The 72,089-nt window shown below is 41.4% G+C and overlaps 1 protein-coding gene across 7 annotated transcripts; it reads right to left on the reverse strand.

Moving 5' to 3' along the window:
• Window positions 1-8,117: 8,117 nt before the first annotated feature.
• Window positions 8,118-36,290, reverse strand: slc25a47b (solute carrier family 25 member 47b). Of its 7 annotated transcripts, XM_048537356.2 has the most exons (7): window positions 36,072-36,290; window positions 29,322-29,426; window positions 16,555-16,598; window positions 16,399-16,470; window positions 13,800-13,982; window positions 12,112-12,394; window positions 8,118-9,731 (listed from the first exon to the last, which is right to left on the reverse strand). In XM_048537356.2, exons 4-7 carry the CDS (start codon window positions 16,447-16,449, stop codon window positions 9,427-9,429), a joined length of 822 nt encoding a protein of 273 aa, XP_048393313.1. In that variant the 5' UTR covers window positions 16,450-16,470; window positions 16,555-16,598; window positions 29,322-29,426; window positions 36,072-36,290; the 3' UTR covers window positions 8,118-9,426. The 7 variants fall into 7 exon arrangements, 5 of the variants coding, with proteins under 5 accessions (XP_048393313.1, XP_048393312.1, XP_048393315.1 ...); XM_048537355.2 differs by lacking the exon at window positions 29,322-29,426; XM_048537358.2 differs by lacking the exon at window positions 29,322-29,426 and having other exon boundaries at window positions 16,555-16,649.
• Between the last annotated feature and the right edge of the window lie 35,799 nt (window positions 36,291-72,089).

Raw genomic sequence — 72,089 nt, forward strand, 5'->3', positions numbered from 1 at the left:
AATTTTGAATACACTTTATCAAATTACCCTGCATCCCATGTGCATTTGTCTTCTTGATAAGTGTCCTCTCTGAGACCTTGTCAGAGGCTTTGCTGAAATCCACGTAAACTCCATCAACTGCCCCATCCTCACCGACACACCTAGTCACCTCCTCAAAAAATTCAAATTTGTTCGGCAGGACCTATCTCTGACGAAGCCATGCTGATTCTCTCTGATCAAGGCTTGCCTCTCCAAGTGGAGATAGATGCTTTCCTTCATCTGCAGTGTGAACCCCCCCTCTCTAAACATGCTACTCACAATGCTCGCAGACTCGTGGGTGCTCCATCGTGTCCACAGCTGCCATCCCAGCTCAGAAATCTGAGCTTGCAGGAGCTGTAGCTGGACACACTTCCAGGACACGTGCTGGTCCCTGGGCACTGGAAATGTACCCTGCCTCCCACATGGAGCAGAGGAACAAACCACGGCTTTGAGCTCCCCTGCCATGACCAAACCTTTTAAAGTTTAAAAACTCCAGGGAGAACCTGAAAACTCCACACAGATAGTCGCCCAAGGCTGGAATTGAACCTGGGTCCCCAGCACTGGGAGGCAGCAGTGGTTGCCTTATACAATGTTGCCTTATACCCTGCAGATGCTGGTGCTCTTGCTATAGATGTTGGTCCTTATTCAGTTCCTCAGCAGAGGAGATTCAAAGTGTAGTTGTGAAATCTGACTCTGTGCTGTTGTGAAGGCCAAACAGCGAGGGTGGTGCAGTTTGAGTGAGATCACAGATTCATAATTTGACACCTGTCAACTAGTCTTAGCACACTTTCAGAAAGCATGTCATTTCTCTGAATCAGCAGTCCTCTCTATTCTCTCACCTTTTTGACTCTGGACAGGTCTACTCTGAACACAAAAAGCTAAGTGGGAGACAGCCTGTCTGGTTGTTACCTCAATACTGGAGACTGACATGGGCTGGTTAATGATGCTTATTAACCAATCTTTTCCATCCCGTGCCCACCATTACGCACAGCAGTAGTACCAATATGTACAGAAGTTTCTAAGAATCAAATGAAAGATGCTTGTCCCAAATCAAGTAGCTCCGAGGTGGCCATCCATGCAGATGCCAGAATGAATTCCCCCAAACTTCACCAGCTATGACTAGTCAGTTATTTGCAAGAGACAACCACTACCCCTCCGTTGATATCAATTCAGTCCCAAGAAAATTGGCTTCCATTTGACTCCAACACAATTTGGGATGTGCCCACAAATGATTTAACCATGTTCAGGATACTGGACCATCTCTCTCCTTGAGATGCTCCCAATCAGTCACAGGGTGGGTGCCCAGTTGACAATCAGAGAGAAATTGATGCAATGCCCAAACATGTGCTAATGTAGGCAACATCAGGCAGTGCTATACTGAATCTTAATTGCAAGCAACGTTGGTTTTTGATGCTGATTTTCTTCACTACTCAAGTAAAGGACCCCATACCAAAACCGGCAAAACTGGGGTAATATACAAAATACCATGCAAGCACTGTGAGAAACACTACATTGGCCAAACTGGAAGAAAATAGGCTATACGGATACACAAACACCAACTTGCCACCAAGAGACATGACCAATTTTCACTTGTCTCACTATGCATGGACAATGAGGGACACAAATTCGACTGGGACAACACATCCACAATCTCACAGGCCAAACAGAGGCACACCAGGGAATTCCTGAAGGCCTGGTATTCCAACTGGAACTTCATCAACAAACACATTGAATTAGACCCTGTGTACAAACCACTGAGAAACAAAACCAGAAGTAATACTAACCACCCCAGCAACCTGAGGCATATAAATAAGAGACAGGTCAGAATACTGACGCTTCACTGGAGACACACTGACGACGTTACCTAGCAGGGTGACAAAACATTTGCAACCAAACCCACCGGCTCAGCGAGCATGTCTACAATCTCATCCACAATCCGAGCTACAAATCTTCTCAAAAACTTTAAATGAGATGAGGCCAGGCAAGAGTGACAGCTCTTAACATCAAGGCCACACTTGGCTGGATGTGGCATCATGGAGCCCGAGCAAAATTATAATCATTGGAAATTGGGGGAAAAGCATTCCACTGGTTGGAATCATACCCAACATAAATGAAGGTAGTTATGGTAGTTGGACGCAACATTCACACCACACAAATGCCAAGCAATGATCATCTCCAATAAGAAAGAATCCAGCCATTGTCCCTTGACATTCAATGGCATTACCCACCATTGAATCATCCACTATCGACATCATGGGTGTTACCATTGACTAGAAATTGAACTGGATTAGCTAATAAGCACTGTGGTTGCAAAAGCAGGTTGGAGGCTAGGAATCTTGCAACATAAGTCATCAAAGCCTGTTGACAACATTCAAGGCACAAGGCACGAGTGTGAAGGAATGCTCCCTACTGCCTGGATAAGTGCAATTCCCACAACACTCAAGCGGCTTGACACCATCCAAGTCAAATAAGCCCTTTTGCTTTAGAGCTCTTGGCCTAGCGGTATTATTGCTGAACTGTTAATCCAGAGACCCAGGTAATGTTCTAGGGTTTCAGTTTCAAATCCTGCCATGGCAGATGGTGGAATTTGAATGCAATAAAAATTTAGAATTAAGAGTCTAATGATGATCACAAATCCATTGTCAACTGTTGGGAAAAGCCCATCTGGTTTACTAACATTCTTCAGGTCTGCCCTACATGTAACTCCAGATCCACAGCAATGTGGTTGACTCTTAGCCACTTGCTGGACAATTAGGGATGGGCAATAAATGCTGCCCTAACCAGCGATGCTCTCATCCCATAAAGGAATAAATAAAAATTGCATCCACAGATATTCTATCCCTCCCCCACTGATGCTCAACAGTAACAGCTGTGTATCTCCTCCACAAGATTCACTGCTGAAGTTCATCAAGGTTCCTCAGAGAACACCTTCTAAACCCATGATGAACACCCTTCTAAACCATCTAGAAGGACGAGGGCAGCATATCCATGGAAACACCATCACTGGCAAACGTCCCTCTGAACCTCTCACCATCCTGACTGGGAAATATATGATTCACTGTTGCTAGTCCAGAACCCTGAAATTCCCTCCCTAAGCATCATAAATCAACCTGCAGCACATGGACTGCAACAGTTCAAAAAGGTATCTCACCACCACCTTCTCAAGGGAAAGTAGGGACAGGCAATTAATGCATCTTGTGAATTAATTTTTAAAAAAGAGATTTATCAGGGATCATGCAATAATTTGGTGTCTCAATGGAGGACCATGGCTTTGAATGAAATTACAACATAATTTGGTGGCTGTCAATATTAGATAAACACAAAGCAGCAGCCAAACTGTGGGTTAAACTCACTCACACTGCATATCCAATAACAGATGTAATTAAGACAAATCCCACAGATTTCTCAACAAGCCACCTGGATGTGGTCACCAAATCTCAATAAAACTTTGTTCTTTCTCAAGGGATTTCATTTCATCACTTGTGCATATCTTGCCTTGAAAAATCCTCAATGGACTGCCATAATGATGTCTCAAACCCTAGGATTTCAATCGCTTCTCATAACATTGCATTTCCCAGGATTCCCTGAAACTGCTGGCAAGCATCTAATCACCAGTTCAGCTCAGCTGCAGTCCCTGAATTTCACTGACCTCCAATCCTTCCCAGCTGAACCAAGGAAATATAGATTGTGGGTTTTCTTGAGCCACTCTTGGTTGCACTGAACTATCAATGGCTCCCAGGGCTTCCTTTTATGCCTAACCTATTCCGAGCAAGAAACCATCAAGCGTCTCCTGTAGCTGCACCATTAGCTTTCAGTAGCTGTTTAGGTGTATAAGGCCATTGTTTATACTGACTAGAAAAGGGATTTAACTGCTCTTCAGTGACCTGCTAAAATACCTCCTCATTACTAAGCAGAATCAAAGGGACTAATTACAATGTTGGTGAGTGTGTGTGGAAGGGGAGAGGGATTTAATTTAGTCTTCTGTCAACAGAGAATATGGCTGAAAGCGACAGAGATAAATAGAATAATACTTCCACAATGCTCTTAAAAAAACAAATGTTCATACCTATGTGACGCGTAATATATTGATGTATAATGTGAAAATTTGAATAATTATATATCAAATGTATTAGTATTGCTTTGTCACTGATTTACTTTAGTGTCTGAGAATAATGTTAATTTTTATATTTGTTCATGGGATGTGGGCAACACTGGCAAGGCCAGCGGTTTTCACTTATCTCTAACTGCCATTGTGAAGGTGAGATTAAGTTAAAATGAGGTCATATTGGAAAGTGGTTTGAGTAATATTGCAGTAGTTCACTTGCTTTGCATAATCCATTCTGATTAGATTCTGTTATTAGTATGGGCTTCATCCTATATTATAGGCACCATCTTTATTAAATGCTGATATCACTTTGGTGTTTTGATGCAAATGCATTGGATCAGTCATAACAGTATTAGAATATAAACACAAGGAAAGTTAATTTTTCTACCCACTTGAAGTCTAATAATTTCACAGATTTAAATTTGCCTGGAAGCACGATAATCCACTAAAAAGTCATTAGAATTATATGATTTCTTGTCATAAAAAATGTTTCACTTCTTTGCCTCAACAAGGAGTCTTTGCTCCAAGGAAGAATGAAAATTATAAATTACAATAGCAAATTTTAAAAATAGCATTATATATGTCAAAGACGAAAGGTAGACTTAATATGGAATTTAACTTCACAAAAACATTGGAATTGCAGGCTTCTGTGAATGACTTTAAATGCAAACTTCTGCCAAATGAAATTAACAAATGTATAAGTTTGTTTTACAAAGATCACTTCAATATATGTGAAATGGCCTTAGTGATTCCCTATGTTTGTGTTCTGACTTCCTCCATCTTTAAGAATATTTACTCCAAAATGAATCAAAGATATTAAATGCAAATTTTTAAAAAATGAAGACAGTATCAAGTACCATAATCTTAAGACCACTCATGCATGTCTTCTGAAAACTAAAATTGGAAAAGGAAGTACCTCCTCCGTGATGACTTTCTCCAAAATAGTGTTAACTATTCTTTATGTCAGTCAACTGCGTCTAAGAAAAGGAAGATCACAGGTATACTACATGGAACTTAATGATTACAGTGTTACTATTGAAAGCAGTTGATTAAGATTATAGAGTGAAACAGATGTTTTAACATTTAATCAAGGTCAACTAATTACTCCTTTCCCAACCCTTTCCTCCTTAAGGGCTTTATTTCTTAAGAACTACATTTTGATTTTCACTAACTCTTATTAGATAATGCAGTCATACAGCATATTAATTTCTGGATTTGTGTTGAATTTTTCACCAATTCCTAAACATTGTATGCATACATATATTAAATCTTTTAATTTGGTTCCGAAAAACGTGTTTGTAAACTTATTCTAAGTAAATTTCTCATATGTCACAATGATGCCACCCGAAGGCTGGAAGAACAGCTCCTCATATTGTGCTTGGGAACTCTGCAGCTCAATGGTCTCAATGTGGACTTCACAAGCTTCAAAAAATCTCCCAAACCCTGACCTCCTGCCAAGATCAGCCCATCTCGTCCCCGCCTCCTTGACCTGTCTGTCTTTTCTCCCACCTATCTGTTCCTCACACTTCACTGACCAAACCCCACACCCACTTCCTACCTACTAGCCTCATCCCCACCTCCTTGACTTGTCCAGCTTCCTTCCCACCTACCCACCCCTTCCTCTTCACTGGCCAACCCCTACCCCAACTCCCTACCTACACTCACCTGTACTGGCTTCATCCCCGCCTCCTTGACCTGTCTGTCTTCTCTCCACCTATCTGCTCCTCTATCCACTTTCCATCATCGCCTCGCCCACTCTCTATTTATTTTTCAGAGTCCACTTCCCCTCCCCCATTTCTGAAGAAGAGTCCAGACCCGAAACATCAGCTTTCCTGCTCCTGTGATGCTGCCTGGCCTGCTGTGTTCATCCAGCTCTACACCTTGTTATCTAAAACTACTAGTATGAAAGGTTTCACTTCACTTTGTTATGAAAATACAGTAACTTAAGCCATTAAACTCTTTTGAGCCAGCTCCCCCACTTATTATGATCATGGCTGATCATCCAACCTGACAGCCTACTCCTAATACCCCCTCTACCTCACCTTCCCCCCATACCTTTGATCCTTTTAGCCTTAAGTGCTATATATACTGCCTGAAATCTTGCGCTGTTTTGGCCTCGACTGCATTTTGTGGTGAATTCCACAAGCTTGTCACTCTCAGTCCTAAATGGATTGCCCCATATCCTTAGACTTTTTGTGGTGAATTCCACAAGCTTGTCACTCTCAGTCCTAAATGGATTGCCCCATATCCTTAGACTGTGACCCCTGGTTCTGGGACTTCTCAGCCATTGGGAACAAAGTGCAGAGGAGAAGCACAAAGAAGAAAATGCTGTTTGTAATCACAGTTTTGTTTTTATTGATGCTTAGAAATTCAACTTGGTGCCAAACAATGTTTTAAATCAATGCAAAAATGTTACATTTATAAAAGAAAAAAATTTAGCTTATAAATGTATTTCAAATTGAAACCATTAACAGTCACTGAAAAAGTAACAGTATTTATAAATTTACATTGCAAAAAACTGAAACAGACAAAATGCACATTACACCAAAACAGAACTTTTTTTTAGTTCAGCTTCTGTAGGTAATCTTAGTAACAAATATTTATTGTGAATTTTACATTCTCAGGCTGTCACATTGCATTTCATAGGGAACTGGTTACTTTCACGTCTGGGCACTGTTCTTTTGCAGAAAAATATAGCAGCTACTGTGTACACAGCAAGATTCCTCAAGTAGCAATTGAGATAAATAACCAACATAACAAACAGATTGGTTAAGAGAGGAAAAACTGTTGGCAGTTGGGCTTCTACTTAACTTCTAAATCAAAAGATAGCATCCATGGCAAAGCAGCTATCCTTCAATTCAGTACTGAATTGTCAAGTGAGATTATGTACTCAAAGCCTGAAGTGAGGTTTAAACCAGTGACCTTTCCATTCAAAGGCAAGAGTGATGCTACCAATAAAGTTAATATTTGAGAGGAATACATAAAAATATGCAACTTATAGTTGTATAGCACCTTTAACATAATAAACCACCCCAAGGCACTCTGCATGAAGCAAAATTTGACAGAGCAACATAACGAAATATTAGGCTAGGTCATCAAGAGCTTGGTCAAAAAATTAGGTACAAGGAATCATATTATATAAACAATGCATTATAAAGCTCAGGGCCTAGCCAGCTGATGGCATATTTGTGATTTGCCTAGTGTTCAAAATCAGGAATATTCAAAAATTCAGAATTAATAAAATGCAGAGGAATCTACAGAAAATTATATGGATGAAGGGAGCAGATGTAGCATAGACTTATAAGTGCTACTGACAGACTTAGTGCTTATTTTAATCTTTGATATACAAAGTTTTTGTTTAAAAATGAAATCTTGTGGCATTGGTCTTTTAGTCAAAATAAGGGTTTTGGATTTCTCTCTAAATGTTAATAGTTCCTAACCGACTAACATCACAACACAGGCAGAAGCAAGCACTACCACCAACAGTGGAGCAGTTAAAATTAAAAGTGTCCAAGAAGCCAGGATTAGAGGAGTGCAGATATTTCCAAAGGTTGTAGGGTAGAATAAGATTACAAAGAAAGGAGAGAGATGAGATGTCAGGAAAGGTTTTGAAAACAAGAATCAGAATATTAAATTCCAGACATTGCTTGACTGGCAGTTCATGTAGGTCCTTGAAACTGGGGTGATATGTGAATGGTATGTCCTAAGATCCAGATAGCAGAGTTTTAATTGACCTCGGATTTGCAGAGGGTAGTATTTGAGTGATCAGGGTGCATTGGAATAGTCAAGCATGTCTGTAACAATGGCACAAATTGAAGTTTCAGCAGCAGATTAGCTGAGACAAGGGCGAAGACAGGCAATATTACTGAGATGGAAAACAGCAGAAAACAAAAAATGCTGGAGATCACAGTGGGTCAGGCAGCATTTATGGAGTGAAAACAAGCTAGCGTTTCAAGTCTAGATGACTCTTCATCAGAGCTCACTCACACCAGCTTTGAAGAGTTATCAGTCTTGAAACGCTAGCCTGTTTTCTCTCCATGGATGCTGCCTGACCCACTTATCTCCAGCATTTTTTGTTTTCAGTACAGATTACAGCATCTGCAGTAATTTTCTCCTGCATGGGAAATAGTGGCATGTATGAGTTGGCAGATGTTGATCCTTGGGTCAAATATGATTTGCTTTGATATAAATAGGTTTTTAATCACAATTAGTCTGAAAAGTTTCAGATTGTTGCCGGAAAAAGGAGGCATCAGTAACTAGGGAACAGAATTTGACGTGGGGATCAAAAACAATGTTTCAGCCTTCCAAGTATTTAATTGAAGGTGTTATCTCATTCAGTAATTTATGTTGGATAAGCAGTCTGAAAATAAACTTACCAACAGTTGAGGAGTCATGAGAAGTTTTGGGAGGTGGAGCTGGATGTCAGTGTATATATAATTTAAAAAATGCTGTACTTTCCTATTATATCACCCAAACACCCCAAAGAGGGCAAAGACTGCTCCTTGGGGTCACCCTGGGTTAGAAGAGAAGCCAATGTACACGATACTCTCGCCAGGATTAGATGGATAAGAATAGAAAATAGGATGACAGTGAAGAGGCTCAAGGTGAGGATGCATGGCCAACAGTCAAACACAGTACTCAGGTCCAAAAGGACATGGAGGAACAGTTTACTCTCAATACATTAATAGAATGGCATTTATATTTTTGATAAATACCACTTTATTACTATAGTGGCACTGGTTTGAGGGGCAAGAACACATTTGAGGTCATTGCAGTGGAAAGGGAGGTTGGAGAAGGGGTGCTGCTTTTCAATAATGGTGTGTACCAAGGGTTTTCTTTGTGGAGAGGGGTGATGACAACACATTTACGAGACAGTCAACACCTGAAGAGAGAAACTGTTAATAACACTGGTTAACAGGGAGGGAGTTTGGGTGGTCAGTAGTTTAATAGGAATAGGTTTGAGTGAGCATTATGCTGATGTCTTGGAACTAAGAAAGGGCGCAATGGAGGATAGGAGAGAAAGTACAGAGACATGCGAGTACAAGACTAGGGCAGTAGCAAAGTAGGTTTAGCCTAGTAGGATAGTGAAAGAGAGGATGTGACAGATGCAGCTGATCTTACTGACAAAAATGTACGTGAGCTCTTTGTACTTAGACAACGGCACTTCCATGAAAAATCCATTGTTATGTATTCAAAATAAACATAAAACATATATATTTACACCATCCTTGAAGTCTTCTATACTAACTATTCAAACATTTATTTGAAGTATTTACTTATATGGGTATCAAATTACAATGCCTTCAAGAGGTAGGAACTTCATTGATCCTTTGCATTCTTTGTTTGAGAAATGCCAGCACAGTTTCATAAATTACAAATGTCAGTCCATTAACAGGGAATGCACGCACACAGTTCAAGCTTAAACCCTTAAAGAAAACTCTTGCCCCTTCTTGTCGGAAACTTTCACTAATACAATTCAGTACACCGCTATATCTCTGCTGTCCCATGCCATCCATCTGCATTCGGGATTTCATGACATCCATTGGAGTGGCCAAAGTCCAGTAAGTCATGCCAGCACACCCACCAGCCAACAGCATGGCTGACCAATCTGATGAGGAATAAAAAGCTTTTAATTCAAATATGTTCAATATTATAAAACTATTTCTCCACATTTTTGGTTACCCCATTTAATTTAAAGTTGCTTGCAAACAGTCTGCACAGTGCTTTAAAACACAGAAAAACATCGCAATTCAATTCACAGAAAAATAATCTGACTGAAATAGATGCAAAGCTGAAAAACGAGAAATGTGGAGCATTGGTCAAAGAGTTGAATTTCAAGAAGAGCTTTAAATGGAAGATAAATTGTTTAAAGGAATGCTCACCGATGCAGGAAAAATGAAAAGGGAATACTTAAGACACCAGAGTTGAATGGAAGTCAAACTTTTCAGAATTAGTGGGGCTGGTAGTTTTTATAGAGATAAAAGGATATTAAACACTGGGATAACAGTTTTAAACTGCAAAAATTAGAAGCCAGTCTGAATCAGCAAGGACAGGAGTGATGGGAGAATTCAGCTTGGGGCAACAGAGTCAAAAGGATTATCACTTAAAGTTTATGGAACATGAAGATTGGAAGTTTTTTTTCCCCTTTATTCATTCACAGGTATGGGGCATTGCTCGCGAGGCAGCATTTATTGTCCATCCCTAATTGCGCAGAGGATAGTTAAGAATCAATCACATCGTTGTGCGTCTGGAGCCACAGGTAGGCCAAACCAGGTGAGGATGGCAGTTTCCTTCCCTAAAGGACATTAGTGAATCAGATGGGTTTTTGCTGACAATTGACAATGGACTCACGGTCATCACTAGGTTCTTAATTTCAGATATTTATTGAATTCAAATTCCACTATCTGTTATGGCGGGATTTGAACCTGGGTCCCCAGAACATGATCTGGGTCTCTGGATTAACAGTCCAGCGATAATGCCACTAGGCCATCACCTCCAGGACAATGTTGGCCAATCCAATCTGGATGTGATAAATACATGGATGAGTGTTTCAGTGGCAGATGGGTTGAGCTAGGACAATGTTATGATGGTGTAAGAATGCAAAACTTATGATGGAGAGTTTATGGGGTTAGAAACTCAGCTTGAGGTTGAATCAGGCCTAAGCCAGCGATCAGGAAAGGAGATAAATTCAGGGACTAGGGTACAGAATTTGCCGTAACGACTAAAGGTGGCAACTTGAATCATCCCAATATTTTATTTTATCGGAGCAAACCGTTTCATCCTCGGTTAAATGCCTGATCAAAAGTCTGACCACACAGATAGAATGGTGTAGTTGCTATGCTGAAAACTGAAAAGATTCATCTTGACACCTTCAGCACCTATATGATGGCTTCACCATGTCTTCAGATGATTTCACTTGGGAGCAGTCTTGGAGAAAGCCAAAGATAACCTTTGATATTTCCACTAGAATTTCAATTCTGTATAAGAAAATCTGATTATCAGAATCACACATGAGAGTTCGAATAAGATGGTCATGAATATGGGAAGGTGATGGTACATTTAATGATATTGGAAAATAATGGAAGTTTGGAAATGAGGTAAAAATTTGCAAGAACATGAGTGGTTGGGGAGTTTTTTTGAGGACAGAGATAGGTGACAGCTAATTTGAAGGGTTGGTTCTGTGGATAGTGAATCTTAGGAACATAACGGAAATAGAGAGAAGAGATACTGGAAGCAGGGAAGCAGTAGAAATGGCTGAGCAGACAGTATGAGTAAGTGACAAAGAAATTCACAAGCAACTTGAAGATGGATAGTGCAGAGAGAGGGATTTAAGAGAGGATACTTAAGAAAAGGGGTAGGGGTTATATTTCAATTTCAAGATAGACTCTAGATTAATGGGCAGTTTTGGTAAATGGATAAAGAGTTTCTAAATAGATGCTGCTAAACCTTCTGATTACGATGACCAGAAATTTAAAGAAGTGTTAATGCTTCACAGATGTTGTCAGACCTTGACTTCAGATTTCCAACACCTGTTTGACATTGTTCAGTCAGAGCTGATGATCCAACAGCATATGTTCTTGAGGGAGCAAAGCAGGGAGTTAAACTGGAGAATGACTTGAATGGGAAGAGGATAGAGACCTTGGGTATTAAAGATGGGGGTGAGAAATTTGTGGAGCAATACAGAGGGGAACAGAAGACCATCCTCTGATGAAGGGTCTAGGTCCGAAACGTCAGCTTTTGTGCTCCTGAGCTGCTGCTTGGCCTGCTGTGTTCATCCAGCTCCACACTTTGTTATCTTGGATTCTTCAGCATCTGCAGTTGCCATTATCTCTGAATACAGCGGTTAAAATATCTTTTAAAAATAAAGAAAATAATTCTTCTAATAAGGACATTAGGAACAAGAGGACTCAATCTTACAATTAGAGTTAGGCCAGTTAGTAAAATCATCAAATGAAGGGACCTTGAAATGGTTTCAAATTTGTACTTACCTGGCTTATGTTGTTCTTGTGGAGTTAGCCATTCAGTGAAAATAGAGTACACCAAAAAATATAGTCCAAAACATGGGATGTCTCTTAACCACAGTGCAGTAATACCTCTGTACAGTCCCAAAATTCCTTCCTCTTTTACCACTGTTGTTAGGCAGTGGGTTGGGCCTCTGTATTTTGGCTTCAACAAAAGGTCACGAGAAGAAGGACCTTGATATGAATGATGAGGATGTGTCTGATTCTGCTGCCTTATCTTGATTAGGTCAATGGGAGCAAACACCATAGCCTGTAAAGAAGTTAACAAAATGTTAAATGGCATTACAGGACAGATATATTTGCGTTTTGGGTTTTGTGTATGTGGAGTTATAGTCACATGAGGATAAAGTTAGGATAGGGATAACTTTCAGAGCATTTATAAAATATCTTTTTCAAAATCCATTTCAATATCTTGGCCACTTTAGTGACTTTAGCAATGGTCTCTGTTAATCATATAGATGCAATAACTGAAATTATTGGGCCCATTGCCCAGTTTGGTCAGTTTGCAAGTCATGAGAAAATAAAATTCTATAATGTGTAACACATTTCATGTCCTCTAATGCCCCAAAAGAGATTTACAGTTATGTCAATTTAATATTTCATCTGGTAAACAGGACCTCTGACAATGCAGAACATTTTCATCACTGCATTTAAAATTGGTCTTAGATTACATTTTCAGGTTCTGCAGTGGGTCATGAATTCACATTCTAACTCAGATGTGTGAATACCACAAGTGAACCAAAGTTACTGCACTGCAGCTACAGCTGGCTACAAATATTTACAGACACGCACCACACATGCCACTCCCCCCCCAACATGCACCACACATGCCACTCCCCCCCCAACATGCACCACACATGCCACTCCCCCCCCAACATGCACCACACATGCCACTCCCCCACCCAACATGCACCACACATGCCACTCCCCCCCCAACATGCACCACACATGCCACTCCCCCCCCAACATGCACCACACATGCCACTCCCCCCCCAACATGCACCACACATGCCACTCTGCCCCCCCAACATGCACCACACATGCCACTCCCCCCCCAACATGCACCACACATGCCACTCTGCCCCCCCAACATGCACCACACATGCCACTCTCCACCCCCAACATGCACCACACATGCCACTCCCCCCCAACATGCACCACACATGCCACTCTCCCCCCCCAACATGCACCACACATGCCACTCCCCCCCAACATGCACCACACATGCCACTCCCCCCCCAACATGCACCACACATGCCACCCCCGCCAAACAGTTTAATAAATCAGTGATCAGAAATCATATGCTCAACCTAAAACAAAGAACTTTCGATATTCTGTAGACATAATTTAAGTGGCAATGCATTCAAACAATTAGAAAATATAAAAGGTGTACTGCAAATAAATCTGAATATCAAGTCATCTTAAATATGGTTAGCTAAGATCATCTAATTTCTAAATGTCTGTCTTGAATCATTTCATATTTTGTCAAAGTTATATGTTTCATAGGTCAATTGTACATACATATGCATTCTCCAAAGCTCAAATTCAATAGCTACAGAATTAATTAAATTACAATTGAATTAACTCAACAGCAGAAATAACCAAAGCAAATGAAAGAAAGATATCTTGGACTTATAATCACATAAGTAACGCACCTCAGCAGTCCCTGCAGAGCAGCCTGCGATGAAAACATCAAATCTGGATGGTTTCACATCTGAGCTACCATGTCGCAACTGACTTAAAAAATGGAGGCAATTTCTGTATGTGCCGAAGCAAACTGAACCACACACAGACACCGACAGAACAGGTAATGCCATTCCTTTATAAAATCCATATACCTGAGTAAAAGACATAACAAATTTTACTGAAGATTTCCTGGTAATTACACAACTCTCACAGATAATGAAGAAGCCCATGTTAAAATGGAATGATCTGGACAATGTCCAGGCTTGGGCTGACAAATGGCAAGAAACATTTGTGACACACAATTGCCAGGCAATGACCATTTTCAATAAGAGTCATTGCCCCATGACATTCAACAGCATTACCATCACCAAATTATCTACTATCAACATTCTGGGGTTTACCACTGACCAGAATCTCAACTGGACTCATTCCATAAATACAGTTAATACAAAAGAATGGCAGAAGTTTGGAATACAGCTGTAAGTAACTCACCTCCTGACTCCCCAAAGCATTTCCACCACCTACAAGGCACAAGTCAGGAGTGTAATGAAATACTCCCCAGTACCCTTGCCTGGATGAATGCAGCTCCAACATGCAAGAAGCTTGACACTATATGGGACAGAGCAACCCGTTCAATTGGCACCACATTCAGAAGCATCCAATCCCTCCACCAAACCTCAGTAGCAGCAATGTGTATTATCTATAGAAATTCACCAAAGATCCTCAGAAAGCCCCTTCCAAAACCATAACCACTTCCATCTAGAAAGATAAGGGCAGCAGAGACATCGCAACGCCACCACCTGCAAGATCCCCTCCAAGCAACTCACCATCCTGACTTGGAAATATATCGCCATTGCTTCATTATTGCGGACTCAAAATCCTGGAATTACCTCCCTAAGGGTATTGTAAGTCAACCAACAGCACATAGACTGTAGTGGTTCAAGCCAGCAGCTCACTACCACCTTTTCAAGGGTAAACAGGACAGGCAGTAAATGCTGATTAGCCAGCAACACTAACATTCCACAGTGAATAAATAAAACTGATATTAAAGTAGAAGAAAATAAGCAACTGGATTACAATTTCCAAGAAGCTTGGCAGTACAGAACTGAAATATTGTTAACAGACATGCAGTCAAAGCTTTTCGACTTGCACTCATCACAACTGACACTTGACAAACCAAACTTGGAAAACGAACATCGATTTATTAATCATGACAAGATGGTGCTGACTGATTGGATTACAGTTGGCAATGAGATGTAGAAGGTTAACTTTTAACGTTAGCTAATAAACTCATATTAGCTTGAGTGGTCAGGATGCTGCCATGGGAAACGTAGCAAGGATTTTAAGTCTCCAAAACCCTCTCCTCAATGAAAATGATACCATATATGGGCAATGAGATAACAAGGTGTAGAGCTGGATGAACACAGCAGGCCAAGCAGCATCAGGGGAGCAGGAAAGCTGATGTTTCGGGCCTAGACCCTTTTCAGAAATGGGCAATGTATGGGCAAATCCTTTTGCCTACTTTGTACTGGAAGCCATGTTTACTTACGTATGCGCAAATTTATCACAGGTAATCCTGACTGATAATCTCAAATTGGTTTTCAACACAAGTCTTAGTCTAGTCAAGACTATTTAGTAAAAAATTTCCAGTAGCAGAATCACATCAAATGCTGGCAAGGCTGGTTGAGCTCCATTGGTACACTGGCTCTTGTTATATTATCAATAGGGACTTGTTTGATACTATGGGGCTCACATCTTATATACCTGGTATCCCATTGTAACCTTGTGAATAAAGGGCCTAGCCAACTGCTCACTCCCAAGATAGGGAATATCAAAATAATCCTGTGATATAATGGCACAGCAATTTTAGGAATCTGAAAGCAATTGACAGAGCATGCAGAAATAGTTTTCAGAGTGAGAGAAGTCAAGGACAAAAGAACATAACATTACAAACACAGCCAAGCCATTAGGCAGAGATGTTAGGAAACACTTTTATATGCAAAGCATGATAAAAGTGAGAAACTCACAATAAGCAATAGATTCAGCTTAGTTAATCATTTTTCTGTGATTAATAGACTATTACTAGCCAAGAGTATTAAAAGAACATAGGCCCAAAGCACATGGAGGGACATATGATGTTATTAAACGTCTGTACAGAGTGGAGGAGTTGTGTGGCCTTCTGTTATTTCTTTATTTACATATTTAAGTTTGAAAAATTATTCAAAACCTTATGGTGTAGAATTTAGCCTTCTAGTTAGAAGACAGATTTATCTTGGTTAATATTACAACAAGGTATTTCAGCAGTCAGCATTGGAAGTGATTCAATGAAGGTTAGTCCAACTGAAGTCCACACAGTTAAGATTTATTAGTAGCAAACAAGTGAGTTTTAAAAGGAGGCTAGGTTTGCACTAATGCTTCACGAGTAGAAAAAACTATAGTGCTGAACTTCCTATATTGTTTCAAGTTAAAGATAACATATATGAAGAGCACAATTAAAGATTTTAAAAGATTCTAAAATAGGCAATTGAGTCACAAAGCAGTACACAATTGATAAAAGTTCTGGTTTACCTTTTCTCTCTGATATGTTGCTTGAATGCAGTGCCACACACCACTGTACATACGCTGTGTCTGAATTCTCACCTGGTGAGACAACTAGCATTAACTACAGTGCCACTTGTGTAAAACATAGGCAATTTCTAGCAGCAGCTCAAATACATACACTACCTTGATCGTATCCAAAGGATATCCAACAGCAGTAGCAAGTCCACCTGTGGTGGCAATGTAGATTTCACACCAATGGATATTAAATATAATTCACACTGCAAATGTTACATGACAGAAAATCTTCAACATGTTTATCTTGCATAAAATTTGTAAAATATTTTACTGTAATCTGTAAACGTTAAAAAGTACTCATATGTATTGACTTAGTTATGATCTTTACTGTGCTTTGTATTCTGCTTCTCTTCAACTTTCTTCAGAGAAAGGGCTCGATGCAAGTAAAGCTTTTTCTATTCAGCTCCAACTCACCCAATACACATTCTGTTCTTTCACCTCTGCAGCCTAGATTTGAATTGTCATGAAAATAACCCTCCAGGATATTAAGCAAAGGGAAAATCAATCTGTTGTAACTCATTTCTAATAAAACTGAAGTACAAAACAGAAAACTGTCAGCTTGTTCCCATTGATTCCAGGTAGATGAAGAATATGGTTTCTGCTGCACAGTTGGACATTGGTTGATGCACATCCTTGGAAACAAGACTCAGGTTATTAGAGGGGCTGCTATAAGCAAGATTTATAGCAGAAATGGGCTACTACTTTTACCCATTAAATTAAAATCAATAGCAGAGTTCAGTGCTAACTTGATGAAAAACCTTTCCATCACTTACTGTATTGTAAACAATGCAACATGCCATTCCTGTTTTCTGCTTCTGTTTAACAGGGAAATGTCTAGTGGTACCAAGCCAGCCATAAAAGCTTAGATATGCCTTACAGTCCTATGGTAGTGCAGATTATCAGCTGGAATCAGATCCATTTCAGTTGTGTAACTATAAAAAGGAGGAATTGATTCCTCTGGATCCAGTTATCCTGAAGGCTTAACTGGAGGTATTTTGTGTACAAGTATGCACTATTCTCCAACACAGTAATATTTCTGATTTTAGTGAACACAGAAATTCACCCAAAAAAATTAATCTCTCAAGTTGGACATTTTGACGAATAGTCTTAGTTTAAAAAGCAATTGAAGGATTAAAATTGTAAATTATTTTGAAGCAGTTACAACACATCATCTTATAAACTATTTACAAAATAATTGATGAAACTAAAGTCATAACGTGAGAGTTATGTTTCATATGCACAGCATTTTTCTATTTTAATACTGTTGGGGAGTCAGTTGTCTGCTTACCAATTGAGGGCACTCACACTAAAACATTGTCTTTTTTATGATTAATAAAAATTGGTTCCACAGCAGTAATCTGAGTTAATGGTGCAGGCACAAATGGGGATAATTATAATCTCTAATAACAGAAAAATTTGCCTTGGGTAGGATCACATCTTAAAGACTTTCACCATGACCCCAATCAGCCTACATTTGGTTTTAACAGACAATGGGCCTAGTCCAACCCATTTGCAGAAGGCATCTCTGTCAGTCAGTAAAAGCCATGTAAGTGGCTGTTCTTATTTGCTATTTTACAGGGTCTTTAAATTATTTTAGTTGGCTTCCCTAGCTGTTGGGCAAACTATTAAATCCCTTTACATTACTACCGGAGATTCAGGGGTGTTTCTTTGACCCAATGAACTTTTCTGCCTCTAATTTCATGATTCATAACTCATCAATGTTCAAGATCTCCCTGCATTTCCCGAACTTTGCCCTCAATTGGTAAGCAGACAACTGACTCTCCAACAGTATTAAAATAGAAAAATACTGTGCGTATGAAACATAACTCTCACATTATGGCTTTAGTTTCAACAATTATTTTGTAAATATTTTATAAGATGATGTGTTGTAACTGCATTAAAATAATTTACATTTAATCCTTCAATTGATTTTAAACAAAGGCTATTTATCAAAACATCAAATTTGTGAGATTAAAAATTTTTTGGGTGAATTTCTATGTTCACTAAAATCAGAAATATTACTGTGTTGGAGAATAGTGCATACTTGTACACAAAATACCTCCAGTTAAGCTTTCAGGATAACTGGGTCCAGAGGAATCAATTCCTCCTTTTTATAGTTACACAACTGAAATGGATCTGATTCCAACTGATAATCTGCATTACCATAGGACTGTAAGGCATATCTAAGCATTGACCACCAGCTTGTGTTAGTTTTCCCACCAAGCAGCAATAATTTAATCAGTTAGCCTGTTTTTGGGGTAGGAAACCTGCAGAAACAATTGTAAATACGTCCCATGATTAATACCAATGTATTGTACCCCTCCACTCTTGGGGCGTAAGAACCTGAAAATCATGATCTTTTCAGGAATGTCTGAAAAAGCAAAGACAAATTTTAATGACAGATCCCAGTTTTGTCAAATTGGCTTGTGCGTTTCATCGAGCAGTGGAGTCGATGATTCTACACCCAACTTATTTTCAGATGAGGTCAGGAAAGAAAGCAGCACTGAAAAAGATGCTGTCATTTTCCAGAATTTCCACTAGTCACTTTTAGTTGCCCTCAGTTCGTGTGGTAATGTACTGTGCTAAGTCTACTGGTGTTTTTGGAAACAGGTCACAAAGCAGCATCAATATCCAGCCAGTTAGCATACTGGCAAAGTAGCTACTTTCTGTTGCAGAATTCCACCTCTCACACTTATCAAGCCACAATGGTCGTTTTGTTTTAGAATGCTGAAAGATTTTTAAGGACATTTTTGAACATTTTCTGAACATTTTCATGAGGCACATTTTCCATTTTCAGTAACTCATTTATTACGTGATGCAGTCTTGTAGTAATTATTAGATTAGATTCCCTACAGTGTGGAAACAGGCCCTTCGGCCCAACAAGTCCACATTGCCCCTTGAAGTATCCCACCCAGAACTGTCCCCCTATAACCCACACATCTTTGAACATTACGGGCAATTTAGCTGGCCGATCCACCTAGCCCGCACATCTTTGGACTGTGGGAGGAAACCGGAGCACCCGGTGGAAACCCATGCATACACGGGGAGAATGTGCAAACTCCACACAAGACAGTTGCCCGAGGCTGGAATTGAACCCAGGTCCCTGGTGCTGTGAGGCTGCAGTGCTAACCACTGAGCCACCGTGCCACCCCTATTATATCCACTCTTGTCACATTTATACATCACACAGGCCTCTCCACAGAACTGTAAGGTGGAATTTTTTTAAACACATTCTCCCTGTATCTTGTGGGTTTCCTCAGAGTGTTCGAGTTTCCTCCCACAATCCAAAGATGAGTAGGTTAAGTGGACTGGCTAAGCTAAATTTCCCCGTAGTTTTCAGGGATGTGAAATCTGGGTGGATGAGCTGTGGGGAAAGGCAGGATTAGAGGGATCAAGTGGGATGCCCTTCAGAGTGTCAGTGTGGACTTGATGGGCTGAATGACCTGCTCCCACACTGTAGGGATTCTGTGATTCTATGATTCTATGTTGTGTCCTTTACTGTGAAATTATGCATAAAAGAATTTAAAAGGCACTGTGAAAAGGTGCACAAAAATGACGAACTATTACTTTACGTTAGTATTTGTGCTTATTTATTTAGAATCCCTGGTTGCCCCTGGAATTGTCAGTATCTGACAAATAATTGTTACCTTAAACAAAAACAAAAACTCTCAACCTAAAGACAGGAAACAAAATGAATACTTGTGCACAAAAGTGACAGTAGTGCACATTTGTAACAAGTCCCTAGGACGTTATTTGAACCAAAGGGTTAGGAATCCATCAGGAATGATTCAACGTCAAGATTGGCCAATTTTCCCATCTTAGGATCATTTTATTGATTCAGCTAAAATCCACCTGCTAGAATTAGATGATCAATTGTTTCATACATTATTCCACAGGTTTCACTTCTTTAGTCCATCAAGGACCCATTCCAAGCAGACATTTGTGCTAAATAGGACATTTTCTAATTTGAAACCATGTCCTTTGTCCTACTCTTATTTAAAATTTAAAAATTACTAAATTTATATTTACATTTTAATTTAACTCATCATATACTAATACAAGAACATCTCTCAGCAAACCTCTTTTTAAAGGCTTAAAAGCTCCATTATCTCCTCACATCTCTAGCCTCAGGCACAAAGCACCACTGTTCAAGTCTGAATTTGCCCTTCAGATTTCTCACATTTCTATCCACCTCATTCAGTTGTGTGGGACTGCAGTCACATGATCCATTCATAGTCAGAGAATCACAACGATGGTTTCACTTTCCACTCCTGCACCATCACCTCTGGCTCCCCCAGCTTTATTGTGGACCCGCTCCTATTTGCCTTTTTGCTGCCACTTGGCATCAAAAAAATTGCTCATTTCTGCACATATGTTGATGTCACACAACTAAGTTGTCAAATAGTTAGTATTGCCAGTACTTTGAATGAGCAGAAGCTTCCTTCAGCTTTATAATTAGGAATTTGAAATCCGTGATAATTTCCATTACCTACTCGCTCCACTCCTCTCCCTGGAAACTGGCTGATTTTAACCAGACTATTTGTAAGCTTGGTGCCAAACTTGACCCCAAAACGAACATCCAACCATGTATCCACACCGTCATGGAGATCACCTGCCTGCATCTTTGTAAGTTGCCTGTCTCTGCCCAATCTCAAGTCATTTGTTGGCAAAAACCTCATCCAATGTTATCTCTAGCTTTGACCATTTTGCATACTCCTAGCCAGCCTATTGCATTCTACCCTTTGTAAAACTTGATGTCATCTAAAATTCTGCTGCTGTCCTTATCTTCAGTAAATCCTGAACATCCTTTCCCCTGCTGTGTTGACCATACTGGCTTCTGATATTATGGCACTTTATACAGCACGATTTTAAAATTTTCGTTTGTCCAAGAGCATGCATAGCCTTGCAAACTCCCACCCTCTCACTCATCTCAGATCAGCCCCAACTCCTCAGCCCTCCATGCCCTCATCTGAGTCTGGCCTCCTGAGCACCCCACTTTTAGTTGCCCCATTGTTGGCGCCTTTATTCTCAGTTGCCTGGACTGTAAGATCCGGAATTCCTTCCCAAAACATTTAGGATTGCTCGCTTTCCTCCTCCTCCAAAATGCATAGTCATCTGCTGTCATTTCCGTGATTAATGTCTCTTTTTAAGAAAAGTAGTTTATGAAGTACCTGAAGATGCTTATTATGTTAAAGGCACTGTATAAATATAGTTGATGTTGTTTTTAAAACAGTCAATGGCTTTGTTTTTTCCTCTACCTCAGCAATATCCTCTAAGATATTGCCATCCTTTAATTTTGCCACACCCAACTTTAAGTGGAATGCCATGAGCTATAACTTTAAACTCTGGAGTTTCCTCCTTAAACCTCTCAGAATGCACAAACCAAGAGGAGTGGTATGAAATTCATACACTTAAACCTGTTCTATGTTTAATGAAGTCAAAGCTGATCTTCTACCCCTATCATCTTGATGCCCTTAGTAACATTTGTAAATCTTGCACTTGAATATGTCAACAAGTGAACATCTACAGGTCACTCTGGTAGAGAATTCCAAAGATCCACAAAAGCTTTCAACAAGTAATCTCTCATCACAGTCAAACAGTCAACCGATTCCACTATCTTTCGCCATTTAATACCCCTACAAAAGTAGAGCAATTTGCAAGCCCCTTATTTTTTCAAAAATAAAAATCCATTTAATCAATCAGAAAGAAAAAAAATCTAATTTATATAATGCCCATCAGCTTTTTTCAAGCAAAAAGATTACTCTGGGTTTCCCAGAGTCATCACCAGAAAAGCCAAATTTACTCACTCTCTTTCCAAAGCCACAACTAATAATGCAACACAAAATATACTTTTAAAAGAAAAACAAAGGTAAACCATAATATTGCTACCCATGCCTATGGATGCTATTCATTCTGGTGTCCACCAATTTCAGAAGGTCAACATGGATAGGCTTTAAAACAGAAGAGGTTTCAGGTAAAGCGAGAAGAAAATAGGAAAAGGAGGACATAGAACTGTGTAGAGATTTTGGATAAAGACAAGGACATAGAAAGGGGAAGATAGTTTAACAGAGTCCATGTACAAATAAAGGACCAAGCAAATACTAGGTATTTTAAGAAAAACATCTCTAACTGAATGTGAAAATCATTCACAGTACGTCAGATGAATTAACAGCACAAATAAAAAAATTATTTAGGTCCACTTTCATTACAGAGACAGTTATGAGGCAGCCAAGACTGGGCAATGAAAATTCCATGTACATAATATTTCAAAGGCAGAACAGAAATGGTATCAGGTCCAACAGTCAAGGATAATGCAACTTAGTTACAGTAATGATTGGCAATCCAGAGTGAGAGCGAGAGACATTATGAAATGGGCTGAAGTTGGTAATTGGTAAGAGAGATGTGGAAAAGAGAAAGAAAATAACAGGCTAAGGTATCATTTTATTTTAAATCCAAGACTCATATTCAATATCAGTCAGTTGATAGTCTGTAATCAATGAGGTTGCTTGCTTTCTTGAATTTTCTTCTTGCTTTTACATCTTCAGCCTTGTCATTCAATTTACTTTAAAACCAGCCACATCTTGGTGAAGCAGGACTTGCTATTAAGTGGAGTCCAGTGCATTGCCTTCCCAGCTGTTGAGGTGAAAATGAACAAACACAGCGATCAGAAAAGATTTTGACTCAGCTCTGGAAGGAGAATCAGTGGCAAAAGGTCAAAAAATACTAATGGGAGTAGTTTGTTGGCTCTGGAACAGTAGTCATACCAGCATACAAATCACTAAGGAGGAAAAAATTGGAGCGTGATGCAAAGATGACATAATTGAGAGAGACTTTAATCTTCATACTGAACAGACAGTCTAAATTGGCAAAATGAATCCGAAAGATAAAAGTTCATAGAATGTTTTTGTTATTTCTTATAACAAAATGTATGGAATCAACTCTGTTCGAGATCTAATTGCAGCATTAATTAGTGCTTCCACAGTAAAAGATCTACTATGGGAAAACAACATAATAGAACTAAAATCCAGACTACAGTAAAAGCAAAATACTGTGGATGATGGAGATCTGAAATAAAAAAACAAAGTGCTGGTGCTGGAGAAACTCAATTCTAGCAGGACTTATGAAGACAGAAACAATTAATATTTCAATTCCTATAGATCATCTTTGGAACTGTAGGGGAGTGTAAAATTATGGTTTTTATACTGCTGACAAAGTGGAAGAAAGAACAAATGGAACAGATGAACAGGGTGCCTACAGTAAAAGACAAAGCAAACCCCTGTACAAAGCAAGAGAAAACTGCTGAGGAGAACAGGTCAGGGGCAAAGAACAGGATGCCACCCCACAGCCCAGGTATTTTCTGCTGCTGATGCCATTTCAATGTCATGTCTGTTTGGTGTGCACATATGCAGTGAGCACTCTGCTCATGATGAAATGATGTAGAGGGTCCGGAACCACATGCGTGCTCATGCAGATGCCACATTCTGGACCCAAACAAGAATGCTAAACAAGCAATGTCAATAAAATGATGGGCACAACTGCCTAAAGTTAATTGGGCAAGTATGTCATGTAAATATTTCCCACTGTTTATTTAAAACAATTCAAAATGTTCAAAAAATACATTTTGTTTAAAAAAAAGAGTCAGGAAGAAACACCTGACCATGGACTAATAAAGAGACTGAAAATATTGTAATATTAAATGAAAGGCTCAATGTTGCAAAGAATAGTTAATGAACTCAAGGTTGACAATTTTAGAAATCCAGAAGGGCAACTAAGAATGTGATTAAAATGGGGGAAAATTGTGACAATAAATTAACTAATAAAATAAGTAACTCACGCAGTATTTTTATAAATAAAAGTGAGGAGGCTTACCAAAGTAAATGTTGCTTCCCTTAGGAGGGATTAGCAAGAGAAAGGAACAGGCAACATGTTCACAGGGAATGAGGAAATAACAGAGAGAGAGGGATAGCAATAACTGCAGATGCTGGAGTTAGAGACAACACAGCGTAGAAACAGACCAGGCAACATCAGAAGAGCAGGAAAGTTGATGTTTCAGGTTGGGACACTTCTTCAGAAATGGGGAGGATGAAGGGAGCTGAGAAATAAATAAATAAAATAAATAAATAAATAAAGAGGAGGGGTGGGGCTGGGGAAGGTAGGTGGGATGGCAATGGGCGAGTGCAGGTACGGAGTAGTGGGGATTGGTCAATAGGTTGGGTGGGGTGGATAGGTGGGAGAGAAGATGGACAGGGTGTGTCAAGTCAAGGAGGTGGGGATGAAGCTGGGGGAGGGAGAGATTTTAAAACTGGTGAATTCCACGTTAAGGTCATTGGGCTTTAGGCTTCAGTTTGCGGGTGGCATCATTATGACACTGGAGGCGGCCCAGGATAGACAAGTCAGCCAGGGAGTGGGGTGGTGGGGTGGTGGGGGTGGCATTAAAATGGTTGGCGACCAGAAGGTGTTGCTGTTTGTCATAAACAGACATCAGATGCCCTACAAAATGGTCTCCAAGTCTACACTTGATCTCACTGACATAGAGGAGGTCATATCGGGGAGCAGCAGATACAGTAGACCAAGTTGATGGGCATGCGGGTGAACCTGCCAGATATGGAAGGCTTATTTTGTTCCTTGAATGGAGGTGTAGGGGCAGGTGAAGCACTTTCTGTGGTTGCAGGGAAAGGTGCCAGGGTGGTGGGGCTAGTGGGGAGGGTGGAGCAAACGAGGCTGTCATGATATGTAAGGACAAGGGCTGTCTTTATTTTTGTTGGGAGGAGGGGAGGTGAGGACAGAAGTGCGGTTGAATGTATTTTCGATCACTGGGGAGGGGGGAAAAGAGAATTACAGATCTTGAAATAGGTGGACATCTGGGATGTTTAGGAGTGGAATGACCCATCTTGGGAGCAGATGTGACGGGGGTGGAGGAATCAGGAGTACAGGAACGCATTCCTGCAGGAAGGTGGGTGAGAGGAGGTGTAGTCCAGGCAGCTGTGGGAGACAGTGGGCTTGAAATAGACGTCAGTTTCGAGACAGTCACCACAGATGGAGATGGAGAGGTCCAGGAAGGAGAGGGAGGTATTGGTGATGGTCCAGGTGAATTAGAGGTTGGGGTGAAACGTGCTAGTAAAACTTATGAACTGTTAAACTCCTCTTGAGAGTACAAGGCAACCCGATACAGTCATCGATGTAGCATAGGAAGAGGTGAGGGATGGTGCCAGTGTAACTGTAAAACATTTGAGTCTGCTTTCATCATGGAAGGTTGTGGTAATGTAGGAAATGTGGCACTTAAATTTTCACTCAGCAAAGTCCCACAGTATACAATGAAATAATTATTTTTCTGTTATGCTAATTAAGGAATAAATATTGACCAGGACAATAGCAGTAAATCCCCTGCTCTTCTCTGAAATAGTGCTACGGGATTGTTAACATTTACCCAACAAGAAAATAGGGCCTTGTCCTAACATCTCATCCAAAAATGACACCTCTGACTGTACCATGCCCCATCAACACAGCTTTGAAGTAGAAGCTTTTTCTCATATTGAAACTTTGAAGCAGGACTTAGAGTCACAGAGTCAGAGCAATACAGCACAGGAACAGAACCCTTGGTCCAACCAGTCCGTGCTGAACATAATTCCAAACTGAACTAGTCTCACCTGCCTGCTCCTGGCCCATATTCCTCCAAACCTTTCCTATTCATTTGTCCATTCATATGTCTTGCAAACATGGTAATTTTACCTGCATCCACAACTTCATTCCACATGCAAACCACCCTCTTAAAAAAATCTGCTTCAGGTTTTTCTTTAAATCTTTTTCATCTCACCTTAAAAATGTGCCCCCGAGTCTTGAAATTCCCCATTTTCGGGAAAGACCACTACCATCAACTCAACACATACACCTGTAATTATTTTAGAAACTTCTAACAGGTCACCTCTCAACCTCCTATGCTCCAGTGGAAAGAGTCCCAGCCTATCCAGCCTTTCCTTATAACTCAAACCCTCCATACCAAGAAACATCTTGGTAAATCTCTTTTGAACCCCCTCCAGCTTGATATTCTCCTTCCTCTAACTGGGCAACCAGAACTGGACACGATTTTCCAGAAGAGGACTCAATGTAGTGTACAACCTCAATGTGAAGTCCCAACTTCTATAGTCAAAAAGGACTGAGCAATGAAGGCAAGAGTGCCAAATGCCTTTTAACCATCCTGTGTGTGACGCAAACTTTAAAGAAATAAGTACCTGCATCCCTAGGTCCCTCTGTTCTACAACACTAACCAAGGCTCCACCATTAATTGTATAAGCCCTACCCTTGTTTGATATACCAAAATGCAATACCTTGCATTTATCCAGATTGAATTCCATTGCCAATTTTTAGCCCATTGACCCATTTGATCAAGTTCCCTTTGTAATCTTAGAAAACCTTCCTCACCTGTCTACGACGGCACCAAAATTGGTGCCATCTGAAACCTAAATAACCACGCCTTCTGTATTCTCATTCAAATCATTTATATCAATGACTAGTAATAGAGGACCCAGAACTGATCCCTGTGGAACACCGCTGGTCACAGGTCCACAGTCCGAAAAGCAACCCTCCACCATTACTCTGTCTCCTGCCGTTAAGCCAATTGTGTATCCAATTGGCAAGCTCACCCTGAATCCCATTTGACCTAACTTTACTAATTAGACTACTATGCAGAACCTAGTCAACCTTACTAAAGGCCAAATAAACAACGTCTACTGCTTGTGAACCCAGAATGTATAGTTCAAAAATGAATGTCCCAACAACTGAGACACTCCTAACTTTTCAGGACTAAAAAGTGAAAAATAACTTAAGAAGTAAAATAAATTACTTAAAAAAGTAAAATAAATAAATTAAAATAAAACAAATACTGTATAAATTCAAATCAGACAATACTCACCAGTCGCTTTTTAAGAAGGCCTTCAGGTTCAAGGTGATTTGCTTCCACTCCAGTTTGGTAGATACAGAGTTGGCTGTTAAGTCTGAGGAGTGATTTCCCATCCGAAGGATAGGCGTTGCTTGGGTGGTCAGTTAGATGAGTTGGACGTTTCTGTGCACACGTGCATTTTGTTGCCCTAGCTTTGCCTCTGCATTTTCAGAAGAATATCCTTGTCTTCCTAAGTCAGTCTTATCCCATGGTTTATGACAAGGCAGTCACATTTGACAAATTTGCTACCGTTCTTTGAGGATATAACAAGCAGAGACGATAGAGAAAATTTGCAGATATAGTGTAGTTAGATTTCCAGAAGGCAATTGATAAAGTGCCACAGAGGGTCATTAGACAAGATGGAAGCTCATGATATTGCGGTAATATATTAGTTTGGATTGAGGATTTGTTAATGCATGATGGACAGTCAGAATTAATAGGTGTCCTTTGGGTTGGAAAAATCTAACTCACAGAGCGCTGCTAGGTCCAGTTCTAGGGCCTTAGTTACTTACCATCTATATTAATGACTTGGATGAGGGGGCAAAATGTAATGTATTCTTTATTGTTGGCTGAGGCTTGTGGAGTTTAAAAGTGGGGAAGCCTTGTTATAACCGTACAGCGTATTAATGAGGCTACACCTGGAATACTGTGTACACCTTTGGTCTCTCTGTAGTTAAGAAAGTATGTGCTGGCATTAGAGGCTGTTCAAAAGAGATTCACTCGGTTGACTCTTAGGATAAAGAGACTGACTTATCAAGAATGGCTAACCAGGTTAGAATTTTATTTATTGGAGTTTAGAAGGAGGAGGTGATCTTATTGAAATATGCAAAAGATTCAAAGGAGGCTTGACAGAGTTGATATTGAGAAGATGTTTTCACTAGTCATGGAATTTCAAACTAGGGGGACATAGTTATCGAATAAGGGGACATCATTTAAAACTGAGATGCAAAGGAATTTCTGTTCCATGAATGTAATGAATATCTGGAATTCTCTACCCCAGAGTGTGTTTTGGAGGTAAATCACTGAAAATATTTAAAGACGAGGTAGGTCGATTTTTGAAATATCAGAGAGTTGACGGAGGATAATGATATATTAAAAAAAGTGGAGGCCTGCGGCAATTTCACCAGGATCTTGTTGAATGACCAGCAGACCTGAAGAGCTAATGGCCCATTCCTGTCCCTATTTTTAATATTATGAATTGGTCACTGTTAATCAGTGGAGATATTTCAGGGATTTAATGTTTTAACGAAGATCTAGCTCAGCTTGTGGTTGGTTTGTCAAACTTACTCGTTTTCACACGAGTTGGTGTTCATGTATCCTGGTGGCAAATTTCCTGCCCCTCTGTCCTATGTATTGTTTCTCACATTGCTGCATGGTATTTTATCCTACTTATCGTGGTACGGGGTCTTTCGTCTTTGAGAGTAGCTAGCAAAGTGTGGCTGTTGGTTTGTGTGCTATTATTCCAAGAGGTCAAAGGAGTTTTGTAGTCAGTTCTGAATTGTTTCTAATATAGGATAGGGTGGCCAGTGTGTTGGGGCATACCAAGTATCTTCTTGGTATCGTTTATTTGCCAGGCATTGGCGAATGAAGCTGTTGGGACACCAATTGTTTGCGAAGACTTTGCATAAATGTTCTTCATTTTTGCATAGCTCCAGGGCGTTATCACTCATTTAAAAGGACACCTTGACACAGCTCTGTTCGTAGATGTTGGAGTGGTTACGATTGTAATTCAAGATATGGTCTGTGTGTGGTCTTTCTATATACACCGTGAAGGAATTTACCATTGGTCGTTTGCTCCACCATTTACGTTTAGAAACAGGACTTGATTGTTGTTCCCCCTCCCCTGGTAAACTTGATCCTGGTGAATATGCTGTTAATAAGGTGGTTTGTTTCTTCTAACGTTGTTCATTTAATGATCACAAAAGTATTGTCCACGTACCTGACCCAATAGTTTAAGCTGGATCTGAGGGAGGGCTGTGCGTTCAAGTCTTTTGCACAACTGCTTCTTGCTGTGAGACCAGAGATTATTTGTTCATATACCTGGCTGTTAAAAAAAAAGAAAGAGTGGGGTAAGGCACAGGTCTAGTAATTTTAGCATATTGTTCTTGTTGATGGTTTCATTGGAGACCCATGTTTTCAAATTGTCTAGTAGTGTGGCTAGCGTCTCCTTTGCTAGTGTCATGTCGATAAAGGTGACTAGTGCTGAATGGAAGGAGACCATTATTTCATCATTGACGATTTTTACATTTCTGATGTTACTCAGGAATTCCATTACAGAATGTGTGGAGTGATTGCTTTGTTGGGAAGGTACTTTAGTCTATCATAGAATCTCTACAGTTTGGAAACAGACTCTTTGGCCCAAGTCCACACTGACTCTCAGAGCATCCCAGCCAGACCCATCCCCCTGAAACCCCCTAATCTACACTTCCTTGAATACAATGGGCAATACAGCATGGCTAATCCAACTAGCCTGGACATCTTTGGACTATAGGAGGAAACCCATGCAGACAATGTGGAGAATATTCAAACCCCACCCAGACAATTGCCCAAGGGTGAAATCAAACCCAAGTCCCTGGTGAGGCAGCAGTGCTAACCACTGAACTAACGGTCTATGTTGTAGCTCCCAGGCCAGCCTGTGCCCAGCAGGAAAACTATGGGTCTGTGGGGGATGTCCGATTTGTGACCATGGGTAGTCCGTAGAACAAGGAGGTGTTTGAACTATCGGGTTTCACTTTTAGGAAGTCGGTTCTTGTTATGTGGCCTGCTCACTATAATTTGTTTTTTTTTCCTCTTCATTCATTCACAGGATGAAGGCATCGCTGGCTAGGCAGCATTTATTGCTATTCCTAATTGCCCAGAGGGCAGTTAAGAGTCAACCACATTGTTATGGTTCTGGAGTCACAGTCTGAAGTCACGTGTAGGCCGGACCAGGCAAGAATGGCAGTTACCTTCCCTAAAAAGGTCATTAGTGAACCAAGACAGCAAAGTGTGAAGCTGGATGAACACAGCAGGCCAAGCAGCATCTCAGGAGCAGGAAAGCTGACGTTTTGGGCCTAGACCCTTCATCAGAATTCTCTGATTGACAGTTGTAATTGTGACATACGGCCCGATTCCCTCTGTTGGTATCTGCAAGTAGTTGTGTGCTTTTTCAATGTAGTCCAATTTATTCATTACAACTGTCAATCAGCCTTTGTCTGTAGATAAGGTTATGATGTTCCTGTCCCACTTGAGTCTTGCGAGGGTTTTTCTTTCTGATGTGTTGGGTACGTTTTACTGGCTTCTCCTGCTCAGGTTAGGGACTATGGTCTATGGTCTGTCAGATGGCTGTTGCGTTTCATCTGCGAGTCCATTAGATTTCACCGCCAGGAACCCAATTCTAGTTACAAGGTCGTGAACAAAATTAAGTCCCTGTATCAAGACAGCTTTCTCGGTGTCTGTTAGTTGTTTGCCTGATGGATTTCTTATCCACGTGTCTGGCTCATTCTGGTCCTTGCTATACATCAGTTTTGTCTGTTTTCCCCGTAGTGTGAGTCTCTTCTTAGTTCTGGCCCCATTTTGCTTGAGACTGATGGCCTGATCAAGAGTTGAGGTCCACTGTTGGTTGGTCAAGTTCAAGATTTTTGGCACAAAATTTCTCATTCAAACACCCCTCGATTCTAAGGGTTACATGCACCAACTGGACATCCCCCTCAGAATCAGTTTCCCTATGGGGCACACCGACACACAGGCTAGCCAAGGAGCCACAACAGAGACTGAAGCACCTTACCAATGGAGCAACTCACTCCATACAGGAATTCCTGAATAACATCAGGAGCATAGAAAATCGACAAGATGAAATAATGGTCTCCTTCGATGCAGCACTAGTCACCTTTATCAACATGACACTAGCAAATGGGACACTGGCTGCACTGTTAGACAATCTGAAAACATAGGCCTCCAATGAAACCATCAGCAAGGGCAATATGCTGAAATTACTAGATCTGTGCCTTACCACACACCATGTCTTTAACAGCCAGGTATATGAACAGATTAAAGGGACACCCATGGGTTCACCCAGAGTCTCATACCGGAAGCTGTTGTGCAAAGACTGGAATGCACAGCCCTCCCTCAGATCCAGCCTAAACTATTAGAGCAGGGATGTAGATGGTACTTTTGTGATCATTAAACAGGCAAAGTTAGAAGAAACACACCAATCTCATTAACAGCATATTCACTGGGATCAAATTCACCAGGGAGGAGGCCAACAATCAACTCCTGTTTCTAAACATAAATGGTGGAACAAACGACCAACTGTGAATGAGAGATAATGCCACCCGAAGGTTGCAGGAACAGCAACTCATATTCCGCCTGGGAACCCTGCAGCCATATGGTATCAATGTGGACTTCACCAGTTTCAAAATCTCCCCTTCCCCTACTGCATCCCTAAACCAGCCTAGTTTGTCCCCTCCCCCCACTGCACCACACAACCAGCCCAGCTCTTCCCCCCCCACCCACTGCATCCCAAAACCAGTCCAACCTGTCTCTGCCTCCCTAACCGGTTCTTCCTCTCACCCATCCCTTCCTCCCACCCCAAGCCGCACCCCCATCTACCTACTAACCTCATCCCACCTCCTTGACCTGTCCGTCTTCCCTGGACTGACCTATCCCCTCCCTACCTATACTCTCTCCACCTACCTTCTTTACTCTCCATCTTCGGTCCGCCTCCCCCTCTCTCCCTATTTATTCCAGCTCCCTCTCCCCATCCCCCTCTCTGATGAAGGGTCTAGGCCCGAAACGTCAGCTTTTGTGCTCCTGAGATGCTGCTTGGCCTGCTGTGTTCATCCAGCCTCACATTTTATTATCGACCAACTGTGAATTCCTTCACAGAGTACTTAGAAAGACTAGACACACAGACCAAACCCTGAATTATAACAGTAACTACCACAACATCTACAAAAAGAGCTGAATCAAGACTCTCTCTGAACGAGCAATACCACGCTGCAACTCCCCGGAGCTATGCAGAGATAAAAAAGGAACATCTATACAAAGTTTTTGCAAACAAACAATGGGCATCCTAGCAACTTCATCTGCCAATATCTAGTGGATAAACAATACCAAAAAGACACTGTACGCCCCAACACACTGGACACCCTACCCTAGATTAGAAACATATCTGAGCTGACTACAAGACTCCTATGACCTCTTGAAATAATGATAGCATACAAACTAACAGCACACTTTGCCAGCTACTGTCAAAGATGAAAGACCCCATACCCATGATGAGCAAGACAAATGTGATGTACAAAATACCATGCAGCAACTGCGAGAAACACAATTAGGACAGACGGGCAGGAAATTCAACACCAGGATAAGTGAACAGTAACTCGCAGCAAAACCGATCAACTCTCCCTGATTTCAATACACTCCTCCCCTTCCCCCACCGCATCCCAAAACCAGCCCAGTTCGTCCCCTCCCCCCACTGCACCACACAACCAGCCCAGCTCTTCCCCTCCCCCCACTGCATCCCAAAACCAGTCCAGCCTGTCTCTGCCTCCCTAACCTGTTCTTCCTCTCACCCATCCCTTCCTCCCAAGCCAAGCCGCACCTCCATTTCCTACCTACTAACCTTATCCCACCTCCTTGACCTGTCCGTCTTCCCTGGACTGACCTACCCCCTCCCTACCTATACTCTCCTCTCCACCTTCGGTCCACGTCTCCCTCTCTCCCTATTTATTCCAGAACCCTCACCCCATCCCCCTCTCTGATGAAGGGTCTAGGCCTGAAACGTCAGCTTTTGTGCTCCCGAGATGCTGCTTGGCCTGCTGTGTTCATCCAGCTTCACACTTTATTAACAAAGAAGGACATCAGTTTAGCTGGGACATTGTAACAGTACTAGGACAAGCAAAACAAAGACAAGCACAAGAATTCCTGGAAACCTGTTTTTTTTTAACTCCACCTACAACCCACTACGGAGCAAAACCAGAAACAGAATTACCCCACTCCCTGACAGACTAGACCATATAAATTCAGAACGGAACAGAACAACAGCACTTGAACGGAGGTTAGATAGCACTGAAAATGTCACCAAAGAGGGGGATGAAATGTTTGCATGAAAACCAGTCAGCTTAGTGAACCACCAACAACTCCATAGTTCAGGGATGCTTTGAGGACTGCTCTAAACTGAATTGGTGGAGGTGGTTTGACTGATTAGTATCACAATAGCTCTTCCAATGGCTTTAAAAAGCTTGCCTCCTTCACCTGCTACTGCATTGAATAAGGGCCAGACTTGGGGTTCTAAATGAATCAGAAAATTATACCATTAGACTACTGAGGCGTAGATACTGAACCATGTATTTCCCACCCAAGTAAACCTCAAGAGAAGAAAATAATTTTAATAAGCGCAGTAGTAAATGCTGTGCTCCACTCGAAGATTTTGAAATGGCCTGTGCTTCACCTGATGTAAAACTCCACACAGGCTATCCTTTGTGCTCCAACATTAGTGGGCACTTGACTCAATAAATGGGCAGTCTCTTCACAGAAACAAACAGTCCAGGCTTCAATTTTCTCCTTGCAATATAACCCTTCTCATTTGGGTATTCTTCTTGGAAGTAACCGTGCGCCCCCCAAGAGTGCTTCAAAAGTAAAATTTTGAATACTTTGCCTGCAAACGAATTCCTTCCCCACTCAATTTCAGAATGGCATTGATTGGCTGTACTTCAGGACTGTGATGCAATCTGAACTCCAAAGACATTTTTCCCTCCCCACCCTTATCTGCTTTCTGGAGGGAACACTCTCTCCATGACTCCCTTGTGTGCTCCACACTCCCCTCCAACCCCACCACACCCGGTACTTTTCCCTGCAACCGCAGGAAGTGCTACACCTGCCCACACACCACCTCCTCCCTCAACCCCATCCCAGGCGCCAGGAAGACTTTCCACATCAAGCAGAGGTTCACTTGCACATCTGTTAAATGTGGTATACTGCATTCGCTGTACCTCTATAAATCGGTGAAACTAAGCGGAGGCTTGGGGGACCGCTTTGCAGAACACCTACGCTCAGTTTGCAATAAACAGCTGCACCTCCCAGTTGCAAACCATTTCAACTCCCCCTCCCATTCTCAGATGGGATGTCCATCCTGGGCCTCCTGCAGTGCCACAATGATGTTACCCAAAGGTTGCAGGAACAGCAACTCATATTCCACTTGGGAACCCTGCAGCCCAATGGTACCAATGCGGATTTCACAAGCTTCAAAAATCTCCCCTCCCCCCAACTGCATCCCAAAACTAGCCCAACTCGTACCCACCTGTTTTTCCTCTCACCTGACCCCTCCTCCCACTTCAAGCCACATCCCATTTCCCACCAACTAACCTCATCCCACCCCTTGACCTGTCTGTCCTCCCTGGACTGACCTATCTCCTCCCCATTCCTGCACCTACACTCACCTTTACTGGCTCCATCCCCACCTCTTTGACCAGTCTGTCTCCTTTCCACCTATTTTCTCCTCTATCCATCTTCAATCCACCTGCCCCTCTCTCCCTGTTTATTTCAGAACCCTCTTCCCCTCCCCCATTTCTGATGAAGGGTCTAGGTCCAAAACGTCAGCTTTCCTGCACGGCCTGCTGTGTTCATCCAGCTCCACACCTTGTAACATCACCCATAACGCTAGCTACAAAGTGTTTGCCAAAAAAACTTTGAATATTGTACAAGACTCTGAACTGACTAGACAGAGTAGTCAGTGAGAAATTATTGCCCCTGACTAGGGAATCTGGAAGGAAAAACTTCTTCAGTCTGAGGTTGGGAATCTTTGCAATTGAAATCTTCGCAGGGCTGTGGACTTTCCATGGTCAAAAACGTTTAAGGCAGATAATTTGAATACTGGCTTTGATCGCACTGAATAGTAAAGCACTTAATAGGGGGCCTCTCTGATGAAGGGTCTAGGCCTGAAACATCATCAGCTTTTGTGCTCCTGAGATGCTGCTTGGCCTGTTGTGTTCATCCAGCTTCACACTTTATTATGTTGGATTCTCCAGCATCTGGAGCTCCCATTATCTCTAACAGGGGACCTGTATGTTTCTTATTCGCATCATCAGTGCTAACTAGCAGCCACGATTCTATAGTTATCACTGTTTGAATTTCCTCACACTGATACAATCCTTAAAGTATTCAACCCCTTGGTGATACTGAAGATTTATTTTGAATCCCCACAGATTGGACCTTAATAAATAACCTTCCAAGTAGAACTATGGATTCCACACAACCGCAAACCTTTCCCCAGAAGGAATGCATCGATTACGAAAGACGGTTTACACTAACCAAGAAACGTGGCCAGTTAGTTATATATTTTAAACTATCTTTGAAGTGACAAAATTTAGAAATCTCAGGCATAAATCATACCCGACAGGTCTTAGTAATGACCTAACACTTTCAACAATATCTGAATAAACACAAATTCTCAACGACAAACAATTAATTCTAACATGTGCGACTTTAAAAATCAGTACGTCCTTCACTAACAGAATAATGCTTAACCACATTAGAATAAGTAACATTCACATCAATCCACAAATAAAGCAACGGCAAAAAGCTGGCGGAATTTTCTATTTTTAAAAACAATTTGAAAGCTTGAGTACCATCTGAAACTGACAACTGTATGCGTGGAATAAATACTGATCATTTTCAAACACTTTAACAACACATTACCATTTCTTACCTGCAACCCACCCAGCTAAGAAGTCAAGTAAATACATTTTGTGCCAAATTTCACCTTCTTCTCATCAGCAATTGCGAAATGACAGACCTCAGTTTGAGTGTACAACAGCCACAGGAGAAACTGAGAACATGAGTGAACAGGAATAGTCCAATTAACTTCAGTTATGAACCTCAAGCTGTGAAGATAACAGCAAGGATTGGTCGCCGAGCGAAAAAAAAAACGCCGAATGCCTGCACAAACATTGTGTAACGCCCGACTAACGGCGGAAATAGCCGAGTGAGAGCGGAAGGAGCCGAATATGTCGGAAGTCCCCGAATATTGACGAACGCCGGAAATAAACGAGCGACGGTGGGACTTTTCGTCAGGAACATGGCGGGCGCTCGATAAGGATGATTGGTGCTGTAGGTGGACAGTAAAATAAATTATGGATGGGGCAATACAGTGGTAATAAGCCTTAATTGTTAAAAATTAACAATTGTTAATCTAAATTGTAGCATCATAAAGATTAAACAATTCCAAACGGTAGAAGTATTTTCGTGGGGTTTCCAGTCACAACACATTAAATTACGAGATAACGGTGTGTGGAACTGGAGGAACACAACGGGTCAGACAGCATCAGATGGGCAAGAAAGTGATTGGGTCCGGACTCTTAAGAACACCAATTCCAACTCCAAGAACCTACTCTCCAGGTGTTGGCCCCCTCTGCAGAGTTTCCTCACTGTTCTACCTCCCCTCTCTCTTCGGTTTTTGAGTCCAGAGACCCTCCATCGTAACGCTTTATAATATTTGGTTCAAAAATGCAACATAAAAACTTATTAGAGATAACAAAAAGTGTTGAGCTGGATGAACACAGCAGGCCAAGCAGCACCTCGGGAAACGAAAGCTGACGTTTTGTCGTCGTAAGATGCTGCTTGGCCTGCTGTGTTCATCCAGCTCCACACTTTGTTAGATAATAAAATGTGAGGCTGGATGAACACAGCAGGCCAAGCAGCATCTCAGGAGCACAAAAGCTGACGTTTCGGGCCTAGACCCTTCATCAGAGAGGGGGATGGGGGGAGGGAACTGGAATAAATAGGGAGAGAGGGGGAGGCGGACGAAGATGGAGAGTAAAGAAGATAGGTGGAGAGAGTGTAGGTGGGGAGGTAGGGAGGGGATAGGTCAGTCCAGGGAAGACGGACAGGTCAAGGAGGTGGGATGAGGTTAGTAGGTAGCGGGGGGTGCGGCTTGGGGTGGGAGGAAGGGATGGGTGAGAGGAAGAACCGGTTAGGGAGGCAGAGACAGGTTGGACTGGTTTTGGGATGCAGTGGATGCACACTGCACCACACAACCAGCCCAGCTCTTCCCCCCCACCCACTGCATCCCAAAACCAGTCCAACCTGTCTCTGCCTCCCTAACCAGTTCTTCCTCTCACCCATCCCTTCCTCGCACCCCCCGCTACCTACTAACCTCATCCCACCTCCTTGACCTGTCCGTCTTCCCTGGACTGACCTATCCCCTCCCTACCTCCCCACCTACACTCTCTCCACCTATCTTCTTTACTCTCCATCTTCGGTCCGCCTCCCCCTCTCTCCCTATTTATTCCAGTTCCCTCCCCCCATCCCCCTCTCTGATGAAGGGCCTAGGCCCGAAACGTCAGCTTTTGTGCTCCTGAGATGCTGCTTGGCCTGCTGTGTTCATCCAGCCTCACATTTTATTATCTTGGAATCTCCAGCATCTGCAGTTCCCATTATCTCCACACTTTGTTATCTCGGATTCTCCAGCATCTGCAGTTCCCATTATCTCTGATGAAAAACTTATCATTGGCGTTGTGATGACTCATTGCCTAGAATTTCAGGGGTTTTTTTTCCTTGCGGGAACTGTAGCTGGGGCGGGGAGAAGAGCACTGCATTCTGGAAAACGTGCGGCCCTTGCCTAAAGCATAACCGGCCTGTTAACAATTTGTTAACAAATACTCACGATTAGCACCAGATATCCAGCTCTCTTGCAACTTGTCAGTGAGCAAATCACCATAGCAGAGGTCTGGGCGTATTCTGCATTCAAACCTGTTGTTACAGCGGGAGTCACCTGCAAATGCGCTCTTATGTACGACTGCGGCAGCTAGAGTGCAATTTGCTCTGAAATATGGCCAAGGCTGATAAGGGTCAGATTGATAACAATAAACAATTATGCAGTTGGGCAAGTTTTGTACGGTTGGTTGAGATATGTTATTAAAATCATCGTGATTAATGGGGCTGAGTAATATATATGATTGATGAAAGAATGTTTCTTGGAATTTGAAAAATCAAAACATTTTTACTAATATTTGACTTATTTATTCTAATGTGATCAAGTGTTACATTCGTTATCTGTCAGTAATATAGGGAAAGCAATAGGGATTTTAAGTAACTTGGTCAATTTATATATTCCTTTTATTGTATTGTAAATGTGCTTGAATCTCGATGACTGTTTGTGACAGGGAGGATCTGACTTTCTCATTTTGCTTAGATGGGCCATTGGCCCCAGGAAATATAGACCAAAGTGCCCACTTGTGCTTTTGAGCTTTTGGTTTGTTAGAAAGAGTCTTACAGTTCAGAGGGTTGTCATTTGGTCTGTGCCACTTCTTAAAAGAGCCATCCAATTTCAGACCAATTTATGATGCTGTGTGGCCTCCTGTATTCATCAAGCTCTATAAATGTTCTCTCAGATTCTCCATCATCTGCTGTTCCTACTATCTCTGCAACAATTTCAGACCAATCCCAGCTTCTTCCCGATAAGTCTATGAATTTTTAAAAAAAAATGTTCATGGATTGTGGACATCAATGGTTGAACAAGCATTTATTGCCCATCATAGTTGCTGTTGGGAAGGTGATGTGAACTGCATTCTTGGACTGCTGAAGTCCATTTGCTGTAGGTATACGAGCAATTCCATCCGGGAGGTAATTCCAGAATTACAGCACGGTGGCTCAGTGGTTAGCACTGCAGCTTCACAGTGCTAGGGACCCAGGTTCAATTCCAGACTCGGGCGACTGTCTTTGTGGAGTTTTCACATTCTCCCCGTGTCTGCATGGGTTTTCTCCAGGTGCTCTGGTTTCCTCCCACAGTCCAAAGAGGTGCAGGCTAGGTGGATTGGCCATGCTAAATTGCCCATAGTGTTCAGGGGTGTGTGGGCTATAGGGGGATGCTTCAAGGGGCAGTGTGGACTTGTTGGGCCGAAAGGCCTGTTTCCACACTGCAGGGAGTCTAATCTAAAAAAAATCTAAAAATCTTTGATGTGTAATAGCAAATACCATAGCATTTTTGGCTTTGTTACCTAAATAATATTGACAAAGTCACTTAATTTAGATGATCACAAAAAATTGCTTTTAAATAGATTTACTGCATGGATCTCATTTATCTAATAAGATTATCCTCAACTGTATCATTTATTCTATAATATCTAATTGAATTACTGATGTTATTATGACCTGAACTAAATTAAAATGCAACTAATCAACCTTCTAAGGATAGAAATTATGGTTGTCTTCCATCCCTAATTTTGGCAAATGTGATTTCTGGCCATAAAATGCCTTCACTAGAATGAGAGATAATGGGAACTGCAGATGCTGGAGAATTCCAAGATAATAAAATGTGAGGCTGGATGAACACAGCAGGCCAAGCAGCATCTCAGGAGCACAAAAGCTGAGGTTTCGGGCCTAGACCCTCTAGGCCCGAAACGTCAGCTTTTGTGCTCCTGAGATGCTGCTTGGCCTGCTGTGTTCATCCAGCCTCACATTTTATTATCTTGGAATTCACTAGAATGATGTGTTTTTATTTGTATCTTCACTTTTACATGGTGCAGTTGCCACATTATCCATATGATTATGTCTCTGATCATGTTTTGGGATCCTCAAGGGGGAGGGGGAACAGCCCCAAGTCGTGGTCCACATTGGCACCAACGACATAGGTAGGAAGAGAGATGGGGATTTAAGGCAGAAATTCAGGGAGCTAGGCTCGAAGCTGAGAGCTAGGACGAACAGAGTTGTTGTCTCTGGTTTGTTGCCCGTGCCACGTGCTAGTGAGTGAGGAATAGGGAGAGAGAGGAGTTGAACACGTGGCTACAGGGATGGTGCCAGAGGGAGGGTTTTGGATTCTTGGATAATTGGGGCTCTTTCTGGGGTAGGTGGGCCTCTACAAGCAAGATGGTCTTCACCTGAACCAGAGGGGTACCGATATCCTGGGGGGGAAATTTGCTAAGGCTATTCGGGTGGGTTTAAACTAATTCAGCAGGGGGATGGGAACCAAAATTGTAGTTCGAGTATCGAAAAGGTTGAGAGTAGAGAGGTCCGAAATAATGTTTCAGGGACGCAAGATGGCACCGGCAAGCAAGAAGTTGGTTTGAAATGTGTTTACTTCAACGCCAGGAGCGTCCAGAATAGGGTGGATAAACTTGCAGCATAGGTTAGTACCTGGTACTTCGACGTTGTGGCCATTTCGGAGACATGGATAGAGCAGGGTCAGGAATGGTTGTTGCAGGTGCCGGGATTTAGATGTTTCAGTAAGAATAGAGAAGATGGTAAAAGATGGGGAGGTGTGGCATTGTTGGTCAAGGACAGTATTACAGTTGCAGAAAGGATGTTTGGGGACTCGTCAACTGAGGTAGTATGGGCTGAGGGTAGAAACAGGAAAGAAGAGGTCACCCTGTTGGGAGTTTTCTATAGGCCTCTGAATCGTTCCAGAGATGTAGAGGAAAGGATAGCAAAGATGATTCTCGATAGGAGTGAGAGAGACAGGGTAGTTGTCATGGGGGACTTCAACTTTCCAAGTATTGACTGGGAACACTATAGTTCGAGTACTATAGATGGGTCAGTTTTTGTCCAGTGTGTGCAGGAGGGCTTTCTGACACAGTATGTAGACAGGCCAACAAGGGGCAAAGCCACATTAGATTTGGTACTGGGTAATGAGCCCGGCCAGGTGTTAGATTTGGAAGTCGGTGAGCACTTTGGTGATAGCTATCACAATTCTGTTATGTTTACTTAAGTGATGGAAAGGGATAGGTGTATACCACTGGGCAAGAGTTATAGATGGGGTAAAGGCAATTACAATGAGATTAGGCAAGATTTAGAGAACACAGGATGGGGAAGGAAACTGCAGGGGATGGGCGCATTAGAAATGTGGAGCCTATTCAAGGAAAAGCTCCTGTGTGTCCTAGGTAAGTATGTACCTGTCAGGCAGGGGGGAAGCTGTAGAGTGCGAGAGCCGTGGTTTACAAAGGAGGTGGAATCTCTTGTCGAGAGGAAGAAGGAGACTTATGTTAGGATGAGATGTGAAGGCTCAGTAAGGGCACTTGAGGGCTACGAGGTAGCCAGGAAAGACCTAAAAAGAGAGAGCTCAGAAGAGCCAGGAGGAGACATGAGAAGTTGCTGGCAGATAGGATCAGGGTAAACCCGAAGGCTTTCTGTAGGTATTTAAGGAATAAAAGAATGACGGAAGTAAGATTAGGGCCAATCAAGGATAGTAGTGGTAAGTTGTATGTGGAGTCAGAGGAGATAGGGGAAGCACTAAATGAATATTTTTTGACAGTATTCACTCTAGAAAACGACAATGTTGTCGAGGAGAATACTGAGATACAGGCTACTAGACTAGGTGGGATTGAGGTTCACAAGGAAGAGGTATTAGAAATCCTACAGACTGTGAAGATAGATAAGTCCCCTGGGCCGGATGGGATTTATCCTAGGATCCTCTGGGAAGCCAGGGAGAACATTGCCGAGCCTTTAGCATTGATCTTTAACTTGTCATTGTCTACAGGAATAGTGCCAGATGACTGGAGGATAGCAAATGTGGTTCCCCTGTTCAAGAAGGGGAGTAAAGACAACCCTGGTAATTATAGACCAGTGAGCCTTACCTCAGTTGTTGGTAGTGTTGGAAAAGGTTATAAGGGATAGGATTTATAATCATCTAGAAAAGAATAAATTGATTAGGGATAGTCAGCACAGTTTTGTGAAGGGAAGGTCGTGCCTCACAAACCTTATTGAGTTCTTTGAGAAGGTGACAAACAGGTAGATGAGAGTAAACCGGTTGATGTGGTGTATATGGATTTCAGCAAGGCATTCGATAAGATTCCCCACAATAGGCTATTGGACAAAATGCGGAGGAATGGAATTGTGGGAGATATAGCAGTTTGGATCGGAAATTGGCTTCCTGAAAGAAGACAGAGGGTGGTAGTTGATGGGAAATGTTCATCCTGGAGACCAGTTACCAGTGGTGAACCACAAGAGTCGGTGTTGGGTCCACTGCTGTTTGTCATTTTTATAAATGACCTGGATGAGGGCGTAGGAGGATGGGTTAGTAAATTTGCAGACGACACTAAGGTCGGTGGAGTTGTGGATAGTGACGAAGGATGCTGTAGGTTGCAGAGAGACATAGATAAGCTGCAGAGCTGGGCTGAGAGGTGGCAAATGGAGTTTAATGCAGACAAGTGTGAGGTGATGCACTTTGGTAGGAGTAACCGGAAGGCAAAGTACTGGGCTAATGGTAAGATTCTTAGTAGTGTAGATGAGCAGAGAGATCTCGGTGTCCATGTACACAGATCATTGAAAGTTGTCACCCAGGTTGACAGGGCTATTAAGAAGGCATACAGTGTTTTAGCTTTTATTAATAGAGGGATTGAGTTCCAGAACCAAGAGGTTATGCTACAGCTGTACAAAACTCTGGTGCGGCCGCACTTGGAGTATTGCGTACAATTCTGGTCACCGCATTATAAGAAGGATGTGGAAGCTTTGGAAAGGGTGCAGAGGAGATCTACTAGGATGTTGCCTGGTATGGAGGGAAGGTCTTACGAGGAAAGGCTGAGGGACTTGAGGCTGTTTTCATTAGAGAGAAGAAGGTTGAGAGGTGACTTAATTGAGACATATAAAATAATCAGAGGGTCCGATAGGGTGGAAAGGGAGAACCTTTTTCCTAGGATGGTGACGGCGAGCATGAGGGGCCATAGCTTTAAATTGAGGGGTGAAAGATGTAGGACAGATGCCAGAGGTGGTTTCTTTACTCCGAGAGTGGTAAGGGAATGGAATGCTTTGCTTGCAATGGTAGTAGATTTGCCAACTTTAGGTACGTTTAAGACATCATTGGATAAGCATATGGACATACATGGAATAGTGTAGGTTAGGTGGGCTTCAGATCGGTATGACAGGTCGGCACAACATTGAGGGCCGAAGGGCCTGTACTGTGCTATAATGTTCTATGTTCTATTATATTAGTATAAGCTCCATTTTAATCACCTGCCTAACCAGGCTGTTCTGTCTTTGATAAAAAGACATGGAGCTGGATGAACACAACAGGCCAAGCAGCATCTTAGGAGCAGGAAAGCTGACGTTTCAGGCTTAGACTCTTCATCAAAAACCCGAAACGTCAACTTTCCTGCTCCTAAGAGGCTGCTTGGCCTGCTGTCTTCATCTAGCTCCATACCTTGTTATCTCGGATTCTCCAGATTCTGCAGTTCCTATTATCTCTTCTGTCTTTGGTAATCTCCTGCGTTTTCATATTTTTAGCTGTGAACTGAGTGTAATGTGCATGGATCTGTTCCAACACTGAAGTGTGTTGCATACTATGTTGTGTTAGGCAACCTTCTACCATCCAGAGAGCATTTTGGAAGTATGGAAAAATCTGACTGCAATAACGTTCAAGCCTATGAACAAGCACTGTAAAGTGAAACCGGTCAGAGTAGTTTTTGCTGGTGCACACTCAATGGGTCACAAGGCTTCTTCTGTATGATTCAATGAATAAAATGAGAGCCTGACTGTCGGTCCCTTTTGTGAAAGACACCCAAATATAAACAATCCTTTGGACAAGCAGTAAGTGAAGTTTGTGACAGAAGATTTGCCCTTTATCTTAAATCTATGGACCTTGGTCATTGATCCCTCTATTTCTGTGTACCTTATCTACATTTCTCATAATTTTATACATCTCAATCATGTCCCACTGCCCTAAGGAAAGCAACCCCAATCCATCTACTCTGTCCATAACTGAAACTCTCCAGCCCAGAGAATATCCTGGTAAATCTCTGCACCCTCTCCAGGGCGTTCACACCCCTCCTATAATCTGGATTCCAGAACTGCAGACAAGACCACTAGCTGTGGCCTAACCAATGTCCTAGAATGGTTCAGCATAACTTCCCTGCTCTTAAATTCTATGCCTCAACTAATAAAGGCAAAAATTACTATGCCTCCTTTACCACTTTATTCACCTGTTGTGCTTCCTTAACGGTCTGGTCTGCATGCATACCAAGCTCCCAATGATCCTGTGTTTTGGATGGTCCTACCACTTCTGTCATAAAGTAAAGACCTAAGTAACAAATATCTTGCAACCCCACGTAACTGTTTATGCCTTGTTTTGATTAGTGAATATTAGCTAATTATCTTGATGTGTCATAGATTAGTTTGAGTTTTCCAACTCTTGAAACAGTACAATCCTTAAATCCATAGGGATTGCATCTGTTGCTATTAGTATATCATTCCAAACCATCATGTGTTAATTTCTCTGACATTAACCACACCTTGGTTTTTCAAATGATTTCAGAATTTCTTATTGCCAGTAGAACTTGCTCAGTGGCCCTTTGAGCTTTTTTGTTTCAAATTTTGCTATTTACTTGCAATACTTGGAACTGAGATGACTGACCTCGAATAACCATGATCATTTTCCAATTTGCCAAGTATGACTCCAACCAGTAGAGAGCTTTACCCTCAGTTCCCATTGATTCCAGTTTTTCTTGGACTCCTTGAAACAATTCAGTTGATTGTGGTCTTGATGTCAAGGGCTGTCACTCTGACCTCACCTCTGGAATTCAGCGTTCAGTTGAACCAAGGTTTTAATGAGATCAGAGCTGAGTGGCCCTAGTGGATCCAAACTGGGAATTAGTGAGCAGGTTTTTGTTGACCAGGTGCTGCTTTACAGCATTGTAGATGACACCTTCAGTCACTTTATTAATGATCAGGAGTAGACTGATAGGATAATAATTGGCTGTTTGGATTGCCCTACATTTTGTGTGCAGGACATACCTGGGCAATTTTCTGCATTGTTGGATAGATGCTAGTGTTCGAACTGTACTGGAACAGCTTGACTAAGGGAGCGTCAAGTTCTGGAACACAAGTCTTCAGTACTATTGCCGGAATGTTGCCAGGGCCATTCCAGTACAAAGTGCCTTCAACTGTTTCTTGATATCATGTGGAGTGGACCAAATTAGTTGAAGACTGGTATATGTGATGCTGGGGACCATTGGAGGAGGTCAAGGTGGGTATCTACTTGCCATTTCTGCCTGAAGATTGCTGCAAATGCTTCAGCTTTATCGTTGCACTGATGTGTTGGTCTCTTCTATCATTGAGCTTGGGGATATTTGTAGAACCTCCTCCAGTGAGTTGTTTAATTGCCTACCATCATTCACAACTAGGTGTGGCATGACTGCAGAGCTTAGATCTGATGTAATGGTTATGAGATCCCATGTCTCTGGTCTGTCATTTGTTGCTTATTGAACGAAATTAAAGAAGACGTCCTCTGGATTGTTACCCAAGCCACGTGCAAATTGGCATAGGGACATGAGAATAAGTGAAGTAAACATGTGGCTAAAAGAGTGGTTTGGACAAGTGGGATTCCTTTTCATGTGGTGCTGGCATCAGTATGAGAATATGAGGCATCATTCCCTTTGAATTGTCTCCACCTGAACTGAGCTGGGACCAATGTTTTAGCAAAAAGTGTAAACAGGGTGATCAACAGGACTTTTAACTGGAAAGTTGGGGGGAAGGGAAGGGTGAATAGCCAAGAAGTATAATGGTCAATGGGAAGCAAATCAGCAGGTTAACATCTGTGGGGGTGGATTCAACTGCATGGAAAAGTATGAAAAAGATGAAAAGAAAAGAAAACTCCAGAGCACAAAATATGACAGAGTGTTTGGAAATGGTCGGAATCAAACTTCAAACACACTAGAAAAAGGGATGACAATGAGAAGAGGGCTGGTAAATGCCGGTCTGAAGATGTTGTATCTGAATGCATGCAGTATATAAAATAAGGTAAATGAGCTTGTGGAGCCGGCCGAAATTGGCAGGTATGATGTGGTGGGCGTCATGGAGACGTGGTGGGAGCCAAAATGTCCAAGGATATGCATCCAATCGAAAAGATAGGCAGGTGGTTAGAGGGACTAGGATTGCCTTTTTAGTAAGAAATGAAACTAAATCAAATGATGTAGGGTCAGATGATGTAGAATCTGTGTGGGTAGATTTGATGAACTGCAATGGTTAAAATAAACCATACTGGGAGTTATCTACAGGCCTCCAAACAGTAGTCAGGAGCTGGGGTGCAGGATACATCAGGAGATAGAAAAAGTGTGTAAGAAAGACAAAGTTACACTGATCATGGGAGATTTCAATATGCAGGTGGACTGGGAAAATAAGGTTGGTAGTGAATCACAAGAAAGGGAATTTGTGGAATGTCTATGACATGGCTTTTTGGAACAGCTTGTGATGGAGCCCACTAGGGAACCTGCAGTTCTGGATTTAGTGATGTGCAATGAGGTAAACTTGATGAGGAAGCTTCAGGTGAAAGAACACTTAGTACGCAGTGACCATAACATTATTAGAGGTTACTCTGTAATTTGAGAAGGAGAAGATGAAATCAGATATAGCAGTGTTACAATTGAGTAAAGGCAACTGCAGAGTCAGCGGGAGGAGCATAGCAGGAAAGGCAGTGGAACAGCAGTGGCAGGAGTTTCTGGGAGTAATTTGAGAGACACAGAAAAAATTTATCCCTCAGAAAAAGAAGCATACCAAAGGGAGGATGAGGGAACCATGGCTGACAAGGGAAGTCAGGGATAGCATAAAAGCAAAAGAGAAAGCATGTAATGAAGTAAAGGGCAGTGGAAAGCCTACAAAGACCAACAGAGGACAATGAGAAAAGAAATAAGGAGGGAGAAGATTAAATATGAGGGTAAGCTAGCCAGTAATATAAAGGAGGACTGTAAGAGTTTCTTTAGATGTATAAAGGCTAAAGGAAAAGCAAAAGTGGACATTAGGCAGCTGGAAAATGATGCTGGAGAAGTAGTAATGTGGAACAAAGAAACAGTGGAGAAATGAACGAGTACTTTGTGTCAGTCTTCATGGTGGAAGACACGAGTGAGATCCCAAAATTTCAAGAGATTTGGGGGACAGAGGTGAGTATGATAGCCATCACCAGATAAGGTGCTAGAAAAACTGACAGGTCTGAAGCTGGATAAATCATCTGGACTCTGGCATTAGTGGTGATCTTCCAGGAGTCACTGGAGTTAGGGAGGGTCCTTGAGGTGGAATACCACTAATGTAACCCCTCCCCCACCCTGACACACACAGTAAAGAAGGGAATAAAGCAAAAGATGGGAAATTACAGTCCTATTAGCCTGACATCGGTCATTGATAAGATTATGGAGTCCATTGCGAAGGATGAGTTTTCTGAATACTTGGAGGTGCATGACAAAATAGGGCAACGGTTTTGTGACGTGGAGGTCATGTCTGACAAATCTGTTAGAATTCTTTGAAGTGGTAATGAGCAGCTTAGACAAAAGTGACCCAATGGATGTTATCTACTTGAACATCCAGAAGGCCTTTGACATGGTGCTGCACAGGATGCTAGGAGTAAAATAAGGGCACATGGTGTTAGGGACAAGGTACTCACATGGATAGAATATTGGCTGTCTGGCAGAAAGCAGAGAGTAGGGGGTAAAAGGATCCCTCTCAGGAGGTAGCCGGTGACAAGTGGTGTTCCGCAAGGGTCAGAATTGGGACCAAACTTTTCATTTTATACGTTAATAATCTAGATGAAGGAACTGGGGCCATTCTGGCTAAGCTTGCAGATGATACAAAGATAGGTGGAGGGATAGATATTAGTGAGGAGACGGGGAAGCTACAGAAGGATTCAGACAGGTTAGGAGAGTGGGCAAAAAAGTGGCAGATGGAATAAGTGGGAAAGGGTGAGGTCGTGCCTTTTGGTAGGAAGAATAGAAGCATCGACTATTTTCTAAATGGGGAGAAAATTCAGAAATCTGAAACGCAAAGGGACTTAGGACTCCTAGTCTAGGATTCCCTTAAAGTAAACTTGCAGATTGAGTCAGTACTTAGGGAGGCAAAAATAATGTTGGCATTTATTTTGGGAGTACGAGAATATAAAAGCCTATAAAGCCCTGGTCAGACCACATTTAGAGTATTGAGAGCGATTTTGGGATCCTCTCCAGCTCAATCCAGAGAAATTTTGGGCCACATTCTTCAGGGAGGATGTACTGGAGTGGGTCCAGGGGAGGTTCACAGGAATGATCCCAGGAATGAAAGGCTTACCATAAGAAGAAATTTGAGGACTTTGGGTCCAAACTCAATAGAATCTAGAAGGATGAGGGGGGATCTAACTGAAACTTACAGAATATTGAATGGCCTGGACAAAGTGTACGTTAGAAAGATGTTTTCATTTGCAGGAGAGACTAGGACCCGAGGGCACAGCTGTGTGGCAGAATTTAATGGCAAGTATGTCTAGGCCCATCTTGATATTGAGATAATCTCACATCATCTTTTATGTTTTTCTCGAAAGGTGTGAGCAAGATTCTTGCTAGGTGGCCAAGTGACAGTCATTGCTGATTTTTAATTGCCTGATTGATGCTACAACTCAAGGTTTGTCAAGGAAACTAGAATGTGTACCTGGTCAATTCAGATTGCTACTTGCTCCAATTGATCTCTATGTTGGACACCAGCCAACAATATCTCTGTGCATAGATAACAAAGTGTGCGGCTGGATGAACACAGCAGGCCAAGCAGCATCTTAGGTAATGGGAGAGAGATCCCCTGATGTTGGTCCAGAGGGAGGAGGGTAATTTCTTCAGATTAGGCATCCGGGAAGTTTGGGAGAGAGATTCCCTGAGGTTGGTCCGGGCGGAGGAGTGTAACTGCTTCAGGTTAAGCCTGCTGTGTTCATCCAGCCCCACACTTTGTTGTCTTGGATTCTCCAGCACCTGCAGTTCCAATTATCTCTGATCACAATATCTCTGGGCATGATCATCAGACAGCTCCTCCTCCATTGACGTTTGTATGTGTCATCTGCCAACTGATCATGACCATCATGGTACCTCTCCAAAACACTGGCAGGCTGCTACTTGACACTTAATGCATTGCAGGGCACAGTGCAACCAGCATTGAGAAGGTTGCTGTAGGGACACTTTGCACGTAAAGATGGAGTCCCAGGATTGTGACTAGGCTCATGCCATATCTCAAGTTGCATATTTGTTCTGCTAGCACTCACTTGCCATACCACGCTGTGTCACGTCTGTTTGCATGTTGTGTTTCAACCAGAGCCAAAGGCTGTAATTACTGTGACTTTAGGGGGCTCTAGCACAGGCACACAGGCAACTTGTCATGCTTATTAGTATTGGAATGCCTGGAGGTGGAGTGTGCATGTTGATAACACCCACTACATATATCAACTGCCTTTATGATGAGCACATTGCAGCTTCATTCCTAATGCCTAAATCTGATTGGTCGTCTGGGGCAAGGTTGGTTTTATTTCTCTTTACTTTGGGTTTGGTAAATAAAATGTCATGTTTTTGTTTATCCAATTCCTTACCTGTATGTGATGTTCCCTACTGGACAATGACAAGCAGTGCATCTCCAGTGAACACTGGGGTTAGGATAGAACTGATATTTAGAGAGGATGTAGCCAGGGACAGATAAAGTGTATGACGATTAAACAGCTACAAGGGAGAGAAGATGGTTCTGCAGAATTTTCGGTTTTTATTACACCCATACAAGACCTGGACACAGTCAGTGGCAACCCCTGAGGTCTGGGCCTACATAACAGAAACACTACTAGGCCCAGATTTTGCAGAAGGTAACCTCAGCAACACAGTTATCATGGCCACCTAATGTCCCAGCTGCTTCTCCAAGCACAGGCTGTTTCTCTCCCATGTCTGTTGCTAATAAGTTTACTTTCAGTAACAAATGCACAAGAGAGCCAGTTTGTGATTAGAGGAGCAGCACTTCAGTGATTCTATAATTTCTAGTAATGGGGGATTGGTTACCTTTGTGATTAATTTCCCTGGATGTTTTAAATGCTTTCAAGGGAAAATTTGCCCACCACCCCAATGCATTTTAGTTCTTTTCAAAACTGTTCAAAATGGCAGGCTGAAATCATGTCAGATCAGTGCTCAGAGGGCAGGTGTCGGGGTGGGGGGGGCTGTATTTGAGTACTTCAATGGTCAGCCTAGGGCCTGGTTACCCAGGTAGGGTTTTAATCTTTTCCTGTGTAACTATTAAGCTTAAATCAGGCAGAATCTCTCAAATTCTCTGACACGAATGGACTCCTTTGGACAACTCTCACAGAGTCAGCAGTATTAGGTATTCTGCATGGTTTTGATGTCCAACTCCATCTCTGCTGCTCCACCAATGCAGGCCATTGGAATATCTAGATCATTGTTTTGCTCAGTTGTGTGTGTGTATGATAGTGGCAGAGACACATTTAAACACCTTAATTTTACAGCCAGCAGGAAAGCAATAGTACTTGGCTCTGGCCTTGATAGCTGTTTACAAGTCACTAGCAATCTCTGTGCTTTGGATAGAACCTAGCCTGTCAGCAGCCTGCAAGGGAGTGGCAAGGTAAGGTCTCCGGAAAGTTTGGTTACTGTCACACTGCCTTTGTTCTTGCCCTTAGCTTTGTCCGCAAAAATCATCAAAAAATATAGCCGCAACTGAGACTGTCTCCCTTTTCATCTCAGATTGTCATAAGATATAGGAGCAGAAGTGAGCCATTTGGCCCATTGAGTCTGCTCTGCCGTTCAACAAAAATTGTGTCAGATCTGATGATCCTCATCTCTTTGCTGCTTTTTTCCCATAACCTCTGACTTTACTACTACTCTACCTTTCTGTCTCAGCCTTGATGTTCTTACTGATGTATCCTTAAGAACACTCTGCAATATGGAATTCCACAGATTCTCTAACCTCTCAGAGAAGAACATCCTCCTCATCTGTGTTTTAATTTGTTGACCCCTTATTGCTTGAGATATTCTGAGAATGCCTGAGACCACTCTGAAGTATTTGAAAGTTTTCAGTGCATCACCAGCAAAGTTTTTGGCTGGGAGCAGATGCAGCTCATTCCTTAGTAAAGACCATATCACAATGTCTTTCCCACACCTATTTCATAATTGTTGCTGTGGATTTATTTCTGTTTTCCTTTTAAATCCAGTTCTCATCTCCACAGACAAACCTTCAGCTTCAGTTGTCATCATTTGTTCTTCAGACTTCCCTTTTCTTCTCTTGCTTGAATTGGTTATGTGAATTTTCCAGCACTGAAACAGACCACTTGGAGCAGAGGTTTCATTAGTGTGCAAATTGTCTAACCCAATCAATTCTTTCTATTAATTCTTGGGTGTAAGTGTCACTGGCATGGTCAGTATTTGTTGTCCACCCTGAAATGACCTTGGGTAACTGGTAGTGTCCATCTCCTTTTAAGTGATATAGATAGAGACCATTTAGAAAGTGATTACAAGCCTTGATATGTTGTGCAGTGTACTTTGCAGATAATATGCATTTCTGCCATAATTTAATAATGGAGAGGGTAAATGTTCATGGCTGTGGATGAGGTTCCTTGCAAATGGGCATCTTTGGCTTGGAAGCTTCTTTTCTTTCTCATGTAGGTATCTAACTTTTCCTAAAGAATATCTATGCAGTAGTAATTGGTAATACTCCCATCTTCTACCAGTCTCTGGAGGAAGAAGTATCTCTTGAATTCCTTATTGCATTTTTAATCACCTATTTAATGGCTTCTAATTATAGACTCAGCTCCACATGAAAATATTATGTCAACCCTATTCAACCTATCACTTCAAAGACTTCTATTAGGCCAACTGCATTAATTAAAATTGTGTCACCCACAAGAAGAAAAAATAAATCTAGTCTGTTTAATACTGCTGTCTCCCGATAGAACAGCTAACTGTTAACTTTATTATAACTTTATTATAACCAACATTCAGCACAGGCTTATCATAAAGTGTTTTTAAATATCATTCCCCAAGAAATAAACCCAATGCATAATTTGGGTTTATTAATGACATTGTTAGTCTGTCTATCGTTTAAGAATTGTGACTATGTGTTTCTGATTTCTTTGTTCCTCTGAGCACAATTCACTTTTGATATGTTACCGTTTATGTTTGTATTATGGAGTAAACTAGGGAGTAGTGTTTATTGGGAATCTTGATTTTAGGACTCTACTAAAGGAAGAGTGGTAGGGTTACATTTTAAGCATTGGATGAATTCCAATCAATTCATACTCTACACTGGTTAACCATTGCCCATTATCTGCTCACATCCTGAGCCCTTGATTTCAGTCATGCCATAGACTGTTTACAAGGTATTTCTACCTAAGACATTCTATTCTTTATTATGAAAGGATTTGAACATTCACGATGTAATGCCTCAGTTGTGCAACCTATTATAGAGACCACATGTGAAATACTATGTGCAGTTTCTTTTGCCTTTAAAGAAAGATGTGGTTGCTTTGTTGGCACTTCAGAGGAGGTTTTGTAAACTGATACCTGAAATGAGTGGATTGGCTTTTGAGGATGGATTGGACAGGCTGAGCATGTTTCCTCTAGAGCCTGGAGAAGCGAGGAGTGAATTGATTGAAGCATCTAAGATTCTGAATTGTTGTTTCATGGTATATTGGAAAAGATATTCCCTCTCACGTGCAAATCCAGAACGAGGGGACACTGTTTTAAGTATAGTTACTGGTTTTTATGCATGTGATGTGGAGCTGCTGTTTTCTATTAGTGTGTTATATGACAGTGGATGTCTCCACTTCAAAAGGCAGTGGAAGCTTTTTATATTTTAATGTGTCTTTATGTCTTTAATATTTTAAAGACCGGTGGACAGATTATTGTTAGGCAAAGGAACCTAAGATTATTGAGGGTAGATGGTAATCAGAATTTGAAGTATAAACATGTCAATCATGTTCTTATTGAATGGGAGAATGGAAGCTGAATGATCTTACCTCTGTTCCTGTTTAGTATGTTTATACATATGTTTGTAACATAACTCTGCAAGCTTAGTTTCTATCTCCTTCCTAAACACCTATACACACACGCACATGCACAGACAGATAAACATAGATGTTACAGATGGAAAGAAAAGTACTGGGAAATGTAGTTTAAGATAACCAGACTATAGAATTCAATGAGGCATCCTTTTTGCTTTTTCAAAGTCCTTTTGTGCTCTCACCTCCTTGTTTCCAGATACTTTCAGTACTTTGCTGAAGACATAGGGCAGTTGTCACATTATTTGTTCAGTTTTGCAAATACTGGTTACAGGCAACAACATGTAGCAAATTGTGGGAGTGAGTGGGTAGCTACCTTTTCAGCTTTTGCTTACTTTTTTGCAGAAGAGTAAACGAGAGATGCTGTCTGGAGACTTCTGTCCCAGATTGTTCACACACAAATTGTCTGCCCCTACTCAGGAACCAGTTAGAAAGAGTTGTTGTCATATCAATGGCTCATGGCTTCTGCAATGGTCCTAACTGGAAAAACCAAATGGAAATCTGTCTGAGTGAAGCTTGATCTGAACACAGATAATCGCTTTGAGTTTCAAACATCTTCGCTACTTGAACAAGGCAACAGTGTAACACAATTCACAAAGCATTCCAGTAACTTATTTTTAATAATGCAAAAGTTCAAGAAGCCACATACCACCACCTTTGCAAGGGCAACTAGGAACCTACGTTCCATAAATGAGTGGGAAAAACATTATTTCTACTTAATTTCCTCTCTTGAAATCAGAAGTTGACCTTTACATTTCAAAGGCAACCAATTCATGCCAATAATTATGCATTAAAGTGGCAAAGGAAAGGTAACAGTTTATATAGAAGTCACTTCCAAAATGTTTAATAACCCCAGTAAACATGTTCTGAATTTGACTGAGAGATTTAACACACGTAATAAGTTCATAATGATATTTACTAATCAGATACACGTGATGTGAAAGAGCAATTTTCATACCTGCAGATCCAGAGTCTAAAATAAAGACACAATATTAAACTCCATACCTGGGATAAAAAGACATTTTTTTAAAAAAACAATGCCCAGCAGAATAAGAAAATGAAAGAAATATATAGTTTTAAGTTCTTGGGTATCATTGACATATAATGTTTTAACCTGTGACTGCAATTGTTTAAGTGATGTCTTTAATTATCATCTATAATGAATATTTCTTTGAGATTTCTGTGCTGCGTGTTTCATATTAATCAGTATTGCAAGTGGATGTTTTTCCTCATTGGGCAGCGGACAGAGCAGTTTTCCCATGTGGTTGCAGTTTATGAGTCAAAAACCCACCATCTATATTCAGTCAAAAGCAACTGTTTGAAAGTCAGGCTGATTTTTTATTTGTGTCTGAGTTCAATACCTAAGACCATCCTTATGGGGCATGGATGTGTGAAGGCATTGTCGGTCCATGGTGTAGGAGGGGTCTGGAATCTGGGTTGGAAATTATGAAACTGACATAAAGTGTCAGTAGCATTGCAAAGCATTGCAAGTGGAGAGGGATTAGGAAGTGGCGGAAAAATTGAGTAGAGGTAGGAAAAAGTAAGTTCTATGTGGTGGGAACAGACAGAAGCAATGGGTCAACCTGAGCAATCCTGCTCTGTGGATTTTGAGGAGAAAGTAGAATTGGGCTGTACAGAATGGTGGAACTATGAGCTGGGAAGCTGTCGCTGGGTATCCATGATGAAGCAAGGTTGGTGACAGTCATGGACACAATGGCCTGATGCTCAATGTCTGGGTCATGGTCCAGGGAAGGTAGGAGATGGTATCTGAGAGCTGGTGCTCAACCTCCGCAATGTAGAGGGAAGTACACCAGACAACATGAGCACCTCACTTTGACAGTTTGATGACAAAGTCAGGATTGGATCTGAGAACATGGCTTGTGGCCAGTTCAGAAGGAGATAGGTTCAAATGGGTGAGGGAGCAGAGAAGTAAAGGAGAGCAATGTCGCATCCACAGTTCTCAATGATTGAGTTGTGCGTAGGTAAAAAACCAGAGGGAGGGATCCAGGTAGAGGGACATTGGAAGTGGATGAGGTGTCTATGGGACTGTGAGAGCACTCCTGTCCAAAAAAATTGGCACGGAGATGGAGGGGACAAGAAGATTTTGACATCATGTCTTGTCTCAAATTCATTGGGTGTAGAGGTATAAAACTAAAACTTTTAACAAAGGCAGAACATTCAACATGGCCAAAAGGGATGGTAAACACTGACAGAAGGTCGTTTAGAAGGAAGGTTGGAGACGGGTGGGGGGTTGGGGAAGAAGATTCCAGAGGGCATGTAATTCATTTCCTAAATCTCCCAAAGCCAGTTCACAGTCTACAATGCACAACTCAGGGGTGTGATTGAATACTCCCCATTTACCCAGATCAATGTAGCTCCACCAACACCCAAGAAGGTTGACACCATTCAGGGCAAAGCCGCCCTTTTGGATTAACACCATAAACACAAGCATCCACTCCATCAAACACTGATGCTTTGTAGTAGCAGTGTGTACCATTTACATGGTACACAGTAATTCACCAAAGATCATTAGGTGACACCTTCTAAATCCACAGCCATGACCTTCTAGACTTCAAGGGCAATAGATACTCAGGAACACCACCACCTGCGAGTTCCCATCAAAACAAATCTTCTCAGGTATAATGAGAGATAATGGGAACTGCAGATACTGGAGAATCCGAGATAACAAAGTGTGGAGCTGGATGAACACAGCAGGTCAAGCAGCATCTTAGGAGCACAAAAGCTGACGTTTCGGACCTAGACCCTTTTGGCCTGCTGTGTTCTTCCAGCTCCACACCTTGTTATCTCGAAATCTTCTCAGGTACTTCTTTAATACTGTCAAGACATCCCTGGAAAATTATCTTTTACAACTTTTGCAGATGGCAAGCTTTTGCAGTTGCTTTCCCCAAAAGTTCACACTGGCTTTGGCTAAAATGCAATAGGTTAACCTAAAGAACAGCTTCAACTTCACAGCCAAGACCATCAAGATGTAGATTAACATCAGCTTTCTCTTCTTCTTGGGAGTTTCACTTCTATCATTGATCTCACCATGATTGAAATCTTCCATCTTGGAGTACAACTTTGGTCATTGTCATGGAATTGAACATCATTTTAATTTGACAGGTTGGCTTTTCTGCAAATTAGGAGCAAATTCTGCAGATGTTGAAATCTGTACTGAAAACAACAAATGCTGGAGATTACAGTGGGTCAGACAGCATCCATGGAGAGACAGTAAGCTAAGGTTTTGAGTCTAGATGACTCTTCATCTTTTCTTGCACAGGCACAAATTATTAGCTTATCACTTGCAAGCTTAAGGAACAGTATGTCTTAACTTCGTGGGGTGAAAAGTCCTGGTATCATATTGAACAACATGCAAACAGGTATTTGTTGCCTACAAACCAAACCATTCAGGCTTGCAAAGTGAATGTCTGCAACTGAACATTGTGGATCATCCAATCCTGGTCATCGTACATGGCAGAAAAAGATGCTTCTACCAGCCTCTTTGAGCAATACCCCTACACTTTAACCTCCCATCGCGGTCCTCCTCCATGCACCATAATTGGAAGTCAAGTATAAGTTTAGAGAACCCACATTTATAATTAAGCATGAGCCCCACAATCTGAAGGGACTGCAATCTAATTACACTCAAATGTGATGGATCCATGGTAAAGATATCACCCTGTCGCAAATGATTCCATCTGACTGTCCAAAATGGCGCTCATTATCCTTTGCAAATTCTCCAGTGCAGAGGCAGTTCAAAACAATAGTCTATGAAAGCATGATCTCTCAAACAATATAATGAATATCATTGATAACAAAGTGTGAAGCTGGATGAACACAGCAGGCCAAGCAGCATCTCAGGAGCACAAAAGCTGACGTTTCGGGCCTAGACCCTTCATCAGAGGGTAATGAATATCATTAACAGCTTGGACTCTATTTAATCTAAAGATAACTTGCAGAAACAACTGTTGGAATCCAACTTGGTAAAAACTGAGATCTTAACAAGTATTTCCAAGCTTTCATCTACAGAGCCATGTCATGGACCTCCCTTTCCATTGCCTTGTTCAAATGCATGAGGATGAAACAAATACGTGGTGAGCCAGTTGAGAACCTGAACCATTCATGCATGCCACTTGTTCGGCTATGTTACTGGCAATGTGTCTTCCATATGCCGAATTGACTCTTTTTTTTTGGTTTAACATTCCATAGAGTAAAATATGAAACTTTCTTGGCATGAAGAGAGACACTGGTTTGGTGTTTGGCCTTGGCATAATGCAGTGAGACTTAGCTCAGTTTCCCCAGATCAATGAATAACCTGGGCCATTCTGAACTGAAATATTCCAATTTGGCTTGGTTTCACAATCTGTCTACCTTGTTACTAAGTGAGAGGACTAGCTTTATCGTGAACGATCTTGATAATCAATGACTGAATATTTCTATGATTTCTCTCCCTTTGAATTGGACTGTTGTATTTTGTTGGATGTCTCCTGGGCTTAGATGTTGAATGTTCAGAGTTTGGGATGTTTTAGTTTCAGCCATTGTGCTGTTTCCAAAAGAATTGAGACCCTGCATCAGTGTCTCGATTAAAAAGTATTTTGTAAAGTCAACTATAAAATCTGCATTCCAGATGTTCCCACATCTCTTGCATAATGCTGGATGCAGTTGAAAAGCATGGAATATTTTAGCACAGCATTCCATTTTAAATAGCTCCTTCTACAACCTTGATGGCAATACTGTATTTATGGAAGTGCAGATATCCTGCTGATTGGGTCATCTTCGATGCGACAGGATGATCGTTGCTCCTGTCCCTTCCCCCTTCCTTCTGAGTTGATCGAAAGAGTTGTATTCCTCTAGGTGATGAACCGCTTTGTATTAGTCCTTGAGCCTCTGAAGGCCTTATATTGTTTGGTTTGAAGACTGTTTCTGCTTGTAAAGTATTTGGGTGGCAATGTTCAGGCTTCTTCATGGCCTACCAAGTTAGAGTGGTTTGCCCTATAATACGGTTAACTTTAGAGTGCCATACAGGAGGCTGGAAGAATACAGCAGGCAGGGCAGCATCTGGAGGAAAGAAGCAGTCCTGAAGAAGGGTCATACCCGATGCGCTGACTGCCCCTTTTCTCCAGATGCTGCCTAGCCTGCTGTGTTCTTCCAGCCTCCTGTTTGTCCACTTTGCATTCTAGCATCTGCAGTATGTTTCTGTCTCTAACTTTAGAGTGCATTGTGTTAGGAAGGATTTTAAACTTACTTTCATCTGTTTCTATTATTTGAGGCCTGAAACAAAGAAAAGCAGAAATTGCTGACAAAGTCAGAAGATCTGACAGCATCTGTGGAGAGAAAACAAAGTGAATGTTTTGAGTCCAGTGACCCTTCTTCTGAACCATTTGTCAAGACTGGCATTTTCATTTACTGCTGTTCACAACCTCAGTCATTGCTGTTCAGTGACTCTTGCCATTGGGCTTGACTGCTGTGAGCTTTTGCTTGATGTGGGTGTCTGCCTGTCCCACGTGCTGGCAGTCTTGCTTCCCGCGAAAGTTTAATTGTCTATCTACTTGGCAGTTGCTGTCTTTTTCCCTATGTTTCATCAGTCTTCATCTGAACTGCCTATTGTGGATTCTTTTGTTTACTTCTTTTCATCTCAGGTGCCTTTCTCTCCCATCCGCAGTCCTGCTGCTTTGTTCTTCTTTCCCTCTAGTATTGGAATAAGACTGTGGTGGTGTGCTGCCCTCTGTTTTAAATTTTTGCGACAGTGTTGGGTGCTGATCAATGTCTTTCTTGTTTCTCGGGGAAGATTTTGCAGTTTTACCACTGCCACCATGTTGAAAGTGTGCTCAGTGACCTGCAGCAGGTCTTAGTTTAATAAAGTTATGTTTGTGGTGTACATTACATACAAGCAGTGAGAATTCCCTGCATGATCATCTTAACGGAAATCTTCTGCACATTTATGACATATGCCGTGATTTCAGTAATGATGTCATGAGCTAACCTCTTGATTAACTCTTAAATGACAAATGCAAGTTCCAATAGGAAGTGACTTCACAAACCATTGATCTTTTTTGAGTGACTCGGAGTTACAGCCTTGCAAGATTTCCACTAGTTAAATCTTTTAAAGCAATCAGCTTATCTTGATGAAAATTCATTACTAGAACAGAATTGTTTCATGGCATTTGGTATGTACTGTGCTTAGCATTCCCGAAGGCAGTTGACATGGTGCCACAAAGATTATTGCAGAAAGTAAAAGCTTGTGGCATACGGGGTAACATATTGCCATTGACAGAAGGTTGACTAGTTACAGGAAACAAGCATCATCGTTGATGAGATGACAAGATGTAGAGCCGGATGAACACAGCAGGCCAGGCAGCATCATAGGAGCAGGAGAGCTAACGTTTCGGACATAGACCCTTCTTCTCCAGCATCTGCAGTTCCTATTATCTCATCATTAATGAGTACATTTCTCCTAGCTAGTTGTGACAAGCTGGTTTTCCACAAGGATCAGTGTTGAGACCTTAACTTTTTACTATAGGTATAAATGATTTGGATAATGGGGCTGAAGGTATGATTCCTAAACTGGTGAGAGAACTAAGATAGATAGTAATATAAGTTGTGAAGTGGTTATACACAGGTTGAAGAGGATTGTAGACAAGTGAATGGACAAAGATCTGGCAAATGGAGTATAATGTAGATAAAAGTGGAATTTTTCATTTTCAAGAATAAAATCAAAGCCCATTATCTAAATGTTGTGAGATTGCAGAGCTATGAGACGGAGGGAGATCTTTGTGTCAAAGTACTTGCAAAAGATTATATTTACATACTGGAAGCAATTAGTAAAGCTGATAGAATGTAATTGCTTACTGCGAGGAAATTCCATACAAACGTGAGGTAGTTATAGGGGGAATTAGTGAGATTATGTCTGGATTATTTTGTACTGTTTTGGTCTTTATATTGAAGTAACAATGTAAATGCATTGGAAGCAGTTCAGAGAATATTTACTAGACAGAGATAGGGATATATCTTTCTTTCACAAAGGACTGTGAGTCTTTAAAACTGTTTCTCAACTACCCTGACTGCAGATTCCTTAAATATTAAACGCAGAGGTAATTGATATCTTGATAATCAAGTGTTGTATGGTTATCAGAGGTATGCAGGAATGTGGAGGAATCAAATCAGACATGATCTTCTTGAATGGTGGAGCAGGCCTGAGGTCCAGTTGGCCTATTACTGTTCCTAATTCAAATGGTCATGTTTAAAAACACAGTTCAGATTTCAGTGTTTTTTCTGAATGAAGATGATAAACAGGTACTGCTATATTATTCTCTATTGACACTCAAATCTTCAAAACATAATTCTACATGTATCTGCACTGATTATACTCGTACACTGTTAAAAAATTCATTTAGAACATGGAACATAGAACAATACAGCGCAGGAGAGGCCCTTTGGCCGTCGATGTTGCGCCAACCTGTGAACTAATCTAAGCCCCTCCCCCTGCTCTATCCTGTCATTATCCATATGCTTATGGCAATTAGCTTTGGCATTTCTCAAAATTAGCTTTCAATTTCCATCCTCACAATAGATTTCAGCACAGTCCTGAACTGTACGAAAATAATGTTTTACAGTTAAGAGAAGCCATACTTTAGATGAGGCAAACAACTAAGATGAGCATAACAAATCTCCTGGCATTATATATGTATGTAGGCTAACATTCCTTTTTTGAACAACATTAGCCAAAACAAGCTAAGCACTTCTATATAGTTGTATACGTGGAAGAGGGATACTGTTTGTAAAACAGATTTTAAGATTGGATGTCATTATCACACTGTTTACATACCAAATTACTGTAACAAATTATGCTCATGATAACTCTCATCATCAGAAATTTCCCCTGGGATACTGCTGATTTCATGTCAGTGGGAAGTTGTAAACAAGAAAGGTGAAACTGAAACTTTCGAGCAACTCCTGTGTTGTATTATCAATTTCTCATAACAGTCACTGAAAATATGTTTAAACAAAAATTTCAAATATTATCAGTTGAAAACAGAAGTAAACAACTCAGTTGTGGCTAGAACTGTAGCATTTTACTTCTGAGCCAGAACGTTGGGCTTCAAGGCCACTATAGAATTCAAGATCAGAAGTCAAGCTTAGCATTCCAGTGCAGCGCTGGGAGAGTGTGTAACTGTTTGACGTGCCATATTTCTAATAAATTGAGATATATATATATATTAAAGGAACTTTTTGGATTTCATTCCATCAGACATTATTTTCTCACTGCTGTGAAACAAATAATGAATAGATTAGTGTTTGATATACAGGGTGTCTATACTGGCTGTGCACTTGCATACTAAGGTCATACATAAGTTAAATTTCTAATATTGGTCCCCGAAAGTCAAGTTCAAAGTTGTAATCCTGGTTTGAGCACTTAAACAACTGCAACAGGCCACAACGTCTTCTGAAGTGACACTAGATTTCACCAAAATTATTAATCATAAAAATCATTTATTTAAATAGCACAAGTGGGACTAGAAGGTTTAAGTTGTAGGGGACAGCCTGTATAGGCTATGGCTTTTCTTCCTGGAGCACCGGAGGCTGAGGGATGACCTTATGGATGTGTATAAAATCATGAAAGGCATGAATAGGTTGAATAGCTAAGGCCTTTTTCCCAAGGTAGGAGAGTCCAAAACTGGAGACCATATGTTTTTGGTGACAGAGGAAAGATTTAAAAAGGTTCTGAGTGGTAACATTTTCACACTCAGGGTGGTGCACATTTGGAACATGCTGCCAGAAGATGTGGTGGAGATAGGTACAAATTGGAAATATTTAAAAGGCATCTGGATTGGTAAATGAACAGGAGGAGTTTCGAGGGATATGGACCAAATGCTGGCAAATGGGACTAGGTAAGATTGGAATGTCTGGTGCAGACAGGTTGGACCAAAGGGTCTGTCTCTGTGCTATATGTATCTACGACTCTAAATGCCACAATGTATTTATCAAATACTGACTGCCACCTATTTAAAATTCAGATAATAATTTCTCAGTAATTCTTTTGAAGAAGTCCTGAACTAGGAGAGGAATTTACATGACAAAGGTAGGAGAAAAAAATGCTTCATTAAGCAGATATGAACAGCTAAATGTTATAAAAAATATAAAAAGCTAGTGTCTTAAATGTAAAAAAGAGCAATTGTAAAGATATGAAGTCAAGTTAAATAGCAGTGGAGTGGGCAAACAGGTTAATAGGTAATGTGCTGGAGAAACAGTGACAAATATTTAGATAATATTTCAAAAATCTCAACAAAGAAATAATCCATTGAGAAAGAGGGAGAGATATGCCCCTTTAATGAAATTAAGAATCGTGTCAAACTGAAAGAAAAGGTGAACAATGCTGCTGGGATTAGTAGTAGGTCAGAAAATTGTGAACATTTTAGAAAACAGCTACGGATGACTTTAAACGAGCAATATTAGAATAAAAGAGAAAACAAACAAAAAATGTAAGAACCAACTGCATCAGCTTCTACAAATATTTAACAAGGAGGAGATTAGCTAAAATTGGTTCCTCAAATGATGAGGCTGAGTAGTTAATGGAATGTAAGGATGTGGTGGAGACTTTGAACATGTAATTTATATCATGGGTGACAAAGAAAGCATTCCAAGAATTGTAGTAATCAAAAGACAAAAAAGAAGCAAAGAACTTAACATTATCATAAGCACTAGAGGAATAGTACTAGGAGAGTTAATGGGCCTAAACACTAACAAGCCCTGCAGGTTGTACAAAATGCAGCTGCAAAATCATTAGATGCATTGGTTGTAATCTTCCAGAACTTGCTATATTTTGGAAAGGTATGAACAGATTAGTGCCTATTAGGGACAAAGAGGGTGACATGCTTCAAGTGACAGAGCTAGGCTAGAATACTTAAAAAAATTGCTTGTATCGTTCTTTACTACAGAAAAGAATATTAACAAAATATTGGTAGAAGTGGTGATAATAGGAACTTGCCAAATATTGACTGGGAAACTATAGTTCAAGTACTATAGATGGGTCAGTTTTTGTCCAGTGTGTGCAGGAGGGCTTCCTGACACAGTATGTAGACAGGCCAACAAGGGGCAAAGCCACATTAGATTTGGTACTGGGTAATGAGCCCGGCCAGTTGTTAGATTTGGAAGTAGGTGAGCACTTTGGTGATAGCTATCACAATTCTGTTATGTTTACTTTAGTGATGGAAAGAGATAGGTGTATACCACTGGGCAAGATGGGGGAAAGGAAATTATGATGAGATTAGGCAAGATTTAGGGAACACAGGATGGGGAAGGAAACTGCAGGGGATGGGCGCATTAGAAATGTGGAGCCTATTCAAGGAAAAGCTCCTGTGTGTCCTAGATAAGTATGCACCTGCCAGGCAGGGAGGAAGCTGCAGAGTGCGGGAGCCGTGGTTTACCGTGGAATCTCTTGTCAAGAGGAAGAAGAAGGCTTATGTTAGGATGAGATGTGAAGGCTCAGTAAGGGCACTTGAGGGCTACGAGGTAGCCAGGAAAGACCTAAAGAGAGAGCTCAGAAGAGCCAGGAGGAGACATGAGAAGTTGCTGGTGGATAGGATCAGGGTAAACGCGAAGGCTTTCTGTAGGTATTTAAGGAATAAAAGAATGACGGAAGTAAGATTAGGGCCAATCAAGGATAGTAGTGGTAGTTGTGTGTGGAGTCAGAGGAGATAGGGGAAGCACTAAATGAATATTTTTTGACAGTATTCACTCTAGAAAACGACAATGTTGTCGAGGAGAATACTGAGATACAGGCCACTAGACTAGGTGGGATTGAGGTTCACAAGGAAGAGGTATTAGAAATCCTACAGAGTGTGAAGATAGATAAGTCCCCTGGGCCGGATGGGATTTATCCTAGGATCCTCTGGGAAGCCAGGGAGGAGATTGCCGAGCCATTGGCATTGATCTTTAACTCGCCAGTTTCTCAGGAATAGTGCCAGACGACTGGAGGATAGCAAATGTGGTTCCCCTGTTCAAGAAGGGGAGTAGAGACAACCCTGATAATTATAGACAGTGAGCCTTACTTCAGTTGTTGGTAAAGTGTTGGAAAAGGTTGTAAGGGATAGATTTTATAATCATCTAGAAAAGAATAAATTGATTAGGGATAGTCAGCACAGTTTTGTGAAGGGAAGGTCGTGCCTCACAAACCTTATTGAGTTCTTTGAGAAGGTGACCAAACAGGTAGATGAGAGTAAACCAGTTGATGTGGTGTACATGGATTTCAGCAAGGCGTTCGATAAGGTTCCCCACAGTAGGCTATTGGACAAAATGCGGAGGAATGGAATTGTGGGAGATATAGCAGTTTGGATCGGAAATTGGCTTGCTGAAAGAAGACAGAGGGTGGTAGTTGATGGGAAATGTTCATCCTGGAGACCAGTTACTAGTGGTGTACCGCAAGAGTCGGTGTTGGGTCCACTGCTGTTTGTCATTTTTATAAATGACCTGGATGAGGGCGTAGAAGGATGGGTTAGTAAATTTGCAGACGACACTAAGGTTGGTGGAGTTGTGGATAGTGACGAAGGATGCTGTAGGTTGCAGAGAGACATAGATAAGCTGCAGAGCTGGGCTGAGTGGTGGCAAATGGAGTTTAATGCAGACAAGTGTGAGGTGATGCACTTTGGTAGGAGTAACCGGAAGGCAAAGTACTGGGCTAATGGTAAGATTCTTAGTAGTGTAGATGAGCAGAGAGATCTCGGTGTCCATGTACACAGATCCTTGAAAGTTGCCACCCAGGTTGACAGGGCTGTTAAGAAGGCATACAGTGTTTTAGCTTCTCTTAATAGAGGGATTGAGTTCCAGAACCAAGAGGTTATGCTACAGCTGTACAAAACTCTGGTGCGGCCGCACTTGGAGTATTGCGTACAGTTCTGGTCACTGCATTATAAGAAGGATGTGGAAGCTTTGGAAAGGGTGCAGAGGAGATCTACTAGGATGTTGCCTGGTATGGAGGGAAGGTCTTACGAGGAAAGGCTGAGGGACTTGAGGCTGTTTTCATTAGAGAGAAGGTTGAGAGGTGACTTAATTGAAACATATAAAATAATCAGAGGATCCGATAGGGTGGATAGGGAGAGCCTTTTTCCTAGGATGGTGACGGCGAGCACGAGGGGGCATAACTTTAAATTGAGGGGTGAAAGATATAGGATAGATGTCAGAGGGAGTTTCTTTACTCAGAGAGTAGTAAGGGAATGGAACGCCTTGCCTGCAACGGTAGTAGATTCGCCAACATTAGGTACATTTAAGTCGTCATTGGATGAGCATATGGACATACATGGAATAGTGTAGGTTGGATAGGCTTGAGATCGGTATGACAGGTTGGCACAATATCGAGGGCCGAAGGGCCTGTACTGTGCTGTAATGTTCTATATGAACTGCAGATGCTAGAGAATCCGAGATAACAAGTTATGGAGCTGGATGAACACAGCAAGCCAAGCAGCATCTTAGGAGCAGGAAAGCTGATGTTTCAGGCCTAGACCCATGGAGATGGGGATGAAAATTGATAGGCAAGAGGAATACTCCATGTGAACTTCTGGATGAGGAGTCATTTCAGCTGAAGCCATCTAGCATAGTCCAGGTGAATATTCACAACAATTCTTGACGTGTGGAGCTGGATGAACACAGCAGGCCAAGCAGCATCTTAGGAGCACAAAAGCTGATGTTTTGGGCCTACACCCTTCATCAGAAAGGGTCTAGGCCTGAAACATCAGCTTTTGTGCTCATAAGATGCTGCTTGGCCTGCTGTGTTCATCCAGCTCCACACTTTGTTATCTCGAATTCTCCAGCATCTGCAATTCCCATTATCTCTGATACAATTCTTGACATGTTTCAGGTTTAAATGTGCTGAAGCCATTTCGTGACAACTGAGAGAAGGTGACAGAATAGGGTTCCGGGTGAGTGAGAGTGATGTGTCAAGTATGGGGGTAGTTTGTGAGAAGATTTGACTGTTGTAGATAAGCGGATGAAATGTTAGGATGACACATGGGTGAGGGGAAAGGGTGACAAGTAAATCTGGGGGACGAGTGGAATATGCAGTTTGGGGCTGTCGAGATGGATCCAGTTGAAGAAATCCAGTAAGGATTGGTGGTCTTGAAAATTAGGTGGGAGGTGATAGTTGGGCCATGTCAGATTTGGGAACTGTTGTTCCTGAGGAGTAGGACAGTGCTTGGGCCCAGGAGAGTTTGGGTTGAATGAAAGGCTGGGGTAGTGCAGGAAGGATTCCAGTACCTGGTGGTAAGGGAGTAGTGAGGCATTGGGGGTAGGTGATGTGGTTGAGTGTTTAGGGAGGGGAGGGACTCATTTATGATGTCATAAGGATGAAAGGTTGTATTTGAATCCATGGTGTTTGAGGAGGTGGGGGTGGTATGTGTAGTTGCTTTGGTTCTGTTGTGTTGGGTGTGGTTTAGTCAGAGCAGATCTAGTGGGAAGGGCAGCTGGGAGGTGGGCAGGATGGTGGACATGAGGTTGTCTCTCTGTACAGCTCAAAGAAGGGAGGGACTAATGATTTGTGGTCTAATGTTTGTTCAGGAGTTACAGCTTGAACTGTTGGCAGTTTAAATTCCTCCTGACATTTCCTCGATAACCACAAAGCTAATTCAGTCAGAACCCTCAGAATTCTCTGACTTCAACTCAGAACTGGGGACTGCTTCAGAGGGCTCCAGAATGGGCAAGTGGCAGATGGAATATAGATATGTGAGGTGATTCTTTTTTGTAATTCAAAACAAGCAACCTCTATGGAGGGATACAACACAAAAATTCCACGGCATTTGATTGATTCAAGATCATGTCCAGCGAGCGTACTGCATGTGCTTTATTAAATGGGCAAATGTACTAACCAAAAAGTAAGAAGGTCTAGTTTTCTTATAAAATTTTCTATTTCTATTTCTCCTTTTATGAGAACTGATTGAAATGGGTGGCATCATTGGAAAGGAGACCGAACCCATATCCTGTTTCCTGTGACGACTAAAATTGAGGTAAAGCTGATTTTTTTTGGTAGACAGTATCATCAGAAATTCAATTAACATGCAATTCAAATAGCCAAAGCCTAAGCAGGCTAATTAAAATTCCTTGAACTCTAAAACCTAACTTCTGCAGTAGTGTAGTTCTTCTGCTTTCAAAACTTTCTCTGACAAACTGCTTGCTCCCCAAGTTAATTTCTTTCATCGATTGCTTGCATTTTTGTTGCATTTAAACATCTCAAAGCATTATACAGGAACATTGTTAGTCAAAAATAGGTGCAAATTTATGGGGAGGCGATGACCTGGCGGTATTATCACTCGACTTAATCTATAGACCCAAGTAACGTTCTGGTGAGCTGGGTTTGAATCCTGGTTGCCATTTGAATTTGAATTCAGTATATTAAGAGTCTAATGATGATCATGAATCCATTGACAATTGTCAAGAAAAACCTATTTGATTTATTAATGTCCTTTAGGGAAGAGAGCTGCCATCCATTCCTAGTCTTGCCTGCGTGTGACTCCAGACCCACAGCAATGTGGTTGAGTCTTAACTGTCCTCTGGTCAATTAGAGATGGGCAATAAATGCTGGCCTAGCCAATGATGCCCTCATCCCATAAATAAATAACCAAAGAAAAATCCAAAAGATACTCGAGCTTAAATTTTCACTCCCCATTGGGAACAGAGTTGATAAAATTCCTAGCTCTGCAAACCTGATCCGGGAGACAATGTCTGAAATTTGGATTTTTCTTCAAGGGATGCTCAATTTTGTGAGAGTTGTAGCGAGTGTCCTAGAAGGGGTGTGGAGACCAGATGTCTTAGTGCACCAACACTTTGCCAAAGCTTTTAAAAGCTCACAACTCTTAGCTTGTTGCATCCACATTTTCTTCATCCTATATCCATACTACCTCAAGCCCTACAATTCATAAAAGCATTGAAGAAAGGAGTAGGAGTAGGCCATTCAACCCCTTGATCTGGGGTGTCCTTATACACCAGTTGCTGAATGTAAACGTGCAGCCAAGAAGACAAATGATATGTTGGCGTTCATGGAGAGGGGATTCAAGGCCAGAAGCAAGGATACCATACTGCAATTGTACAGGGCCTTTGTAAGGCTAAACCTGGAGTATTTTATGCAGTTTTGGTCTCTTTATCTGAAGGATGTTCTGTCTATAGAGGAAGTGCAATGAAACTTTACCAGACCAATTCCTGAGATGGTAGGACAGATATATGAAGAGAGGCTAGATTGGTTAGGATGACATTCTCTGGAGTTTAGAAGACTAAGGTGAGGATCTCAGAAATGAAAAATATTCTAACAGGACTTAGCAGGGTAAACCAGTTTAATTGCTTTTCTGATGAAGGGTCTAGGCCCGAAACGTCAGCTTTTGTGCACCTAAGATGCTGCTTGGCCTGCTGAGTTCATCCAGCTGCACACTTTACTATCTAAGGATATGAGGTAAGCCATTTAGGGCTGAATGAGGACAAATTTCTTCACCCAGACAGTGATGAACCTGTGGAATTCTCTGCCACAGAAAGCAGTTGAGGTCAAAGTAGTGAATGTTTTCAAGAAGGAGCTAGATATAGATATACTACCGTCCCAGTGACAGCATCAGAAGGTACAACATACGTTGTAGTTCTGCGCATAATGGTCAGCTCTATCTCATCATTACTTCTGCCAAACCCTCCAGTGCCTATGCTTTGCTAGACTGCTTATTAATGCCGAGGTGAACTGAAATGCCCTACATGTTAACGTTGTACAATCTGAAATAATTGGCTTTGGCCCTCAGTTGCAAACTCTGTTTCCTTGTATTTGATTCCATTTCCCTGCATTACCTTTGTACCAGGGTTCAGATACATAGTTCTTTGAAAATTGCATCACAAGCAGACAAGGTGGCTAAGAAGGCATTTGGCATGCTTGCTTTCTTTGCTCAAACCTTTGAGTACAGGAGTTGGGACATCATGTTGAGGTTGTACAGGATATCAGTGAGGTCACTTTTGGAGTACTGTGTACAGTTCTGAGTGCCCTGTTATAGGCAGGATATTACTAAATTGGAAAGGATTCAGAAAGGATTTACCAGAATTTTGCCAGGACTGGAGGGTTTGAGTTATAAGGAGAGGCTGGATTTACACAGCACTTTTTCACTGGAATGTAGGAGATTGAGGGGTGCCCTTATAGGAGTTTCTAAAATCATGATAGGCTTACATAAAGGTGAATAGCAAACGTCTTTTCCCTAGAATGGAGGAGTTCAAAACTAGGTGGCATATTTTTAAACTGAGAGGAGAAAAATTTAAAAGAGACTTAAGGGGCAATGTTTACACACAGAGGGTGATTTGTTTGTGGAATAGCCTGCCAAAGGAAGTGGTAGATGCAGGTACAGTCACAACATTTAAAAGACATTAGGATACATACATGAATACGAAAGGCTTAGAGGGATATGGGCCAAGTGCAGGCAAGTGGGACGAGTTTAACTTGGGAAACTTTTTTGGCATGCATGTGCTGGACCGAAGGGTCTATTTCCATGCTGTACGATTTAAGCTGGGTTCCTGTAAATCTGGTCCTGAAAGTACCCAGATTTTTAATTTCTTTTAACTGTTTATTAAGGAATGATATAAGTTTTTCATTCTAATATAGGTTTAGAAATGAATGATACCTGACTTGGGTTACCAAATCGCCTTCTGCAGTCTGGGTCAGAATAAATTTATTTATTCAAGCTGGATCAGATTCCTAATCAAGGTGACTATGAATTAAGAATATAAGAACTAGGAGCAGGAGTAGGCAATTTAGCCCTTCAAACCTGGACTGCCATTCATACGATCACAACTGATCTCATCTCAGCCTTAACTCCACTTCCCTGCACATTTTCGATAACTTTTAATCCAGGACTAATTAACAATTTGCCTATCTACTCGTTAAATTTACTCAATTTGCCACAATCCATTGTACTCTGGGGTAGTGAATTCCATAGATTCATGATCGTTTGAGAGAAATAATTTCTCTTTATCTTGTTTTAAATATGCTAACCCTTTCCTAAGTATGGCATCTCATTCCACATTGCTTCATGTGGGGAAACACCTGCTCTATGTTAACTTTGTCAATCCCCATTTAGCATCTTATTTACCTCCATTAGATTTCCTCATTCTTCTAAACACTCTTTCTTGCTGAATCACCAAGTAAAATCCAATCCCCATTTCAGACACTAAACACTATTTAATGTTTACTGATCACAACATAAGTTGGTTATGGGGCTCATGTGTTACCTTGGTCATGCCCCTACTTGTGAGCCAGGAGGCCTAAGTTCAAGTCTCACCTGTTCCAGAGGTGTGTGATAACTCCTTTTCAGAGTTTGGAAAGAAAATATCTAAATTTGGGTACACAAACATTTACTGGATAAGAGTAAATGTAACCAGAGCTCTTCAACAATTGAAAAGCTCCAATAAATAACAAGTTAATAGGTAGAATTAGTTAACAAGACTAGCAGCAAGGTTTGTGCTGCCTGCCCAGTATCAATGTTTACAGCTACTGACTATTAACCTGATCAGTGACTAGAATTTAAGATTAAAAATTGGGAAGATTATTTCAAGATCAAATCCTTATGTTGCCTGTAAGTTAATAGTTTTGAAAAGCAAATAATATCAAATAGTTAAAGATTTTTGATTGAATGACATGAGGAATGGATTCCCCACCATTGGCAGATGGTAGCTGTGGGGGAAATCCATCACATGTAGCAACTATTGTCTGAAAGCCACAGGCTATTAATTGACTGGAAGCAGAACTTCAACCTTCTGGGTAAAGACATTCTACTGCAGAGAGCTGCTAGCCAATCAGAGGCTAATGGTTCTCTAATGCATTGTGTAACTGGAGTTTTAGAATGACTCATTACATGTTAAGCCAAATACCCGCAACTGTCCAGAACTGGACTTTTACATATGTGCTAATAGAGCAATAATCTCCCTTTACCTCAGACCTTTACTTTTAATAGTGTAGAGTACAGAACAGCAGTGAGATACTGGTCTGTGATTAGAGGGCTGGAGGAGAACTAGGAGCAGGAGAAGGAGGATCCAATTGTTTGTTTCACATGGGATTGATGTTCTGTTGAGAGAGTTCAAGGACACAATGTCTACATTAAAAAAGAAAAATCTTATAAGTAATGTCTACTAGCCATACTGTAATTGGCATTGGAATAGACAGATTAGAGAATTAAACACATGTCTGAAGGAATGGGAGGCAAGGGTTTTGCTCCATGGGCTGCTAGCACCAGTATTGTGGAAAGGATGAACTGCTCTGTTAAGATTGTCGCCACCTAAACCAGTGCCCTGGAAAATGGGATATCTAGGGTGGTTCTTTAAACTAATAAATGGGACAGGAGTGATACATTTTAGAAAGGGGTAAACTCCAAATCAGGAAGAAAACCATGAAACCTCTAGTATGAAACAGTAGGTCAGGAAGCGACAGTGAGAATAGGGAAGATGACAGGACGCTAATGACTAGGGTGATGTCAGGGAAGAGAGAAAAAGGGATTAAGTCAAAGCTGCACAAAGCATTCACAACAAATTGGATGTATTAATAGCATGAACAGAAATTAATAGAATTAATCTTATAACCATTATTGAGATTTGATTGCAAAGTGACCAAGGTTGAACCTAAATATTCCAGGGATTGTCAAAATGTAAAATCAAGGGTAGACCTGATATTAAATGATTGGATAAAAACAGTAGAAAGAAAACATCTTAGCTCAGAAAATTTTAGTAATGAAATATTTTGGATCGAGCTACAAAACAGCAGGAATGAAGGAAGCATCCGTGACTGCTGTTTAGATAACTGTAAATTTTAGCTGTAATGTAAGAGAAATACACAAATCAGGAAATTAGAGATGCAAGGGTAATACTGTAATTATAGGGAATTTTAGTCCTCCTATATATTGGGCAAACCAACTTACAGTCATGTAATGTTCACAAGATAGTTTTCTAACGCGTGTGTTGCGGAACCCAGTAGGAAATCCAGTGTTCAGG

This window comes from Stegostoma tigrinum, chromosome 10 (assembly GCF_030684315.1).
Source record: "Stegostoma tigrinum isolate sSteTig4 chromosome 10, sSteTig4.hap1, whole genome shotgun sequence".
In the NCBI taxonomy this organism is placed as follows: Eukaryota; Metazoa; Chordata; class Chondrichthyes; order Orectolobiformes; family Stegostomatidae; genus Stegostoma; species Stegostoma tigrinum.

Coding starts and splice junctions, on each gene's coding strand:
- slc25a47b (XM_048537355.2), bottom strand. CDS start 36,108: ATGTATTTACTTGACTTCTTAGCTGGGTGGGTTGCAG. Junction 16,599..36,071: donor CTTAGCTGGGTGGGTTGCAG/GTAAGAAATGGT, acceptor TTGCCACCACAG/GTGGACTTGCTACTGCTGTT. Junction 9,732..12,111: donor ACAAGAACAACATAAGCCAG/GTAAGTACAAAT, acceptor ATTCCTCATCAG/ATTGGTCAGCCATGCTGTTG.